The sequence below is a fragment of the Eucyclogobius newberryi genome, unplaced genomic scaffold (genome assembly GCF_026437365.1).
Source record: "Eucyclogobius newberryi isolate DKJ021-1_F unplaced genomic scaffold, fEucNew1.0.hap1 SCAF_11, whole genome shotgun sequence".
NCBI lineage: Eukaryota > Metazoa > Chordata > Actinopteri > Gobiiformes > Gobiidae > Eucyclogobius > Eucyclogobius newberryi.
This window is the reverse complement of record NW_027315735.1, coordinates 17,995,957-18,059,607: the sequence shown is the minus strand read 5'-3', so window position 1 is coordinate 18,059,607 and position 63,651 is coordinate 17,995,957. Positions and strand designations below refer to the sequence as shown.

The window sequence follows — 63,651 nt, the reverse complement described above, 5'->3', positions numbered from 1 at the left end:
ATGAGGCCCGCCACTTCACAGAGCTAAAGAAAACTATTCTGATGTCACTGGTAATTATTCAGCAGCGTGTTCCCACAGCTTGTCTGTACCCTCCCTTGTCCTTAATTTTCCTTTTTCATCTCCATCGTGTGTGTGTGTGTGTGAGTATGTGTGTGTGTGTGTGTGTGTAAGTATGTGTGTGTGTGTGTGTGTGTGTGTGAGTATGTGTGTGTGTGTGTATGTGTGTGTGTGTGTGTGTGTGTGTGTGTGTGAGTATGTGTGTGTGTGTGTATGTGTGTGTGTGTGTGTGTGTGTGTGTGAGTATGTGTGTGTGTGTGTGTGTGTGTGAGTATGTGTGTGTGTGTGTGTGAGTGTGTGTGTGTGTGTGTGTGTGTGAGTATGTGTGTGTGTGTGTGTGTGTAAGTATGTGTGTGTGTGTGTGTGTAAGTATGTGTGTGTGTGTGTGTGTGTAAGTATGTGTGTGTGTGTGTAAGTATGTGTGTGTGTGTGTGTGTGTAAGTATGTGTGTGTGTGTGTGTGTGTGTGTGTAAGTATGTGTGTGTGTGTGTGTGTAAGTATGTGTGTGTGTGTGTGTGTGTGTGTGTGTAAGTATGTGTGTGTGTGTGTGTGTGCCTTCCTTAATCTGATCCAGATTTTACACTTTGTCAGTCTTGTACCTTTGGAGCAGTAAGTGTAATCCCCTTTGGGCAAGACACGACATGAAGTAAATGATTTCACACCAGAGCTATTTGTCTTTCTTAGGAGTGCTGTAGGCTTTAAGTGGAGGTCTAGAGACTGTTACCCATGACCTTCTCTCCACTTTTTCTGTTAAACATGTAAATTAAGAGTACAAAAGCATACACATTAAAGCATAACAATTACGATGCACTTGAAAACCAACCTGTATCTGAAAATCTATCTTCAGTGTGTAAAGCTGTGACCCCCACTGGAGCAATAAATCTTTGCAGTTTGAGCAGGTTTTGCCTAATGACATTTCCATGCTGTTAGGAAAGAGACGTTAACACAAAAGTGAGGACGTGCAATTAGTTTGTGTGTTGAGAGATTCGGTAACCAGTGGGAAAAAATATTCTTTACATGAAACAACAGTCTTAGCATCGGCAATGTTAAGACAAATAATCTAGGTGAGTAAGTCCCCAAAAAAGCCATTGCATAAAGAGCAGAAGGAGTCAAGCAGATTCACAACATGACAATAATAAATACAATTACATGATAAAGATGACAGAATAATGTAATGGGACTACAGATTGCACTTGCTTGTCTCTATGATGTAGATAAAGTGAATTTAAAAGACAAATTCAGATGTTTGCGCAGGATCTTTAGCCTGAAGATGCCCCTCTAGATTCACATTCTCATAGCTGCAGTGTGCATTCCCCTCAGAGAGCAGAGGGCTCTTACTGTCTGAAGAGTCTGTCTCATCACCACAAACAAACTGCCCTTCCCAGCTGCTTCTTGTGTATGGAGGATGAGCACATAGCGGTGTCTTTAAAGTACAGGAAAAAGCAATGACTGTATGAATGGATGAATGAATGAATGAATAGGGGCGGTTCTGAGTCAAAGAGGAGCAGGTGAGCATGTGTGACAGGAACTCGTATTCTCCAAAACACACAAAAGCATCCCACATGTGAGGGCAGGCCGGGCGCGAGGCTTTGAAGAGGCCCCGCTCTCTCCATCTGTCCCATACTTGAGTGATGACAGTGGAAATACTCCTCAACTTCCTTATCAGTTTTTACCCAGACAAACATTTTACTGCCTCCCTAGACAATTAGACAAAGCCGGACTATAACTTTCTTCCTCTTCTCACTCTAGCGCACACACACTTTGCAGGATGTAAGGGCAGAGAAGGACAACAGAGAGATTAGTGAGCCTTTGTCACGGCTCTGTGATAGACTTTAAAGGCCTTGGCATCCCTCTCTTTTTTTTAAAAGAAGTAGGTAAACATTTGCTCCAGACAGATGCAGAAAGACAAGGAGGGCGGACACAGGATGGAAGTCTCCCGTTGCTCCTGTTCAGCTTTGTGTTTTGGTGTTTTCTTAGGTTTTATAGTGGCTTTTGTGGCTCGGCGGAGAATGAGCCGTCAGGGAGAGAGGTATGCAAACACAAGCGGGATTCAGAGCCAACCAGGTGTTTCGCTTCATGCGTGCGATTCCTACATTTATTCCTTTAAAAAAAAAAAAGTATCTGTGCACACAACTCTATGCTATGTGGAGCTATAGTCGTTCGTTCGGCTGATTCAGGGGGGTGTTGTCTTGCCCAGGTGTGTGTCGGTGTGTGCGTGTGAGAGCTTTTCATGGTCACTGACTCCATTCACCTGAGCCGGCTTTCACAGTCTAAAGCTAAATGCCAGTGAAAAGCCTCTTTGGACAGATTCTCATCAACACCGACCACAGCTGCTGTCGACTCACGCCCAGGAATCTCCTCCGTACAGTCGCACCGGGGTGTCTTTCTTTTTCAACAAATTAAGAAGAACACTAAACTATCTTGTGTCTAATCACATTACTTATCGTCTATGTTGGTGTAAACCGAGGATGTCACAATATCATATTTTAGGGTTATGATTATTGGGAGAAAAATACAACAGGATTTAACGATTTAACGACTTCCCACTCATTGAGACAACAAGTGGGAAGTTTTTCATTTTCGTTCATTCCCGTGGTCTAACATGTTTCTATTCCACATGTTTGTGACCAGCTTTACAACATTTTACTCTCTCAAAGACAAAATAAAGTTATATGAGACCAAAACAACAGACAGATTTTAAAAAGTTATTTACATTTAGGTCTATTTTTTGTGTAAATTATACAAAAAATACTTTTTTTTTTTTTTTCTTACTATCATATTGTGACCTGAATAATTACAATTATCGATCAGTCTAATAACCTTGACATGACAAGTGCCTTAGCAGTAAAGATGGAAAAAGCCATTGGCCACACACACATGAATATTTGAGGGGGAAAATCAGCTATAATTTCCACTTCAAGATTAAGTTTATATTAGTTTATAAAAGGCTGACAGTGGCTCGAGTGGTTGAGTGGTTGTCTCTTCCAATCCAAGTTTATTCGTGTAGCACATTTTACCCACACAAAGTCTCCAAAGTGCAGCACAGAGTACATATTTTACAAGCACAAGTAAAATATGTTAAAAAATAATAAATAAATACATACGTACAAACAAAATTAAAATAAATGAACAACAATATAAAACATTACAAAATAACAAGACAAAGTTGAACAGGAAGTGTGTTTACTGTTGATGTGTTATTGGGCAAGGCACTCACCCAGCTTCACTACAAATAAATGTTGTGAGTGAGTGATTGTAGAAGAAGAAGTCTCTCAGCCATAACTTTGTCATTAGTGTTGTCACGATACAAACGTGTCAAACTTAATTTTGATTTTGATCCGGAAGGAAAAAGCTTGATGCTCAATAGCATGCTGATGTATTTTGTAAAAGATATGTATTTTTCAACTCTAAGTTATAGATGAGCTGTTCATTTTAGAGTTTCAGAGTTTAGTTATAGATTAATACCGTGCTATTCAGAAAAAGGCAAATTTTGTACCATTGGTTAGTTCGAAGGAATATTTTGTTTTGACATTAGTTTTATTATCGACTAGTGCCTGTGTAAATTTTTTCCACAAACCTTGTCTATACTAGGAACTTTCTACCACCGAGCGGATAGGATGGAAAAAACTTGAAGTATCCAAAAGGTTCTATAGTACCAACATATTCGTTTGGGTTAAAATGTTCTCTATAGAGGGATTGTTTTCTAGAGTAGTTCTCATATTGACCCTCCAGGATTCTCCTCCCGTTCAGTGACGACATGCTGTGGATCTGCACATCGCTGTGAGTCTTTCCCACCTCTCGTCCGTCCAAAGTGTTGAGTTCCACTCAATCTGTCTACACCTCTTCTCTGTGTCATCCTCCTTTTTAGTCTATCCACCTCCACAGTCTGTCCCTCAAAAGCTTCTCCTCCCACACCGCCTCTGAGCTCGATCCAATTCACACAAGAAAACATTGTTACACACACAAAAAAAAACAGGAAAAAGCTATTCTCCTGATAGGACAAGAATGAGAAATGAAAGTCAAGGATGAAAACCACGCCAGGAAAGTTACATATTTTGACTTGATTTTTTATTTTTCTTTGCAAGGCCAATATTGTAAAGTTTCTTATCGCGTTGTAGCAAAAACATAATCTTTCACAGCATTCTTTTCATGTATGATTAAATTCTTGTGTTTGTTTATTGGAAGTGAAACTGGGCAGACACACTGAAAACCGGGTCTTTGTAAATCCCTCTTGCAGGTCACACAAAACCCAGTTGGATGGTTTTGCAATCATTTCAAAATGGTGGAAGCCTGGGAGTAATTCTGCCTTTGAATTTGTGCTTGAAATCACTTTGACCTTCTTGTCCATCAAAGTGCTGTGTGCGATTTGGCTTTGTACTGTACCAGCGCTCACATTAAACCCACATTTTACATACATGTAAGTTGATATCTATTCTGTTCTGTGTTTTAGCTCAGGGTCAGGTTGACACATGTAGACCCGGAGTTAGACGCAGACAACTGACTTTCATATTCGCTGTAGGGAACTCAAGGTCACTAATAGATCTAATAATGCCTGTCCACAGAGCTTACAGTCAAAGGGACAGGACTTACAAACCTCAACGTTATATGACTACCAACAAAACACTCTTGATGACAGGCAGTGATGGGCGTTTTGAGCCTTATTCAAGATGCTTCTTGAGGGAATGTAAGTAAACATTGGAAAATCAAGATTTTATTAGTGATATGCTCTATTTTTCTGGACAAACAGGGGAGACGTGTGAAGAAAAGTTTACATCCACTTTACAAATACAGGTTAGTCATTTATAGTTTATAGACCATTATCAACAAGATGTAGTCGTTAAATAACTAATGAATCACTTTTTGAAGGAATTTTACTTTTCTGATAAGTTTTTTTTTGACTGCATAGTTTTACTCCTTGAGTCATATTTTTGATTGAAGTAGCAATACTCTTACTTGAGTAAAGGTTCCTCTTCCCACTGTGAGTCAAGTAATAAAAGCTTTATGTTAGCAATATTAACTTTTTAAAACATTTGTTATACATGCTGATGCTCTCATTTGTGTAAGAGAGTGTTTTATTGGACTGCTTTTACTTTTATTTAAATAGTGATATTTAAAAGTAATTTTAAAGTAAATTTAAAGTAACGTTGCTCTTACTTGAGTACAATCTTTGGTTCCTCTACACATTTCTGCCAAAATAAAATAAAGAATTGCTCAGAAAAAGACATTCATCTTTTTTTTTTTTACTACTTTTAATACTTTGGGCAGACATAGTTGACTTGACTTGTGATTGAAATGAGAGTTTATCAGGTCATGCAAGACTTTAAATCTAATCTTTTGCCACCTGTACCTCTTGACAATGCCCCATGCTCTCTGCAATATTTTCTTTCATCGTCTTCTCCATCCCAATGAGTCAGAGAGACTGACACTGGCCTTCACACCGTGCATCTGCACGCAACGCATGTCCATCTGTCAACTCCCCACACAGACACGATGACAGGCAAAATACTGGCTCTTACAAATGAAGGTCTACTACTATTTAGAGCAGGACATGCACCTAAATGAATCCCAGAGAAACACAATGTTTAGTAAAGTATTCACAACTGAGGACAAGACAGATAAAAGAGCACAGTTGTAACTTTTTTAATGGCACCAGTAACAGGATTACACTTGAGAAACCAAATTATAACCTAAATGACAATAGACTGTACAAGATTGTCAATACAAAGATTAAATTGATAGAATTTTGTATATTTAGCAGGTATAAATACAGTATATTACAATGAAATGGTACTTGCTACATAGTTTACACTTTATGACTATAAAACAATATGAACACATGTAGTATAATGCCCAGGTATATGAAAGAATAAATTAGACACACATTGTCGATTTGTTTGAAAATAAAAATGGGCTAATGACGCTAACGCTAACAGTCTGGTCCAAAAACACTATGATCTACTTTCACACCATGTCCATACTAGTGGTAACATAAGTGCACAAACCTGTCTAAACATTCTGTGAATGGCAGTCCTTCAGCTTAACACACAAACTCGTTTTACACATGAAATGAATGAACGAGAGAAAAACAGTGGCACAAACTGGAATTAGAAACAAACCAAAACATAACAGAAGAACGTACTCCAGCTGTTGTGCCATACATGACCCACTGTTTATGCCAGATTAGTGTCCACAGAATGATAGAAAGAAATCCTTAAACAAAGGTAAAATATGACGTTTTTGAGAACATAAAATTGAAACAAGATTAAAATGTTAAGTCCTAATTGAACATAGATGTCATCAAGACGGCTTTTGATTGAATTGTCACTGAACTTGATCTCATATCCAATCTAGAAAGTGGAAAGACAAATTGACTATTCATCTCTTATGCTTCATATTAATATTACCGGCACTTGAATTAATGATACAGATGCATTTTTAGATTCAGAATTCGAGTTAATTTCTAGTATTTCAGAACAGTATTGGCAACATGTGCAACAGATGTACTGTATATTTCTAAAACATAACCTATGACTTCACCAACAGCATTTGCACATCTGAGTCCTTGTGCGTAAGTCTCTGGACACAGTCAACACTTTTTTCAATGCGTTGTGTTGTAATGCTAAACAGCTGAGGCCGTAATCTTATCTTGGCGTAATGTTTTACACAGTTATTGAATAGTGGTCAAACCTATGAGCGCACACTTCCACATGGACACCTGGGGAAGTGCGAAAGAGTAACCTCTGGTGTGATGATGTTTTGACACCAGCTAAGAGTAAAGACAGAATATAGGAGGACAGAGAACGCAAAAAAGAAAAAAACAAGCACAGCAAAGCTACTGTACTGAGGTATGCTATTTACAATAAAAAATAATAGTTCTGTACATTTATTACATCAATAAAAATAATTTGGCACCTTGAAATGTGAAGATTTAAAGGTGCACTATGTTGTTTTCAGGTTGAGAGTTTGTGACCTACTTTTCTCCATGAAAATGCTATTGCTTTGCATCGTTCTAATTTAATTCAACTTTTCTATCCCATTGGAGACAGGCTAGGTGACACCACTAAGTCAAGTTACAGTACTCGCTTACGCATTGGGCATTGCATACGCCGCCCTCTGCCATTTGTGGGATTTATAAAACTTCCACTCGCTGCAGGACTCGGCTTATCTCTGGACACTGACGCACGCTCTGCGCAAAATCTGGAGACACGAGGAAAAGACGACCCTCATACTTCAGCTTTTAAGCAGATGTTGGTCTAAACACCGAGAAGGGCTGTTTATTTCACTCATTATTCTCAATAAAACGCATTTGAAGCCGTGCGTGGTGACCGTACAGTCTATGCTCGTGATCCAACTCAGAGAGCATCTGCCGAATCTGTGAATGGATTGATACAACAACTTTTGGAGCACAAAATGAGAAAAATTTGGTTTAATGGAACACTGAGAACACATCTCTACAGGCTACAAACTACATCTATATCTGCAAAAACCTGTAAATCTTATTCGAGGTGTGGCGATGGCGTTGTTGGCAAGTAGTTGTTCAGTGCCACACTGTGAAATATTCAAGGCACAGCAATATATTCCATGGAGACGAATAGGTGCCAGACCACCCTAACCTGAAAAGTTGCAGAGTGCTCTTTAATAGAATTATGGCATGGGGATAAGTCTGTCATAAAATATCTCAATAAATCTCTTAGACCAAAGATATAGCTTTAAATATGTCTGTATGTATGTTTTATCTTTTAAATATAGCAACACTGTTTTCTCTAATTGGGAGTGCCACAGTTTTAAAATAGGAAAAGTAAAAGCCACTATTCTCAAATCTTGCAGGCTTTCTTCTTTTATATAAGGGATCATAAACATTTCTTGGCCCGTATAGCAAAAGCAGGTACTGTCCAGAACATTATGAGCAGCGCCAAAAGTCTTTATGTTACAAACTTAAAGATGAAGTCTCCCTTAAATCTCTGAATAGATGAGCAGAAATATGTGAACGATTCAACAACAATCTGCAAAATCTGGAAGCAATTGTTCTGAGGCACTGTTTTCACCGCTGCACGGTCCCTTTGCGCTCTGGGCTGAGGAGGTTAAACGGCTGACGCGAGGTGAGAACTCGTACTCCACAAATGTCCAGAGTCCTTTGTTTTCACGTCAGCGAGGATATGCCACATCCAGAACAAACTGTCACTCAGTAGATTCACTCAACACGGTGGTCAAAACGGAAAAAAATGGAAAAGGGTGTATTAAAAGTGTGTATAAAATTGAAATTATTTTGTTTCTGCTTCTGAAATGGATCTGCTAAGGGAGCGCTGACTCTCCTGTGCTCAGTAACTCATTCTGACATCCGCGTCCGCGCAGCAGCTGGACCGAGCGGCTGTTGGCCCTCGTCTCTCTCCGGGTGTAGATTTAGTGAAGCTTGTCTTGTTCTGTGGTTCTTATGGCTTGGGGTAGAATCCGCCTGAGATGCACTCTGAAATTAAGCTATTACATTACACGTGTTGTACAGTATTGTTCCTCAAAAATGTGCCAAGATGAAACTGTAGGCAAAAAGCACTATAATTAAAATATGCTAAATACACAAGTAGCTATTACTGAAGCTATGATTGTGTACCACGGTGAATTGCTACCTTGATAAGTCTGTTGATACGTTGAGCTTTGTATCCAAATGGAAAGTTGCTGGAAACATGTCTTTGTATTGTATTTGTACATTCTTCATTGCTGGGTTTTTGAAAAAGGTCATACGTTGCTGCAGCACATTGAGGACACAGTCTGTTCCCTTATCCCTCCATACGCCGTAGTAATGTACTTATCTTTTTGCTTTTGGCAGTTTGTTCTGAGTCTTTTCCAATCCAGTGCCACAGCTAGGCTCTGTTCTGCTAACACTGGTAGTGAATGTGCTGGTGTTGATGCACTTTCCCGTCCACGTGCGAGTGTGTGTGCGTGTGTATGTCTGTGTACATTTTCGGATAGACCTTGGGCGCTATCCCCGTGCCTCCCTGTGTGAGGAGCAGCTGCTGATGGGCGACGTAGTCCTCATACGAAACGCAGTCTTTATCCCCGTTGGCCGGCTGAGTTGGGACGGTGGGGCACGGCCGGTCGCGGTTGGAGGCGGGAAGGCGCTGAGCGGCGGGGAGGGCGGAGGAGGAGGAAGAGGAGCAGGTGCGTTTGGATTGGCAGAACCACAGGAGCGCGGTGCCGAGGATGAAGGCTACACCTGCAGGGATCCCAATGATGACGGGCAAAGGCAAACCCTGGGATGTGGCAGTGGTCACGGGAGTTATGGGAGGCTTCACATCTGAGGGACACAAAGAAAGAATGTCTGTTTGTCAGTAAAGTAATGTTTGTTCATGTCAAATTTATGTCCATTAATGCCAAAAAGTGAAGTCTGTTTGGTGTAAAGTGTTGCCTTTTATGTTATGTACGTGTTTTGTCTCATAATGTCCTTGTAATTTTTTTGGGTCAAATATTAAAAAAAAATGTGAAAAACATTTGGGGAATACTTTTAATGACCTAAAGCAATACCTGATTTGACAAGGGTATTACCGTATTATTGGTTGACAGCGTGCAGTGGTTTCATTTTGTCACAAAGTGCTGTTTTTACAATACCGTTATGCTTGAAAATTAAGTATAAAAAGGGTCGTATGAATGAATTATTTTATTAATATTCTATATTTATTCTCATTTTCTTATTGAGACGATTACACTTCAGTCTTGATCAAGAGGATTAAAGTATGTGCCATAAAATACTGAATATTTTCATGGGTTTCAGCTTCCTGTTTATAGGTGACATTTTGAAGACATTTTGCCATTCAAGATACAATATTTTGCTTTAAATTGATAATTGCCATAGTGACGGTCCTATTCTTTAATCATTCTGAAACCCATGTATATATAAGAATTATAGATACACTGATTATGATTGAAATGGCAATTCATCTGATTTTGTTTCATTGTTTTCTCACCTGGCAGCACAGTCAGGTAGGCACTCCTGAAGCTGTAGCCCATGGTATTAGCTCCCAGGCAGATGTACATGCCAGCATCCTCTTCTTTGGCTCTGGTTATGAGCAGCTTGTTCAAATAGGAGCCATCAGGACGGGACCACACCTCCCCCGTGGGCAGCACCACAAAGCGATGGTCTCCAACCTTGTGTTTTAAACATAGGCCGATTAGAAATGTCAAGTGAACAGAGGAGACAGTGTAGGTGCAGATCACATACCTCTATTGTGGAGTTGAACTTGTTCTCATCACCAGGTTCAACTCTTTTAAGCCACTGGATGACTGGTTTGACATCACTGCGTACCTTACACTGGAAAGAGGTCGTCCCACCATAGTCCACAGTAGTATTCACAGGATGAGTGCCAGTCAGGATGGGTTTGGAGTTGGTGCGCTCTGCAAACGAAACATCTAAGCTATTAATGTTAACGTTAAAAAGCTGGGTCTGTGCCTTGCTAACTCCAAAGTGAAACAGATGTACAGTCATGCACACGTCTGAACAAAGATACTATTCTCCTTTCTCGGCAGGGTCTGTATGTCTGAGCACCTTTCGAAAAAAAAAAAAAAAAACTCCACCTGTACTTAAATGTAGACCAGATGTGGTGAAAACAATCAGTCGCTCTTGTTTTATACAGCTCAGTACTAAATCACCAATGCCTCAAATGTATGCTTTAGCTGCCTTCCAATACAACCTAATATATTCAAAAACACTCACAACTCAGCAGGGAACACATTCTGGTCTTGACAAACACAGTCTCAAGCAACACCTTTTTTAGGCTCCAACCACAACTGGCTCGACAACAAAAGGCTTACAGAACATTCCTCCCACTCCTCCAGGTTCACTGACAGAAAGAGCGATCAATAAATGCCACTGAGGGGGAAGACTGACTAATCTTAAACTCACAATGGTGACCTTGAGCAATTATTTAAATAACACTTTGTAAGACAGGAAATAGTAGAGTACAAACGATCTTTATAGTGTTATATTACAAACTACACTCGCCAGTTTTTCCAGGGCACAATGGAATCAAAGCCTGATATCTGGCAGCAGACTGTGCCAGCAAATCATTAAAATAGGCTAAACGCTAATTATGGTGTTTTCAGTCATATGATCTTAAAGGTTTTTGCATAATCACCTTATTGTGAGTCGCAGTGGAAAAACCCCCTCTCAACCTCAGCTCTTTGGTGCACACAGAACACAGTATAATATATGTTATTGTTTGGCCAAAAGGGATTTCTAGTGGGGTAAGATATACCACTAATACATCCCTGATATGCAGGCAGGGGATAACAAAAAGACTCTTGAATGTATCATGGCAGGAACAAGCCAAAAACCTAGATATTGGTCATACATTAAGGTCTTGTTTTCCTTTCTCATGCATTTCAGTGACCTTGTGTTTTCAACAGCAAACAATAGTAAACTGGATGTCTCACTATTTTGTAGTTTAAATATGTTTAGTAAAATAACAAATTTTGTAAAATGGTCCAGAAAAAATATATCTATCTATTTATTTATTTATTTATTTAAGGACATAGCATTTACATTGTACGAACCAGATGCAATGTTTTAAGTATATGTAGCAGAATATGCTAATTTTCAACACCGGTCCATTGGGCCAATTTAGAGTTGCCAATTTTACCAACCAGTTTGTAAACTGGTTGTCTCACCATTTTGTTGTTTAAATATGTTTAGTAAAATAATAAATTCTGTAAAATGGTCCAAAAAAAATGTATCTATAAAAACATAAACAAATCAAAAAAATAAAAACATTAGCCTACCTTAGAGACACAAAATGTACCTGCTTTTCTATATACTGTATGGTTTCTAACACACATTTTGATTGACTTTAATACAGGTTCTCTTTGTTTCCTGCATCCAAGTGTGCAACTCACGTATGACTTCCACTTTGTAGGTGGCGTTGATCTCGCCCGCCCGGTTGGACACTTGGCAGGTGTACTTCCCGCTGTGCTCTGGACTGAGGTTCTTCAAACTCAGGGTCCACTTCTTTTTCTTGGGCTCGGCTCCTGCTGCGGCCCTGCTGTCCTCCTCCACCAGGGGCCTGTTGTCTTTGAGCCACAAGATGTCGGGCCGCGGGTTCCCACTGGCCGTGCACTTCAGACGCACAGAGCTGCCCACGGGACGGATGATGACCCGCTTCCTCATCTTGGCAGGCTGGGTGAAGCGGGGGCGCACTGAACACAGACAAATACAAATTCAATCGTTCATAACATTTACATGAAGTATGATGGGGTCAAGAAAAAATAGGGTTATTGTTACATGTTTTTGTTTAGCTGAGTGTAAACTTCACCCTGTTTCAGATACATTTTAATGATCAACTATGGCATTAAAAAAGCGAACAAATCATTTCAAAGACATTCATTCATTAATTCATTCATTTTCTACCACTTTTTCCCGTTAGGGGTCGCGGGTGACTGGAGCCTATCCCAGTGACTTTGGGCCTTAGGCAGGGAACACCCTGGACAGTGGCCAACTCGTCGCAGGGCCAACAAATACATTATCATTGGCAATTTCCATTTCAAGCAAACAACCTTCCAATTGAATAACTAGCAAAAATAACTTCAAATGGTCGAATATCACAAACATATAATTGATATATTATTTTCATAGTATTTTTGCCATTTTGAAGACAGATCAAAATTCCTTTAGGTGTGAATGAAACCAGCAGCTCCCGGCAGATGGGACAAAGGGCCAGAACAGAAGAAGTTATTGGTGGAGATAAACGGTTTGCGGGGCAGTTTTATATTTACAAGCAGTGTTCTGTTCTGTGTCTTCGCGGGGCTGGGGCTGAACCCATCGGAAAAGATTGAGGAATTCAACACAAATTCTTACATGACACTTTTATTAGACGTAAAGAGCGATCAAAGCTATGTTATCTGAAAAGCCTGCGACACAGAAGGAGGCTGCAGAAATATTTCAAGCCCGCCGGGTTTCACGTTCTCTTATTTATTTATTTCTACGTAGGGGAACCATTCGAGCACAGAGGGCCTTTCTTTGAGGGGCAAACCGTGTTGGGCTTAGAGGGGGAAGGATTTATTAATTGTTAGTTTTTCATCAGTATATTTTTGTTCATTTAGAAGGGGTCTGGTATGTTTCTTCAGAAAACAAAGTGTACAAAGCAAACACAGGCTCCAGTGATGGTATTTTGCGACCACTGTGGGTTGAAAGGCCAAACTGGGGTAGGACAAATAGACTGCATTTTGAAAAGAGATACAATATTTCTACTTCCTGCACGATATGTTTCACAGTTTTTTATCATCAGTCTTGATCACACTAAACACTGTACATTTTGAGTTTGTACATTTTGAGCTTTTCAGTCTTTCCTTCAACACCGTGTAACTTAAATATTGCCATTTTCCAGCGCTGTGTGGCTCAAGAGTACGACACTGAGTTTGCACAGTTTGTCCACTCCTGCATTTCATACAACCTTATTTCAACTGTATTGCATTTACCCTGCAAATGTAGCCTAAAATGCCCTAAACCAGCAACATAAATCTGATTCACATTGTTCTCAAAACTATGATATAAATGGATGTTATGTATATGCATTTGTATTGCATTTCCACCATAAGTGTACTAGTATTTCTTTAGTTTGCTCTCCAGTGACAGACACAAACCTTTAACACATCAAATTAATGTTCTGCTCCATTGAAGATTAGCTCTGTTGTGGAACTGTCCATGACACACCATGAAATCTATTCCGTTGAAGTCCTTTACAATCCAATTAACTGCACTTTATGTATGGCTTCGACTCGTATTATTTTCTTTAAACATGCTCTCGCAAACTTTTTTACGTTTAGCATGATTAGACTTTTGGTTTAGACCGGATGAAATCACGGCTCAGTGGGTGCCAGAGAAAGTACGGGCTGGTGAAACACATGGCAGAGTGCCTCGTAGTATAAACAACGTAATTGGCAGCAATAAAGTTAATAGTTCTGTTTGAGACACAATCTTTGAGTCACTTCCTCTTGTTCCTGACACAAAAGATTACCGTGACTGAGTAGCCCACATGTCCATGAGAATACACTATTAAACATGTTATTATTTTCCACTGAACCACTCTAAAATGTTACATAGTGCACCTTTATATAATCTAGCATCTTTCATTTTCCTCATGCATCTATTTATTAACCAGGCTCCCATAGTAAAAGTAGAGACCGAACATCAGTTTAACCATCCTGAGGTAAACTGGATTCGCATTGCCGGCTCGTAAAACGACAGATGGTGACAGAACAGCAAACGTTTCATTTATCCATGCAAATCTTTTCTTATCTACCATCAAATGCGGTGCGATTCTTCTGCTTGTAAAATACATGAACTCACTTAACCTCAACACCCATTCCATATACACACTTCTTTTACAAACACAATCAGCAGACAGTAAGCCACATCAAAGAGACACGAGTGACCAATGGGGAGGGCGGAGAGGAAATCGTTCACGGGAGCCCTTGATTTTACAGCCATTGATTTTATAGCCATCCGCCCGGGCGATAAATCTGTACCGAACTACTGCTGCCTTTCACAATAGGTTATTTTTCTTGCTGTGAGAAAACAAACAGCCCAAGAATTCCCCAAGAAATCCCAAGTGATCTCGCTATGACCGCATGATTCAGTGAAATGCAGCTCTCCTCCTGCTGACCCTCACCTGGACGGGACAACAAAACAAACACACTCTGAGTCTCGCCTTTGTGCACCCGGAGCTGGAAGAAGCTACTGGGCTTGAGCTGAACTGTGACCATGGCGATTGAGATGGTCTTTTGGATAATGAGGGGAGAAGAGTGGATCAGGGTCACTGAGAAGAGAAGCGTGGTTGATGGATTTCTGTTTGGAAAGATCTCAGGTCAGGGTGATCTTTAACAAATAAGATGGTGATTGAGGTAAATGTGCAGATATGGAGTGGATCAGAGGGACTGAAAGTGTCTAAGGTGAATAATAGTTCAGATGTCAAATTCTGATTTAGAATATTGATCCCCTAGCAGTTAATCTGAGGACCTAATATACTGTACTAGTAAGGATATAAAAGGACAGTGACGCTCAAGTTAAGTTTTCGAGAATCAAAGACTTGTAAGTGGGGAGGGGGAAGACAAAAACAAAGGCAGAGCGGGTTGAAGTCAAAACAATATAAAGTGATACAGAGGGCATATGGAGAGGTGCAGTGAAAGAAAAATAGTTTGGAGAACAGAGCATTGAGGCCAGGGCCAGAGAGAAGGACGAGGTGAGAGAGACCGGAGGCCAGGCTTGTACAGGGTCTCAGGGGCCACTTCAACGCCACACTTCACAGTGTAAAAATACTGCTGACCCTTTAGCTGGCCACCTTTGATCTCTCACACACACACACACACACACACACACACCACACACACACACACACACACCACACACACACACACACACACACGCACGCACGCACGCACACACACACACACGCACGCACGCACGCACACACACACACACACACACACACACACACACACACACACACACACACACACACACACACACACACACACGTGTGTGTGCGTGGGAGAGACACAGAAGAACGTTTTCTGCAATGATGCGGCCCAACAGATATTTGAAATGTGAAGTAATTTTGGCTGTCTTCCAGTTTATGGTTAAGGGAATCGTTGGACTTGGCAGAGTAATCTTGTTGGCTGGATTTGAAGCTTGGAAATCAATTTTGTGCTTATCAGCAGCTGTTTCATATTTAATGGACAGAGAAAATATGGGACATTTGTATTACACGCAATGAGATACAGAAGCAAAATGTTGTGGGCACAGTCCACAGTTGTTACAATGCTGACAAATGGAATCATTTCACTCTCTTTCAAAAGAGAACAAACTATATACAATATTTATACAATTACTGCTGATGTCATTAAAGGCTGTATTTCTAAGAAGACAGATTCTTCTTCTTAGAAGAAGTCCATATAAGGAAATAGAGAGTTTGGTGTATTATTAAGCACGGACTGAGTACGACAGTCTGAGGACTACGAAAAGTCTGAGGAATAAAGTCTGGCGGTAATGCAACAATTGGATGCCAACCGCCATAAAACAACAACAACAACAACAACAACAACAACAACAACAACAACAACAACAACAACAACAGAGCTGCTCCAGAGACATTTTGCTCTAGTCTTTAGAAGAAGCCCTGATACGCAGTAAAAGACAAGAGAATAACAACAAGCAAAGACGGAGCGCGCTCAAGTTCCATGACAGAGGGGTCCTGGGAGACGTTGAGGGGGCAAAGGAAGGAATGTGTCCCTCCAAATCACACCTCACACAAATAGACTGCAGTGCACTGAGTCTCAGCCAATTATCTGGGCAAACACCTCCACGCACTGCGAACACTGTCTGGTCCACTCTATCTGCTACTGAGCATGATCTTAACATGTTCCAAACAAGATTATTTGCATCAGCATCATTGTGCTCATCTTTTCTCACCGAGTTTCCCAGCCAACTCCGGAACGTTTTCTGAGCCTCCGTTTGCAGCTCCTGCTCCACCTCTGGAACTGGAGTCATCTAGAAGAACAAACAAAAAAGGGTCCATAAGTTAAAAAGAGCATGTACCAATATGATGAAGTTACACATGCAATAACAAGGATGTGTAACAACATAGTAGATACTGACTGATCTTTGCAATCAATCAATCAACAGAATATAGATACACACATATGTTTAAATATTCAGGCAAAAACCCCTTTAAAAAGCATAGATTGTGTCTGTGAATGAAGGGCTATTCACGACATACACCCAGGTCTATGTGAAAGAAAAGGTGAATGAATCTAAAACAACCAAAACCTGATGGAGTTCGGACCACCTGGAGAAAATCTGGGGCAGTTAATTACAAATGTATATGATTACAGATGCATGATGGTACATATGTGTGCTAGTACAGGCTAAGACCACCTGAAAGTGTTTAATGCAGCGCCAAATGTCTTTACAGCATCACTATTTGGAAGATGGAATAAAAGACATGTTTGAAATGCAAATAAAAGCATGGCCAGCATCCTCCGGGCTGGTATTAATAGGCGGCCGTGTGCAGTGGCCCTGTGTGCATACATGTGTGTCTGCGTGTGACGGCCTCCTCTTTGGGTGTGTTCGCGCATGTAGGGGTGCGTGTGTTCTGGAGTTACTTAACTAAGTGGTAACTTGAGGTGCTGGTACTCCTTTTGCACCTCCCGTTGCCACATGGACGGCCTGTTCTAGGAAAGGCCAGGCGTTTGAAACTGAGCGGCGAGTGGGGAGGGGGCTATGATATGGGGGTTTAGCACTCTCTCAGTAAGAATCCCTCCCTGAGGTCCGATGTGGGCCAGCAGCCTGGCAGACCTCCTATAGAGCAGCTAACAGAGCTTAGCTTCTACTGTACATATACCTTTGGCATTTCAACTAAGCACGCCCTGAAGGGCCCTCCCTCTATTAAGATGAATAAAGTAATTTTTATTTTAAAATGATCAATATGCATGCAAAACATTATTAATAAAATTAGTAAAACTACTATACACAATGTAAGAATATTTGCCATCTATAATTAAAAAGAGGCCAGGCAAATCCACTATTAATCTTTATTTATAAACATCTGGATCAAAAACTTATTATTTGATCATAATCCCTCTTTAAAAACTCAATACGGCTAAGTCTTTCATGTGTGAATTATTTGCTGTTCATTGAATGAGATAAAAGGCAGCAGCGCGCTCATCTCTCCATCACATGACTCTGTGGTTACCCCCTGATGTCCTACACCTACAGAATAACAACATGATTGAGACTCACAACAGAAACTGGTTCACATTATGCAAAAAGATTGAAAGGCGAAACTACTCCAGCTTTTCCTATCATCAGAAATGAAAACTGATTTGAGTGAAATTAAAGTTTGGACCAGAACCAGGTGCAGAGAGCACGTCAGCCCCGTCAGTTCACATTTATGTCAATGAGAAGTTATAAAGTGCAAATTTACAGCGTCAACTAATGATCAAAAACTTGGATTCATTTCAATACACTTAAAGGTTGTGCCCTCAAATCTGTAATCGAAGGTCTATGTATTTTGTGCCAGTGAATGTGTTTTTCCCCTTTTTGGTCAAATAAAAACTGACGCAAGTTCAGAAAGTTCAAAGTGAAGAATAGAGGTATCGCTTGTTTGGAACTAAACACACGCAGAGAAGTAAACAGCCTTCTGCTTTTAATAACCAACACATTTTTACAGATTCTGCAGTACCTTTAGAGCCTGTTATATTGGCTTTTCCAACAGTTCCCAGCAGTTTCTCTAAATACAAGTTTGTTCTGTGAAGTTGATTATTCTGATGCTCTGCTTTGTGTCACCATCATTTTCCTCATGGCCACGCTCTGTCTTTCTCAAAGCTATACAGAACATAAATCATCCCAACTCCTGTCCAACTTCTATCAATCTGCAGGAGGGAAAAGGCTCAACAGCGTGCTACATTTCACACGTTGACTGCTTGGGCACTCCTGTGTGCAGCCTGTGTGTATTTGTACAACGCTTTCTTTTATTTACCTTAAGGTCTGCTGCCGAAGAGTAGTAACTGGAGAGGAGTATGGCGAAATCTGGGTCTGAAATGTGTGCGAGTTTGGGGGCCACTGTTTTGCTAAAAGGTCATGTCCTTCTAGGTTTTAATATAGGGACACTGGATATGTGGACAGAACCTTAGTGTGCATGCGAGGCGCACGGCGAGGCATGTTTTAGAGTCAGTTCTTGCCTGTGGTAGCAATCGTGTGAGCTTGCATTTCTGTCAAAGTACGGTACAGAAATGCACGGCTCAAATCCACCACACCAGAAAAACTCACACTTTAATTTTGAACGAGATGGCTCGACTTTATAAAACTGTCACAAGCTACCGCAAAGCATTGTGTTTTTCTTACTGGTCCTATCTATTCAATCAGGAATGAAACGGATGATTTAAGTGGCCATGGTAGAAGTGGTTTGGCTATAAAAAGAATAATAAGAGACAGTTTTGTGAGACAGATGCGATTTAAAAGGCCATTCAGCAACACAGCTCTCCTGGAATCCATATGTCCGCAGCCTGGACTGTAACATGGAGCAGAGCACACATCAGTCCTTCACCAATGGGTCGGCCGGACTGACCCCCTGCAACAACATCATTATAAGTCCATCGGAGCCCGCCTTCTTTCTGGAAACAATAAATCCAAATGAGTCTACATCCGTCTGTCAGAAGACCACTGTTGATGCTGTTGCAATAAATGGGATGATTATATGGTACTGCCAATCATAGACACTGGATCCTGCGCATTCCTCAAACTCCAAAAACCTCAGCTCAGCCACAGTCATTCTCCTAAGCGTCCTCACAAAGACTCGGCTTCCAACAATAGATCAGATACATTCAATATGCTGTTATGGTAAGTAATGCAAAACTCGAACTGTTGGAATCATCAGGCTGTTGTCAGGGTTACAGACAGTAATGTAGTATAAAAGTGGAGGTGGATAATATGGTGATTTTTCTGTTTAATGCAGCTGTGCACTCAAACACAGACACACGCGGTCTACTTTTCCCACTGCTTCTGTTGCAGCCTTTTTTGATCATGCTTTGATTGACAGGCAGATTTAATCAATTGTAGTGATGGATTAGCAGATCCCACTCAAACACGCACCGGGAGTTGTGCAGAAGTGACACAGAAGAAGAAGAATTCAATGGATTTAGTGATTTGGGGTAAAACTGATGGTTTGGTAAACTTGTTAGCATGTTCTTTATGCTGTAGTTATCAGAATAACTGTTAATATGTTACGTTAACATACCGGACACTTACCACAGCTCGTTGTCTGTGTGTCATGTAGCTGAAGGTGTTACATTAGCATACATACACCTATTCACCATGTTCTCTAATCTGTTATTATTTTAAAATGCATTTCAAGATTAAATGTCAGTTCTTGGTCTTGGATTTTATCAAATCAATTTCCCCAAATGCGACTTATACTCCTGTGCGACTTAAAAATACGGTAAGTATTAATTTATTTTTTTAAAACGTGACTGAAAGAAAACTGTGACCTGAATCTTTAAGACGATTGAATATTAAGTAAAAGGCTTATACGTCTAGTACAAAAACCATCAGAAATATTAACATTGTTACATTCTGAGAAGAAAAGTGTAACGTTTAAAGGGCCCGTATCATTTTCCGACTTTGACTTTTTACCTTCTTACAGTGCTATTGGTATCTCGTATATGTGCCCAAAGTGTCTTCAGCTAGAGAATAGTCTGTATCCTTCCCCTTGAATGAGCAGATGAACAGGGGCTATTCACCAGGATGACGCTTCCCTGTTTCAGCCCACCCTCTAGGAAGCACTCTGTACCAGTACTTGTGAGTCCAAGATATGGGTGATATTTAATAACTGTTATGTTATGGGTGTTGCACAACATTTATTATTATTATTATTATCAACTATGCCCTTAGAGTAGACTGCGAAACAGGAATAATAGCATAATATAGTATATTTAAAGCCCACGTGCACTTCCTCTCCTAACACACACACCTCTTCACACACGTCACTGTGATTTACACTCTCTCCCGTGGCGAGGCCATGTTGCCTTATGGAAATCATTATAGGTTGTGTTGCTACACCATCCTCCATTAACAGCATGAGGGAGACACCGTGAGAGAGTTTGAAACGGAGAGGGAGAGGCAACAAGTCGGGATGTGACGGACTTCAGCAGAGGTCAAGAGGGAGCGGGGCCCGGATGAAAGAGCTGCTTACAGAGCGAGGGCTGGTCCTACAGGGAAATGGCGGCAAAGCAGTGAGATTTATTAAGAGGAGCAACAGAACTGACAGTTGTACACTACAGAACTGACAGTTGTACACTACTGTTAACAGGTCTGAGTGATCACACAAACTTGTCTGATGGATTAACAGCTCTCGTATGTGTGATCCATGTTTCCAGGTAACGGCTGCATTTTACTGGAACATCTGATCTCATTATAACCCATCAGTAGAGTAGCAGGCACATCACCAACACCTGACAAACATGCTGGTTTTCCAAAACTTTTTTGCTCTTGGACTAAATCAAGTCAACAATTTTTTTTACAAGTGAAACTTTACAACGCAATTTACTGATGTAATTAGACATAGTACCACTCCAGGCTGTGAGATATGACGAACACACGTCAACTATTCACTCACAATTGCTTCCAGCTTTTCCAGCTATTAGCTGTTTGGTCTTAAGTGCTTTTGAGAGAAGTAAATAGACTTTGGAGTGAATGTATGTACTTTATATGATGTTTGGCAAACATTCAGCTCTGAAAAAATTAAAAGCTGCTATTACACAACAAAACACTACATTATTTTTCCGATTCATCTCCCTTTGTTAACTTTTGGAAAACAGTGGGCTTCATGAAAAAAGGACATATTATTTTAGGTGTAAAATACATTTTGTCATAGTATTATTCTTCCACAATGGTAAAGAAAAAAAATGATCTAACCTTATCAAATCACAAGCTTTATTTTTGCTTTCATAACCTTGTCTCCACTCGGTCCGCCTGAGACGTTCTGCTTACGTTCACAGTGAAACCTCTGGTTGTATATATTCTGAAACGAGTCGGAGATGGTTGAACTTATCTACGCTGTAATCCCTGCTCCCCACCTTACCCCGGCTCCACTCTCCCTTTCGACACAGTTTCTCCTGAGAAATCAAACAGGGCTTTGATTGGGTCACAGACTAAACACAAGCAGTTTGAGCAGAAACATTTTGGATGTCAGCATCACGGGGCCAAGAGAAAGAGCAACAGAGGGGAAGCCTGGGGGGAGCGGCCAGGCGCATGCATACAAATGTATATTTGTGGATGTGTGTGTTACTTTAAGCAGAGTTTCCTGAAGCCGAGGCGAGTGCAGTTTGATCCTGAGCCATGAACGGGCTTGCGGTGCTAATTACAGCCACCTGTGAGTTTGTGCGCCGGGACAAAGACTGTACCATTGTGAGCGCACATATACGTGTAACAAAGAGGTAATGTAATGTCGTAGTTGGAAGGAGGCAGGCCTCCCTTTTCAAGCCCTCGGAGTATAAAAGCAGGCCTGGTACGTGTCAAGCTTGTTATATCCACTTTGTCCTTGACCATTGGCATGTCCGCGCGTGTCTGCGCAGCTGTCAGTCAATCGTTGGCATCCAGACCTCACCGGAAGAAATCTCAAGTTAAAACAAGCAAAGGGCATTTTTAGTTTTCATATTTTGTTATTGAGCAAATCCTAAATACTGGGAGTCCAACTTAAAGGCGCAATGGACGATTTTTCGGTGATTTGAGAACGCAGGTGGAAGTGCGCATGCCACTCCCCCGTGTGGACTGATACAACACTCACGTGCGTTTGTTTATTAGCGCAACGGATCGTATCGCATCTCTCGTCTCCCGTAGATTTCCGTCTTCTTATGAGTCAACTCGAACTCTCTTTCTCCGTCTTCATTTTGTCCCGTACACTGAGGGAACTATATTATGATAGATCCATCCGCTTAGACACGCGGAACCGTGCTGCTCGTGGGGACGAGCCACACGCGGCTGCAGGTGAGCGGTAGGTGCGTTTTATGATTGATACGTGGCAGGACTAATCGGCAGTCCACGCCACGAGGAAATAAGACTTAGATTTTGGTTAAAAAAATCGTCCATTCAACCTTTAAGGATAAGTGTCTTGCTTGTGGATCAAACCAGTCAATCTTTGTCTGTGTTAACTTGTGATTGGCCAAAATTAATATTGACCTGTAACAAACTCTTAAACTCTACCATTGATTATAATGTTGATTTGAAAGGAAATATACCGTACTAAGTTTCCATAGGGTCTACCAGGACTAATATCAAGTGTTTGCCCAGGAAGAAGGAAAATGTATGCAGTGCTGTTAAAATGAGGTGTAATGGCAAAAGTAATGAAACTATATAATCACAGCTTGACACATCTGGCCTTCTCGCCTTTCACTCCTCAACAATGTAACAGTCAAATGTCCAAAGAATATATTTGGATTGGGATGAGGGTCAGGCAGTAGTCCGAGTGTGAGAGTGAATAAAAATAATGCCATTGAGAACAGTAAAGCCCCACATGTTGCCAGTTCCTTCCGACAAAATCCTGAAAAGTCAAAAGCTTCCAGGTAACTAATTCAAACCAGAGAGCACTGATGAAGCCAAACCTGCTAAGCAATAAAATTTTGTTCCAGGATGTAAAATTTGCCACCACTGCAGGCTGAAAATACTTCCAGACCTTTAGCGCTGCAGCTTTTATGGATTCACAGTATAGCTGTTCACTATCCGCTTGTCAAACTACTCATCCTCTCATCCAAGTACATCCATCATCACTTAACATGTACTGTCTAGAAGACCCGACCACAACATTAACAGATGTTCATGGGGTTTTGGCCAAATAAGCTTAAGTTAATCAGAGAAATGTGTTCTATTGAAAGGCACTAAGTGGTTGGTGAGACTTGGATCAAGTTTTGATGAGGTTAAGGATAAAATGGAGACAAGATTGTAAAACGTAAATATGCTAAAAGTAGCTTTCAGAAACAGATTCAAACATTGGATGCCAGCCATAGGCTGAAAATCATTGCTGTATGAAGAGATACATGTGAAAATGTGATATATAACTTGAGCTTGTTCCAATAAAATTAATGTTGCATTCAGTAGCATCAGTATTAACTCTGTGTGTGTTCTATGTTGTGTCATGAGTGACATTCTTTCTTGAATGTATGTCCAATCAACATGCACAGCACACTGAACGCCAGTGGTACAGATGTAGATGTAATTACAGTGAGACGTCCACTGTTAATCTCCCTTGTGTGGAGAAGAGTATTCATGGTCTATTGTTTGACATAAAGAGCTAATGATGTCAGCTACTAAGAGCTACCTGAGCTGTCTGTCCAGATTAACTTCAGTTTAATTGTGTATTGGATTGGAAAGCTTTGTGACCCTGGCCCCTGACCTCTTGGCGAGGCAGTGAGGACGGCACAATTTTGCACGAGCGATAAGTAAAGTATCATATTCTTCCGTCTTTCAGTGTTTGAGCAAACCCCTAAAGAGCCCCGCATTTAATTGAGTAAAGACCTGTGTTGCATAAGGCTGCCAAAGCACAAATCTAAGCCCCAATCAGTCTCCATCTGATATTATCCAAACACAAGATATGATTAACATACCACATTTTCATAAGGCGTTAATAAGTTTGAATCTGTTTTCCAGAGCTCTGCATCGTTTCAATCTTGGTATATTTACTGATACAGCGGGCGGATGGGCACGGGCCATTTACACTTGGCGGTCAAGTTAAGGTTAACAATGAGGCCTGGGTTTGTTTAAAATATGAAAAATGTGGAGAAAATGCTATTCGTCCAGTGAAAATGTGGTCTTCGTCAAAGCATAAAATATTAACAGAACAATTAAACAACACACAGGCACGAGGCGAGCAGTTACACACACTTGCTCATAAACATCACTTTCTGATGGGGTTTATACGTTCTGAAAACATACAGTTAAGGATCATTTTCCTCTGAGTATATATTTATAAAACAAGAGCATCTGGCTTTGTTCACTCTGTTGTTTTAGTCTTCCAAAGTAAAGTAGCCTCGTAGTGTTGATTCTCTGTTTTGCCTCTTTTGTTAACATCTTTCTCTGCGCATGAGTGCAGCAGGCTGTGACAGTGCATTCATCCTCACATGTGCGGAACATCTCTCATCCCAGGCCCTGTTTTACATCACTGTTCACACTTCATCCATGGAACATCTGGGTCAAGTGTGGAACACAGTCTGAGGTTTACCTTAAATGGAGACAATATGGATGCCACGCAAACACACAGCTGCACCTCAAGACCCTGACCAGCACCTGACAGATTAACATCATGGGGGCTATCCACTCAAGGGCATGAGTGAGTCAGAGGAATTAGGGAATTACTTCATGTCCGCTGCACATCGGAAGGCTTTGAGGTCACAACTGTGAAAAAACATGTACAGCTTTTGCATGGGTTTTACGTACGCGCAAGTAATGCTTTATAATCGACTATCTGCAACTAACTTAAAGGTGCTTACAATGTAGAAAAACAGCTAGTTAATTGTATACTCAGTAAAAGAAGTCCACACGTATCGCTCACTTACCTAATGCATTCTGAGCATCCTAAATATTCTCCACAACTCTTTGAGGCCAGAGCGAGTTTGGTTAGACTAACGAACATGCATGTTAGTTAGTCTAACAACGCAGATGGCCCTAGTTTCCACTAACAAACAGCATGCAAAACCAGATTTGGAATTTCTTTGAATGCATTTGCAGTCTTGAATCCTTCTCTGTATTTTCCTGATTGCCAATGGTCATGTGCCAAGCTGTGAACATATGAATGCAATATGGGCGTCAAAGTACAGGCCGGTACATGTATCATGTAATAGTGCATGTGTGTGTATTTATAAGCATGTTCCTCCAGCTGCTCTGTGTGTAACTCTAGTAAACATCAAGGCGGTGCTTTTTGCTTTGCTGAATTAATGAATCTCTCACATCCACGGCCACGCGCCGCCTTTGAAACGCACACCGTCGGCCTCGCCTCAGCACTTTGAACCCTCAATCACTCTATACGCTCTTCCCAATACCACATTATTCTCTAGTTAAACATCTACTCATTAGTGCGTTGGATTGTGGTCCCTGGATTGACCCTGTACTCATCTTACATTACTGAATTAATTTTCACCGTTTAGCAAAAATGCCGCAGCTGTTGTTAATCGTGTGAGATGCTCGCTCAAAATTTATGATCATTCTTTTCCCTAGAGTCTAAAAACAACTCATTTTGCTTTTTGTTTGTAGTAATGTCATCAACCTATAGCAGTATATTATCGTGTTTTGATCAGTAAAGGCAATAAGTATTATACTCTATGAATTGTAATAAATAAAATGATTTGAATATAGATCACTTCTGCCACTTCTTCTTTTCTATCACCCTTCTACATCCATGATAGTTATAACGAAGAATAATAGGTGTTTGTAGAAAAAAAAGAAACAACTCAAAATCCTTTCTCAAAATCCTTACTTTATCTACCTGCCTACAAGTGGATGCACCTAACGAGGAAAAATATTTTATAGAACTGATGGAATTGATTCCACAAAACTATAGTAAACAAAGCCAATGTGCTCCTACAAACTATCTAAAGAAAAGATACCGCCAAATGAAAGTAAGTTGTAACGTTTTTCCTATGGTGATGACAGATCATAATGTCACTAAGTGATAGATCTTGAAAACCACATCAATCAAGTCATAACTGTGAGGAGAGATTCATTTCGTTTGCCTCGGAGCAGCCCTCTTGAGTTGCATGTATACAACAAGTTTGTATTTTTTGCATACTTCCTGTTTTTATGAATTACCTCCACAACATTAGTGCGTTTAGATGTCCCGGTGCACATGTTTAATTGGGGCTACGCTGTTGTTCTGTCTAACTTCAAAGTTGCTGGCACGTTTTCTACTGCGCGGCTACATGCTGACAAGCTGCTCTTTGATGAGACACTATTCACAACAATGTAAAAACTAAGCAGCTCATCGCCATGTGCCGCCGGGCAATGTTTCACCATGAGTCACTCGGGTGCTTGTTTGTTTCACGTCTGTTTGTTGTATTGTGTTGATGCCTTCTTTTTTGTGGATTAAAGATAATAAAGCTTTGTACGCGGCGCTTTGGAATGCTCTATTCCGACCTGGCAAATGCTGATGGTTTTTAATGAGACTTTATTTTCCGGCCATGTAGATAATTAAATAAATAACAGCGCTTTTAAATCCAACAGGTGCACTGTGTGTGTTTGTGCATGCAAAACATGACATTATATAACTGGAAGCTGGTAAAATGTTTTCAAAAGTGCTAGAAGGAAGATTGAGTTAATGATGGGATTATGTCATTATTTATACCTCTTTTCCATTTTAATGCGTTTCTAATGTCTGAGAATCTTCTGCCAATAACATTTTACCGGTCAAATTATTTTCTCATCTTACTCAACTATATTGTTTTTCTGTTATTTTTGTTTGTGTGACAAGAACAGAACCAGACACAGAGATCAGCAATGGATGTCACGGCTTATTACAATTTACACATGGGCAACAATCTAAATGTCAGTTTTAAGCCTAAGTGTGGATAAATCTTTTCCAGCTCCAAGCAAACATCATACATATATCATTATAACACAAAGAACCAAAAGGAAGGAATTTAGAGATCTTCTGGTTCGACCACATTAGCGGCGTGTACGAGTGTATCAGTTTTCAACATGCTGTCACTTGGATCCAACTCCAGGCTGATAGCACAGGCGCCGCAAAACCATCACAATGTTTGTCTAAGAACCATGGGGGAAAACACCATACATCTCCACTAAAAATACAGCAAAACATATTGTCCATGCATTTATGTGAAATATAACACGGAGGAATGTGACAATACAAGTGCACACATGCAGACTTGCACCTGAACCAACCCCGGTGTCTTGTCTATCTTAAACCTCACATAATAGATGTGTTGTAGAATATTTATCAAGTGTATTTAGGCTTGTTTACCTAGTCACTGTGTTCTTGTTAATATATTTCAATATTAAGAGATAAAACAGCCGTATCAGTCTTAAATGTATGATATGGCAGTTGTGTCTATGGCTAACAAAAGCATGTTGTGGTCATATTCTGTTACAGGACCAGCGTTCGGATGTAGAACTATGATAACCCTTGATAAGAGCAACAAGTCTTTCCATGTCTGTTGCTGGTGAACACAGACTGTATATGTGACGGTTTTTCCATTATAGCTTGTGGGTCTACGAAGCCAGATGCAACTGGTGGAATCCGCCGAGTGACACAAAGACATTGAAGAGGAATCTGTGAGCATAATTCCCTCTTCACGTCATCATTAAGACTTCAAAGCAGGTGCGGGCCGATACAAGGCTTTTCAGCACTGACACAAATGCATTCTTATGGAGAAGAGTAACGAATGAGAGAATAACAGCCAAATAAAGCAGGGGGAGGAGGGACATTGCGTGTTAAAGAACCAGTCTTTGGCTTTGATGATGGAGCAAGAGTGAAGCAGCGAGGAGCAGACAAAAGTTTCTAAAACTTCAAAAGAAGCTTTTTTGTGGCGCAGGTCTGCTCTCTCATTCTGCTCGAGTCGTCCTTTCTATTCTCTCTGTCCTCTCTTCAAACACGTCTTTACTAATTGCAAGCCGTGCTCTGCCCTTCACAGACTCTCCTCTCCTCTCGACGTCTTTCAGCGGGGGACTGGCTACAGTGGGACGGCCTAATAACCCGCTCTGAGTGGGACAATGGGGCCTGCGGGGCCAGCGACAAATCCCAGTCCTAATGAGAAAAGGCTCCTTGAGTGAACAAGCAGCTCTGTCAATGGCCTGCTCTGACAGACTTAAAGCCAGGGGGCGGGGCCAGAGGCTGTACTGTGGGTTTTTGGTAGTAAGCCCCGGGTGCACTGGCCCATGTATGCATGTGATCAAGACGTACTGTACAGTGATAAAAAAAACATTGGTCCATGAGATAAAAGATGAAAACGGCACGGAGATCAAAGAAGTATGTTTAGCGTTGTGTGTGAAGGAAAGCGTGTGCGTGCCTGCGAGCGCACTCACCTCCCGAGGGGAACAATAGTGAACAGCACTAATCCTACACAGCATATAATGGCCACTAAGCTGTCTATTGAGCGGTACATAGCACCCCTGCAAACTGCTATGATCACACAAATGCACAAGCTCACTCATTCAGACACTTCCTTCCACTTTTACTTTAAATATTTTGGTCTTAATGAAACCATCGCATTGCTTTTTTGTAATTCATCTTTTTACAGAAAGTGTTAATAAAGATACATATGTAATAATTTCTAAACAATAAGGAAATATATTAATTACTAACAAAATATAAATATACCAGGTTATATTTTCACATTTGTACTGATCACTCATTAACCCTTCAACATTCCTATCCCATTTCCAGCACTGCTTAGGTTTTGGAGAAGCCGTTAAAGTAGGACTAAGCCATTGATGTATGTGCCAAAAGATGCTCCCGCCCCTTGCATTTACATGTCATTAGAGAGGGTTTGTTAGTAGCAGGTGGATTCACTGTGCGTCGACTTGTGCATCCAAGTGTCTTCTTAAGGGGCCTCGCTGGAATTATTCACATTCTTTTCTGACAACTGTGGAAGCCTTTTGTTGCCCCTTGACACCTGTTGCCTCATATATTTATCAAAAGCCATTGTTACAGATGAACAGGAAAAATGTATTTACAATGTACAGATCTGTTTACTTTCCCTGGTATTTGGCAACATTTTTACTGACAGAGAATCTACGTACTTTATAACTTGGCATTTCTTCTATTTCTAGCTAGAAAAATGTTGATTCTAACTTCAGACACAAAATTTATGGATAAGGGAGATCAAAATTTAGCGTGCAGCGTACTGCAATAATAATTAGTTATCTGAATTGTTAACAGTACATAAACACTCCAATCGTTTTCAGTCCCATTTAGGGCTTTGTTTTCGCTCCGTTGCTTCTTTTGTTGTGTGCCAGATAAAACATTGGCTCATTGTGGCTCATATCGCTTCAACTCATATCCCTCCCTCCACCTCAGCCTTATGTCTCCCATCTTTTATTGCTGGTGGTCACACACAAGTCCTTAATTATCTTAAACAAACTGTAAAGCAGACATAACTTTTCAAGCTCACATCCTTGAATATTGTCTTTCATCACATCTTAATTTCAAAGCAATGATTTTAGTCGACTAAATGGATTGCAATAATCGAAGGCCAAAAAACACAGAGTATAAAGCAACCATTCCTTCTAGGTCTAAGATTGCCATGGCGCTGTGGAGTAAAACAATACAATCATTAGAATTTCTTAGTAGCTGACAGATGATATTAAGGGAATTTCCCACCACAATCATAACTTATGTGAAATGATACAAAAAGTGAATTATCTCAAATGTCTTATGTGAATCCCATTATGAAGCAGTCACCCTGGAGACATAGTAAAGGTTCATCAAAAAGTCATTTGGAGAAGCAACTTTTGATTTGAGGTGGAATGGGTCCGATACGATGACTGACAGATGGCACGGACTGGACAAAGTGCAGACGAAGCTAGCAGAAGGTCTTTAAGGCCCATTAAGGTCTAGGAGAGCTTGACTTGGCATGGTCCCACGAGCTGTGGGCCATATTGACTTACTGGCACACACATGCACAAATGTCAATGGAGCATGAAGGCAAGCAAGGGAGGAAAAGGAACCAAGAGACCTTTAGGAAGAAAAACAAGGGAAGTGTAGCTGCAATAGACAAAGAAAGTGGGGACTGAGGATTCAAGTACCAGTTTTGGTCAGTCTGGTCCATTTATATATCCATTATCTTTGTATATATACACTCAGAACTGGCTTCAGCCGTTTTAAAACAATGGACAGTCAGTTATAAAATAAGAAAATAAGAAACAACAAAATTAAAAATTTAAATCACTTCATAAGAAGATTGTGGAGAGACCAGAACTTGAACTAAGTATCTTCAATTCTGTAATAAATTCTGTTGCCATTTTGGCTTGATATCATAGTGGAAGATTCCTTTTCCAGACTCGCTCAGAAAAACATTCTTGGGGATAAGGCAAATTTATAGATGCAGCTCAATATTATAGAAGGCAATAAAACATTGTGTACATGAGGCCCACAGAGATGTTCATTGAAACACATTTCTCCACACCTAATACTCTGGTGTGTTTACAAGTGCAACTTTCTTTACTGAAGGAGCGACGAGGCAGAATGAGAGGATGTGGGACAGACAGCCGTGAAATGGAGGTTTGGGCCCCTGAGGAGAGGGCGACCGGCCCTTTGTCAATCTGTGCATCTCCTTCCACATCTGTCTTCTGTGAACCTTCAGAGACAAGCAGCTCCCCTATTACTGTGTTGATAAAAATATGGACATACTGTATAGTATATAGAATTTATGAACTTAAAAGATGTTTTTCTTACTGCTTTGTTGGAACAGCTTGAAACTTGACTCTAGTTTTACTCCTTCCATATGTATCTAGGGTTAAAGAAACTGTCCCAGGACGTGCACTGTCTCGCAGACCAGCATGTTTACATCTGCCTTTTCAATAGTGCCACCATGATATCCGGAGCCAAAGTTGTGTCTGGACCCAAGCGACCAAAGCAAAGCAGGACATCTGATAAAGTACAGTTTAAGGAACAAGGAACAAACCTTCTTTCAAACCTCATTCTTATTTCCTGCACCTGTTTAGAGCTCTGAGTTTCTGACTGGAGTTGGTGCCCCGCCGTTGGTATGTGGTTTTACTTAGTGCACATTTGGTATTTGAGAGAAGGAAAAATGATGTGGCATTTACAATATTCTTTGGCACAGCACTGCTTACCAAAATACTCACTCTAAAGTAATGACTAAAACATTCAGTATATCAACAGGAATCTTTTAATGAAATAGAAAATAAGTTACTTGAATCTAGAGCTGGGTGATGGACAAAATAATGAGGACATTGTTTTCCCTTCATATATCATGATATTCAATTTGATTTTGTCTTATTTATTCAAACAAATAAAAAATGATTCAATGTGAATTTCCTTCAACATAATTAAGACTCCAAACCAAATGACTTTACTCACGGCATATTGGCTGTATATCATTGATGATTTGAAACTGAACTTGATTCACTGCGTAGCTCTTCATGGACCTATAAGCTTGACTAACATTTGTTTATCATCAAGGGATGTTTTTTTGGTTACCAAAGCAAAAAAGGACAGGTTTGCACATTAAGAGAGATATAAACTCATGAAATTCCATAAGCATTAGCACATACCATCACATAATCGTTCAAACTACAGCCCCACAGTAAACATAGGCAGACACTGAATTGGAATCTGAAAGGAATTCAAATGCCAACCTTGGCATTACTGGCCAACCCACTGTCTGGCCCACAAGGAGAAAAAACTGTTACCTGTTTGTAGTTTTGGCTCAAATGCATAACAAAACAATGTTTTATTTGGCTAAGACTAATTTTAAAGTAAAGCTTACAAAAACAAAGGTGGCCTTAAAGCTTGCTAAAAAAAGCTTTAAAACATTCAGCACTGGCCTATATTTAGCAAATGTTTACCTCAAAACTGCTTTTGACAGAACCAGACTAAACAGACAGAAGCTAGTGAGTAATTTGAGTAGAGGTTAATCTCAATTATAGAATATTGCTCAATTCTTTTAAATTCTAAAAACAGTACCTAAAAAACATGATAAAGAGAGGAGAAATGTTCTGAGGAGGCCTCCTCAGAGCCCCAAAGTCAACAATCTGTAGGTCGGGGGCTAAACCACCCATGATTTGTAGGCTACACTTCCAAATAACACATTTTTTATGTTCTGTAAATTATGACTTGGACCCCCCGAAAACGTCCCCTGTGAGACCTCGAACTTTCAGCTGATCATCGAGCGGTGCCTCCAAACCGGGGAGCTGCTGCGCTCGCTTCGCCCTGTGCATTTTTCTGCCATTAGTGAGAAAATACTGTGTGAAACTTGAGCCAGAGGAGAGCTTAAATCTGCAACACACACACAGCGGACACAAAACTGTGTGGCATTTACCGCTGTGCTGGACGGCTCCAACTACATGTGTGAGAAAGAGTTATTGGAGATTTTTTAAGGGGCCAATCACACACTCATATGACTCATAGCAATTACGTGTGGAACCTTGGCCACCTTTACATTCTCTCCAGACCAGGCACCAGATATCTCAATTAAAAACCCGGATATTTGAGAAGCCAGAAACACAGGCCTGCAGAGATCATGTAGATCTGCAACTCGAGCTGGTGCGTTTTTGGGCCCGGAAGACAGCTGCAGTTGCACACAGTCACTGCAGTTAAATGGAGTAAGTGCATGGAGTAAGTGCAGGGCCTGGCTTTGGCTTTCAAAGAACTCAATGCAAGTTTCAAACATAAGAATCAGTTGTATATTATTATGACTTATGATGTCAATGTTAGAAGTAAGTGAACAGCACAGCAGAATTTGAGGAAAATGAGCAGTTTGCACAGGGTTTACAATAAAAAAGAAAGTGTAATCTTCCAAACAATGGTAGAAAGTGAAGTTTTAGCACTTTTACGAACACTTACAGGCCCTGTTTAGTTCATTTCTGAAGACAATAATATCATCTGAATAACGTCATTGGGGAAAACATTGAGATATAAATGTGTCTCTTTTTATTATGATACAGAGCCAAAGACGAAATAGGCTTTATGACTTTTGCTCATGGAACAGAGGTAATTTAGGGGCTCATCGTCAGATTAATCCAGTGGCTTTGAGATGCTCTTTACAAGCCTGAAGCTGCTGCCTTCTGGTTTGTTCCATCTTGCACTGCCATTTTCATAAGTCAACACTTGCTGCAAATCCTGATCAACATAAATCATGTACAACATTTATTTAAAACACACACCACTCCAGGTTTGATCTCGTTCTCTTTGTTCTCCAATTATTAACACATGTCAGCGCTCCGACTGAACTCTTAAATCAACACAAACGAATGCAAACGCCTGCCTTAAAAAAGAGCAGTGTGTATTGATGAAAACAACCTTCGCCTCAGATTCACACCGTCAAAGCCACACAACCTTTGATATGAGCTCACTACACTAAACCACTTCCTTCCTCCACGACTTCCCTGCCCCGCTCCAGACACACTCCTTTTGTCATCACATCTGGTTCAGACTATAAATCTTATATCATTCACTCGTATGAGGCTTGTTGGAAAATCAAACAGCTTAGAGAAAAGAGTCAATAGAAAAAGAATAAGACAGAGGATTTTTGCTGGCACCTCGTTTCTGAAGGACAGTGTTAGCCATACAGTCTTTACAGTGGTCTCGTAAATCTGTGCACACCAGTTGCAGTAGTTAGAATTGGTTTAATGTTGAAGGTTTTTAAAGATTTGCCCTTGACTTGCCTTTGTCAGTTTAAGTCTGTCCTAACTATAATGCAGTTTGATGTACAATATGCTCTCTACTTTGCTGTTTCTAGAGGTCTATTACTTTCCAGTTTGTGTGTAAGATGCCATTCCTCTTACCTGGACCATGTCAAATCAACTCGTGGAGCCACAGAATAAAAACATGTCTTAATTTGGCCATAGCTCTCAAGGAAATGAGATCTGGAACGAGACAGCCTGAACGCATGCCAATCAACACACACAAAAAACTGAAACATTTAAGGAATCTGGCAAAAACCGTCCGCCGCATGGCACCGTGGCAGTGAACACATGCATTTTGTGGCAATAGCGCCATTACGCAGGGAAACTGTAAAAATATTGATACAAATTAAAGCGTGGTAGGGAAAGCTGAGCCGAGTGGGCGAGGAAAGCAGGAATGAGGTCGAGATTGAGCGCTAATAGGAAAAAGGTGTTAAAGATACGTTTGGGTTTGAAAATGAGAATGAAGGACAATAAGATGCAGGTGTAGGCTCATTACTGTGAAATGGAGCGGTCAGTGAATAATCAGCGTAGGACCACACAGGAGATGAAAGAGGGGACGATGAGGACAGAAGAAATGTGAGTGGGGTGGCCGTAAACAAGACTATGATGTATGATGAGTTACCGCAGAGCAAATAGCACTGTTTCCATGTCAGAGACAACTAGACACATGCCGTCATTCATTCTCACCGTGCTTTAGCCTCCATTGTGTATGCGGACTGCTCCAGCAATGCAAACACCACCCTCCATGCTAATTGTCTCCCTGATGAGCCGCTATAATTCACCTCTAACTTACATAAAGGTTGTCTTTTCAAATAGAAACATGTATGATCTGTAGATTGTCCTGATTCGAGGGAAACTGAGGTGATTTTGAGATTGTAGCAAATTGTTTTTTCATATTGTTGTTTCATGTTGCACCTTATCACTGAAGAAAGTTCCTAGTTTGTGAATCTTGTTTTTTCACTGACAATGACAATGGCAATAAACCTTTTTCTGATTCTGAGACATGCCTGAAATATTGAAACAGCTGATTGTTGTTTATTTCAAAATCTGTTAGAGTTGTGGAAAACTTTAAATGTTCAGCTTTTGATAGCAGCATTTATGTGCAGTACACATTATCTAGACATTACCAGGACTGATTATTCTCAGAATGAACAAATGTGCACAGTACAATTAGGGATTTAGCTCAAATGAATTGACAAACTCCTGTGTCTCCTCTGTGGGTTTCCCCAGTCCTTTGTTTTCACAGCACATGTATGTGTGTAAATGCAAATGTGTGTGAATGAAAGAGGCCCAGAGAAGGGGGTGCGGCAGCTGTCCGCCTGGATGACCTCAACGGCAGCTGTTGCCCCCCCGCCCCTCTGCTCTCCTGATGCCAGCGTGCCTTTGAAGTGTGGGTCAGAACCAATGAGGTTTTGGATCACATACCGATAATGATTACTGAAGTGTCAAACAACTGTCCTTTTTATTTCAAATTGGCCTATTTGTCCCTGCAAATGACAAAAAAATGTCTGTGACTGCATCTTGAATGTGAACCAAAAAGATACAAGTGCTTTCCACGCTGTAAACCTGATATGGTGAATGAATAACGATGATGGCTGAATATTCTGTAAATTACACATTAACAAGTGTCCCTTAATGTGTAAAAATGTATTTAACAACACATGCCACTCAGCCATGGTTAATAATAATTGCAGGCACACATTTAGAGAACAGTGTCTGGCAGTGCAGATCAGAAGCCTTTTACTCGTGCTGCTCTTTGAAGAGCCGGCGGCGGGCAGAGAGAGATGCTTTAGTCAGATTCTCTGGAACGCTGCACAGCCTTAATCTGTCTTTTGGCATCCAGTCGACCGACTGAAATCTGACACACACAGAAGCAAGGTGGCATGTGCGCAAACAAATGGAAAACTGCACACACACTCGGCTGTGGAAGCCTATGGGAGCAGACAGTCATTGACACATTCGTCTCTCCAGGTATTTTGTTTACATGAATAAGAGCGAAGGACAGCAGTTACATATGAGTGTTTGTGTGGAAAAACACATCTGTATTTGGACAACAAAGTAGTGAGGGGTCCACAGGGTCAACCACTAGAGTGGTACAACTGACACAGGATGAATGGGCCCAATCAAAAAAGCCTGAAATCTAACAAGCTTTAAGCTTCTGGATTGTACTGTAGATTAACTTAACGGTCTAAAACAGTCTACACACCCGCACAGAAGCATTTGACGGATCTATGTGAAAGGAGCTTTCATTTTCTTCAGTCAACTATCAATACAGAATCTTTTGATTGGAGGAAAAGGGCATTTTTGCTCATGTTTAGTCTGATTTACTTACCTATAACAATGAGTGTGTAGTTGATGTTGACGCTGCCAAAGCCGTTGGTGGCTTTGCAGAGGTACGTCCCAGCGTCTTCAGTCTCCACCTCTTTGATGCGCAGGCCCTGCTGCAGCACTCTGAAGCGCGTCCAGCCACTGTGGATGTTACGCCCATCTTTGGTCCACATGATGAGCGGCGGAGGATCTCCCTCCACAGGACAGAGCAGCTTCATGGTGCGACCCAGACGAATGCTCTGCCGATGGGCTACTCGCTCTGACACTCTGGGGGGACCTAAAACACAAAAGCACATTTTTCATTGTCATTTCTATACTATTGTTTATTTCACTCATACTCTTGCTGGCATATCTGGTGAAGGAGTTCCACATCCAAACATGACCATAAAACAACATTTTATTTTATTATTTGTCTTTATCTACTCATCTCAGTGACAAATTGTAGATGGCTAAAGTTAACAAACTATGGGTGGTCAGCATGTCACATTCTTCAGGGCTTGAAATCACATTCATTCAACAGATTCATTAATGTATCAATAGTGATTAGACAGACTAGTGCTGATTTAGTTATTTGATATAAGTTAATTATTGATATTGTTGTCTACACAGTTTTTACATAGCTCATGTGCAGCATCATTTCCACAAAGTGCTAAAGCATGTTGGAGTAGCCGGATCAAATTCCTATAGGCCTCTCAAGTCAATTCACCCAGGATACAAAGGTTAATTGTGTAGTTCCAAACCACTGACTTCTGCACAAAGTCATCTTCTGGTCACGTCTTCACTTTGACAAACTTTATATTGTTCCCACTGGCTTATTATCAAGCGAGATGTCATGTCAAGTTAGAAAATCAGGTGTGACCCGGCCCGCTCAGTAGCCGCTGTAGTGCGAAACTTCACACTAGAAAAACAGGAGAGGGAAAAGCTGACTGATTGACTGGGAAAGGTGGGAGGAAATTGGACCGTGATGTTGAGAAGTAGGGGGGGTACCAAGGGGGCTCATGCTGAGATAAGAAATAGTGCAGATAAAAAAGTGCACAATACAGTAATGGAAAACTGGAGGGAGTTTGAATAAGAGGCAAATAAAACTACGGCAAACGATGAAATGGTGAAAACATGTCATAAGGGTGTTTGTTGTTTTAACATTCTATTGTGTGGTACAAAATGTTCTGAGAGAACACAAAAGGCTTTTTTCATGTCATATCTTCATTAAGATTATAGTGCATAGGGTTGTATGTTTGCAAAATTCAACAGGGGACAGACAAATACATCGGAAAGTTATAAACATTAAGGATTAGCAGTTGTCCTAAAGCACAGGCTGCTCCAAAGATAATTGCAACATAGCAATTTCAGAGTCCACTCCCCAGACAGATATATAAACGAGCTTAAGTGTAGTATAAATACATCCTGCACAATATAAAATGTTACAGTAGCCTTGTACTTTTTGCAGTCCTGGCAGCTCTTGCTTTAACAGGGGAGCGGGAGGTAGACACAATGATGGATGGAAGAAGGTGAAATGTGTGAAAAAGACATTAGTCACGCAGAAGTATTCACTGGGGCTCCCTCTTTCTCTCCTCCCCCCTCTTTTCTCCTTTCCTCCCTGTTCTAAGTCCCAGGGAGTGCGCTCTCTTGGTAGTATGGCTTTCTCATCAGACACAGACAGCTCACTTTTGCAGTGTCTTTACTACTATGTCTCACTCTTTATGACCCACATTCTGTCCACTTTTCAGATATATCCTTCGTCCACTCAAAAAAGTCTGAGGAATAAAGTCTGGCGGTAATGCAACAATTGGATGCCAACCGCCATAAAACAACAACAACAACAACCCATGGCCACTTTTTTCAACCTGCTTTGGATTTATCATCAGTTTTGACTTTTGCACATGGCAATAAAAGGCCAGACCTGAGTTCGAACCCACAAATCTTTAGTATCGGGTAGAGATGGGCGATATGCCAAAAAACTTTTTTATCACAATGTACAGATGTAAACTTTAGGTGGCAAATAAAGTCATTGGTTTGATTGGTAGTTCCATCTTTCACTCAGCTTTAGGAAGGATGACTTATAGGAATGTCTGTGTTTGATCACGGAGCTGCTGCATACAGTAGGTATTTATATGCAATATTACTATTCATATGCAGTTTTTTATTCATTGGTATACTACAACTTTTCAGAATAATGCAGAATGATACAGTTATCTGGAGTACAAACAGTAAGAACACAGTTTTAACACAAATACAACACCATTATATAGGCAAAATGAGACAAGAAGAATTATTATTTTTTATTAAAAATAATAATTCTTCTTGTCTCATTTTATTGTCTCAATAAATGTTGCATAACAAGTGTTGATATTCTCTAGCATTCTTAAAATGAAAAATGATGATATATTTTATTTTATAAAAATATATAAAACACAAACAATTGTTTGTAGAAGATAAAAAAAAAATAATGTATTTATAATGATATTTAGTTTGGGTTATTTAGGTTTGCAGTGACATAGGCTGTGGATGTTTAAAAAAATCATTGCTGGAAATATGGTTGTTTATTATAATACTTAGATTATGTAGACCAGCGCCCTGTAGTAACACAACTGAGTTTATAGTAATTTCATATACAATTTGGGAGAAAATATCAAAATCATTCATGTATATCAGGCTCAAAATATGGTCATCAGCTGCTCTATAACATTTGCATTGGCAATGAAAAAACATATTGGTCCATCTCTAATGGTTGACGACTAAAATAATTATAAGTTCCAGTCCAAATCATTCGAGCGTAGCGCCGCGCGGGAAAGAGCTCTGCGTGAGGAAAGAAATGCCTCCAGAAAACTCCAAAAAAAGACTGGTACTATGAAAATAGATCAATAAATTTGGGCTTTGGAGAAGCGCAGAGAAGTACAAACTGTAAAAGCAAGTAACCATGGGCTGGATGAAAATACCTCAAAGCAAGAGGCAGAACTAACCATGACTTAGAAGGAGAATAGAGGAGCAGAAACAAGCTTTTGAGAGGAAACTGCTAGCCGACGAAATTGAGCCAAAAGAGCAGAACAATAAACGGCAAGCTAAGGTCCAGATGATGGAGGAAATCTTCAGGAGCTCCTTTAAAGTGGAGCAAAGAGATGTAGAACATTTGAGATGTTGGATAAAGAGATGGTCTTTAAAGATAAAAACAAATAACTAGAGGGAAAAACTGTCTGAGACCATTGAGTAACAGGAAAGACTAAAACATCAACACGCCATGAAAACAAGCCAATTATTGTTTTGTAATTTTTGCCATAATCGTGCAACTTTAGCGTGTTCTATAAAATGTCCTCTGATCATATACCCTCGGAAGTAGGCGATGCTCAAAATCAAATGTTTGTGAATCAATAGTAAAGGGAAAAGTAGAGTTTCATTTCACTGTGGATGACTAAAACCATTGCTTTTGATGTCTTGTATTCCAAATAAGGTCACGCTGACACCACCTCCCTTCAGTTGAATCTACCTATACAAATGCAGAAAACATCCTGCAATGAAAATCTTCCCCAAAAGCACATCCTGTTTTTATCATTGAGGCTGTAATTTCTTTTCCCCAACACAATAATTCCTCCTACTTTCCTGGCATGCCTCGTTCTGCTCTACCTTTAAGTGTTCCCAGTTCCACTACCCCCTGCCCGTGCTCCCTTTCCTTTTCGTCACTTTTCCCCTTCTTTCTCTGCCTCTCCCTTTGCTCTCGCTCTTACTCCCGTTTTCGCCCTGTTCAAAAAGTCATCCCCAGAGGATCGCTGGAGCGGGACCTGTGACTGAACTTCTAACCATTCAAACAGTTAACCTCTGCTACACCTCCCTGCTCTTCTGTTTCTTCCTCTCCTCTCTCTTTGCTCTCAAGTGCATGACCTTCATAGTGTCTTTTAAAATCTGTCTCTTGGGGCTGAAACAAAAGCCGATGAAAAATATTCTCTTGTCTTTCATGAGCGTCTTGGCATCAGCTTGAAGTTAGGGCTGTGCAATTTTAATTTGAATCAAGAGTCAGTCATGTCTATGAGCAGCTTGGACCTTTTGAATCGAAAAGACTATTTTCTGTCAGTTCTAACTTTGTAGGAAAAAATTTGACATTTTTTTTTTGTCTTAAAGGTTAAACGTGGTAAAGGTTAAAAGGTGATTATTTGCCGTATTGAACAATTTTTATGAAAACAAAAAAATGTATAAGAATAAAATTGACTGATTGATGTCGATCAATATGAGGAAAAATAGCAGTTGAAGTAGTGGAGTTGTCCAAAAATGAAACTTTTGTGAACAAATATTGACGCTGAAAAACTCACAAGACCACGTAATTCTACAAGAGAAACCACAGTTATTTTGTGTTTTTAAAAAAAGTCATCTGATAAAAGTGTGTGTTTTAATTGTCAGTCGTATTGAAATCAGTATCCAGCATTTTCTTTCCAGTATTTAAATCAAGAAATATTAAGTATTATTGTGACAAGACTACCTCTATATTCAGTTCAGTTAGGGCTTCAATTGTTTATTTGAAATCTGCTTAGTCCATTGAGTTGCCTGTAATGGGCTCTCCGCAACAATTTGGCGCACCTTGGAGGTTGTTGTGGTGGTGGTTGCAGATGCGTTGCACATGCACACACAGCACAGGCATCTCCCATATAAGTTCCCACACAGCGGGGAGTGCGTAGGTTAGCGTCTGCTGTTTTGAAGCTTAATGACAGGAAAATGCAGCCAGCCAACGTCAAACGCACTACTCCCACTGAGACTTCCAGCTCAGATCTGCACATCCTCTGGTATCTGAAAGTCCGTTTGAAGGCCAAAGAAAGCTGGCAAGAAATCACTATATGCGGTACATTCCCCACATTTGACAGTTACTCCCCAAACAACCTTGAATGAGCTGTACAAGTTGTATAATTTATCTGTTAATTTTCTACGGGCCGAGCGGGAGAGGAGCATGGGACATCCGCGCAATGATTTGGGTATAAGGGAAAAGCTACGGTATAGTTCAATGCCCTTAAAGTTGCACTGCGTGGTATTCAAGTCAGATGGGTGTAGTATGAAGTCTTACTCCGGGTTGTTGTTGGCAGGGAAGAGAGTCTGGAGGGAGAGCCGTGGAATGCTTTTGATGGAGAGCACTTAACAGCAGGACAGAGGCTGATGTACTGCACGAGGTGGAGGTGTGTGTGCACGCCGGGCCGTGTATCACACTGTATGCACAAGATTGAATGAAGAGAAGAAGTTGACAGTAAGACTAGAGTGGTGTAAGTATGGTGGTTCTGCATACATTAGAGCTACTGTATAATTTAATTAGTAATCTCCCAAGAGGTTGGACGGCAGATCACGTTTTCTGCAGGTCTCGTGGATAGATGAAAACTGTAATGGAGGGACGAGCGCCAAGGGATCAACGTATCATTCAGTAAATGATAGAAAGGACGCTATTGCAAGAGACTTTTAATCTCAATGAGTTTTTATCCTGATTAAATAAAGGGTAAATATAAAAAATCATTAAATAAGAAAGTTTGTTGTTGTGTTATTGTGACTGGCTTACGAGCGCTGTAAAATAAAACAATCACTGTCACGATAACAGCACAATAAACAATAATATCGAAACTACTTCATGCCACTGACACAGTAACTTATTAAAAGCAGGGGAACAAATGTTTGAAATATGAGATAATGTAAAAAAAAAAAAAAAAACTTTAGCAGCAATAAATAAATCAGAGAATTAAACACTTTTGTTGGTGCTGATTATGAGTCATAAAAGTTAAAGAAAAATGTCCCCAAAGTGCGTACAAAAGTTATGATAAATATTGAGCCCCAAATATATTGAATGAAAAGTCCATATAGAAGTTATTGTCACAGTCCTACCTGGAAACATGTAAGTCAAAGTTTCTTTTCTTTTCTATCAATCAGTAGCAGCCTTTACACATACAATATGCTCCTCTCTTTCCGTCCACAATTTTAGCTATTTTCCATGTCCCTATTGTCAAATCAGAAGCAACCCATTTCAGCCTACTTTCAGATCTTAATCAGTAATTTATTCAAAGTAAGACTTAGTCAAACCCATGTGGTCCAGCCATCTTTCCCTTTGGTCAAACAGACTCACAATAGTTGTACCTCCTCTTCTTTCCTCTCGTCACTCACTAACTCAAACTTGAACTGCCTTTTGCTGCCCCGAGGCGAGAGGCGAAGTGTCGGTTGAAGATTAAGTTGTCTTTTCTCTCATTGTAACCCATCCACTTCCAGGCCGTCAATAGGTCAACTGCAGCTTGTTACTGTGTCCTGACAGTTAACATTGGACCTGGGGCTATTGGGCTGACTCTTCAACACTGTTTCAGCATGTCACATACACACACACACATTTTCACCAAGTGCACTTGTCTTGCTTCGGCACAAAAGAGAAAACCGCAGCGTTTAGAAAAATCTGCTGAGTGTTTCCGACGGCAACAGATTTCTTTGGTCAAATGTTCAGGGCTTTATGTACTGCAAAACAAAACAATGTGTAAAACCTTTTGAGTGCAAATAGCATGTCAGTGGACTGATTCCAACTTTCTTTCCCCAGCATTGATTCCTCCGTTTCACTTGTCCTTTCATTAGAACAACTGTAATTGTTTGTTGTATTGTTCTCTCCTCTTCTGTTCTGGCAGCTACACCTGTCGTCTTGCTGAAGGCTAAAGGCGAAGCTTTATGTGAATGCTTTATGTGATTAGAATGAGGGAAAATAACATGCTAAAAACTTATCAAACAAGTTGCATTAAGAACATTTCAACGGGCAAATGTTCTAAGAACAAAAAACAAAAAAGCACATAATCATCCTTTTGATTTGACAAAACAGGTAAATGTATGAGCGAATAAGGACACACCCTTTTAAACTAGAAAAAAAATACAAATATACATTTTCACAAAAAATGGTAAAAGAAAACAATGTAGAATGCACTTTTAGTACTGTAATAATATTGTTTTGTTTAAAAAACATTTTGCTCCCTATTCAGGGTTGGAAGTACAATGACTCCACCTCTACACTCACTACGTGAGTCCAAAGACACAGGATTTGAGCTTCATGCATACACTGGGCTTTATGTAAACGCCATTATGAAGCACATGTGAGATTGTTTGTGTGGAAGACCTTGAGCCCATTAAATAAATACAGATTAAAAGAAAAAAGGCTATACTCGGAGAGTCACCTGGGGAGATGGATAAAGGGTGAAAAACGAATCCTCACAAATAACTTCCTGCTCTCATTTAGGGATTTAGCGGTGCACTACAGACCTGACCAAAAGTGACACATTAATGACTACTTTGAATAATAGTGTGAAAGAGTATTTTGCTATAGCCAGCAAAAATAAAGCACAAAGGGCTCACTATAGCAAAAGGTTTACTTTAATACCTTGTTTTGCACTGCATTCAAATGCTATACGTTTGTAACTCTGTCAACTACAATAACCAGACTTTCTCTGTCAAAGGTGAACAGTGCAAAATACCTTAAGGGCCTATCAATGGTCACATGCTGGACATCATGTTGCTTTTGTTTATTGAGTGCAACTCAACTGAATGGCTATCACACTATGAGTCAGACAATGAACAACATTATACAGATGTACTAGTACAATAAACTCAATTATTTTCAGGAAAACAAAGAACTCAGCATAATAAATTAAGGCAATTGTGCAAAATAAACAACATGCATCATGTGAACATAGAATGGTTATTGTATAAGGACTATATAGTGCATAATAAGTTACTTTGTGTTTGTCTTATATGGCTGTGTAAAAACAACTCAAATGGGCTAGGAGCCAGCAGGTCTTGAAAGTAGGTCAAAGTCCACAAGCACCATTCCAGTTAAGTGTTAGTGTGGGTCCTTCCTGGTCAAGATATGGCCACAGCAGACTGGGTTACATTCAGGACCAAATCAGAGCTGACACAGACAGCCAGCAGGCGCTATGACCCGCAACCAATTACCAAGAAGACCGACATGCTTGCTCCCCTTCCCTTGCCCTTTTGGTTCCACCATAACGAGTTATTAGGCCAAGATTTACAGTTGAGGTATTTAGAGGATCTATTTTAGGAGTGCATAAAGTAAGAACTTTCCCACTGGCGGACATGTAAACAGCTCGACTATTTTAGCCACCCTTCACCAGTGACCCCTATCTGTGGCTTGTAAAGCTGAAAAGTCATCCCCTGAACAGCAGCAGGAGCAGGTGTTGTATGAGAGGCATCCTGGGTCAATTTAACTATATGGCCAATGTCAAGCTATAGCAACAGTCAAATGCAAAGCGGAAGTTAGTCATGGACATCCAACCGAGATAATCAGACTCCATATAAACAGCACAACATCATAACCTTAAATTAAGTCAAACATATTTGTTGAATGATAAGAAAGGTCTCCCACTGTGTCCTCGACCTAACCTTTATCAGCACTGCGGAGGCAGACTGGGTTAGTTATTAACAGGACTGGCAACACACAGTCACAGCTCCACCTGCTCCAGCCGCTCTGGTGATAAAGAGGTGAGTGTGGGCTATAAGGAGCCTTTCATATTGACACAACACATATAAAGATAGGCACCAGCAAGAGGGCAGTGATCAAACACACTGAATGATATCATATAATAAAGGATGAGCTCATTACATTACCATAATGACCTGCATGGTGGTAAATAATAGATCCATGGATAGATAAAGGGAACAAATATGGTACATAACTTGTTTCCATTAGGTATAGTGAGTTTAATTGATTTACAAAGCCATAGCTCTGAGAGGTAACAAACCCAGGGCTAACTGAATCATAACTTAATTCAAGACTAAAATGAGATTACTGTAGATAATTGACAATTCATCTTGAGTTAATAAACACATTTACTTCAGGTGGTTTGTAAGTCTAGGTCAACTTCAACTCAATTCAGTCTCATATTGTAATGTAAATTGATTATCATTGACAGTATTATTATTTTAGATCATTCCTGCTTCACCGCATCACCTCCTCCACCTGTGAGTTTTCTGCTTGGTTGGGTGGGGAGTCCAACATTCCAAGCATGCACAGAACATACACACTCGTACCCCTCTCCCACATTCCTCACCAATCCTGAGCCGTGACTAAGTCCATTTGTTCAGCTCAGGTCAGTGTCTCATCAGAAAAAGCAGGAGGATTAACCCAGGGATGCCGGCCTGGATGAATTTTAACTTCTTCAGTTATCTCCCGTCGTTGACTGACATCTCAAAGTCTGGCTAAGCCTAAAAAGAGACAAAGGCCGCACACAAGCAGGTAAAGTGGCACATGAAGACATAACAAAGGTATTGTCACTCGGCACAGAGGCAGGAGAGGTTAATACGGCAGAGGACTGGCGAGATTAGGCTGTTATAACTGGAAGTAAGGCTTCAATAGAAAAAATAACAATACAAAAGCAAGCTCTGACATGTGTTCCTTTAGTGCGGCCATAGCAAATGCACAATAAGGCTATGGGAGCGTATTGTTTATCTGCCAGAAAAGTACAAAATCCTACTAATACAACTGTTTACTAGCTGAGTCTAGAGATGAACTAATTCACGCTCCATAGAAGTATCAAAGTTATTATTCAGCATTCCAAAGTCAAACCACGTACTGTAGTGGAAGTGAAACCAGTCAAATTAAATAAATAAACTGTGCGGTCCAGTTTAGTCCATCCAAAAAATGTACCGCAAATTTTAGCAGCATAATAGTATAAATGAAGTATTATGCTATTATAGATATGTGACTCAAGACATTGTTCTGAAGGGTTAAGTGTTAAAGACGCTAAAACCCACCACATGGGGTCAGTGAAGAAACAAACAGACAGTTTTAGTGGGAGATTGTGATCTTCAGAGAGGCCATTTACCCGTGAACTAGTTTATTCTTGGTTTATGTTCAGGGCTGGAGCAAAGTGATCGCCCACGTGAGTCAAAGCCCAATGTTTAAGAGATGATCTTTGAGAGAATCCACGTGCATCTTACACAAAAGGCGTCCAGACATTACACGCCATTTCCCCATCATAACATTCAATTGTTTTCAAAGAGATCCGCTTTTAGTATTTGTGGCTTAAAATGCTTTGTATAAATTTGGCAAAATCTGATTAAAATGCAGAGTGAAATATTTGTCACAATACTGATGAATACACTGCTAGAACATGATTGTTTATCTTTTGATTCATCCGGTATGAGAAAAACATCCTTTCCTTGGACCCTTCCTATAAACTAAACGTGCGTATCCCGGGCCGAGCAGCGGTCGCCATGACGCACTGTGAGCCAAGAGTAGAGAGGTGTTGATGGAGCGGGGACACTCACTCGCACAGGCCCCTCCAAAATACCACCTGAAATAAATCACTCAGCGTGTCACTTGTACCTGTCGGAGTGCACTAATCTCTAGTCTCCCATAGTGTGCTTTAGTCATGCTTTATCCCTTTTTGGGTTTCATCGGACCACAATTCCGATGGAAATTTGTGCCCTTTTTAATTACAGAGAGGAAACGGCCAACTGTTAAGCCCAGAAACAAAGAACAACACGATCTTTGGAAAAATAAACAAAAAAGGAACATGTAATTACAGAAGCTTTTTGTTATATTTAATTTCGGATGCCAAATATGCAACGTTTTCTACAATACAGACATGCTGAACTTCTCTGTCACACGATTCGCTTGAGTTCAGATGATTTATTACCATCAACATGCGATGTTTAGCTTTAACTCCGAGCACACATTTGTCACGCCAAATATCTCAAGTACTACAAATCACAACCGTGTTTTTAAAATCTACAAACATGAAATCTAACACTTTGCAGCCACGTGACTTTCACTATGAAATGCACACTGCAGAAGTTCCCCCTAAAACCCAACCATCCCAGAATGAGTGAGTCCTAGGTTTGACTCAGCCTCTCCATTTCCCACCCAGTCCCAATGCCTTTGTAAAACGTCAGACGCCGCAGTTAAATCCCAGAAAGCAGTCCACAAGTACTTTTGTTAATTACGTGTGGAAGAATAGGCCTGTTGTGCCCCGGTGTGATAATGGTGCCAGCACAACAGAGGGATTACTAGCGGATAATGTATGCTGAGCTGAACAGTGTGACAAAGCCTGTAGAGGGGAATAATAAACCCAGCAAAATACAGCTACACCAAACCACTGATGGCCTTACGGTTACTGTTATTGCCATTGCTATTGCTGTTACTGCTGTCTCTCAATTGAGGTTTGATTGAATCTGAGTTAATCGTCATGGACTATGGCGTAATGTAAGCACTGATTTAGAGACTGAAAAACCAACATGGACCAATAGGCTGTGAGCAAAATGACACGTGACTCGCTTAAACTCAACTCACTTGTTTTCTACTTGGTGGTGTGATTTTGGTTGTTTAAACTGAAAACTGTTAGCCCAGCTGAATCGTTGAAGGATCTGTCAAAGTCAAAAAGCAGAATTCTCAGCAAGGACAATATAGCGATGTCAATATTATTCAGTTAATCTATAATTGTGACGCGTAAATAAGTCATTCCTTTAATTAAAAAAATAATATAAATAGTTTTTTTTCCCATTCCACATTATTATGTCACATTGATTTTATAAAGCTGGTCCCAGAATTGAAGAATGGATAAGAGACTGGGAATGAAGGAAACTGTAATCATCAACAATCAAAAAATCTGAACCTTAACACTAAAATCTGACATTGTGACATCCCGAGTAATAGTTATGACCAATAATTATATCAGTTCTTGGTAAACATGTAATCATTCACAGCAGTCGGCATGAAACAAATGAAAAAGGTCTGCATTTGCAATTCAATACAAACGGATCTACTGGCCTAAAAATATGACTGTCCAGACAACAGCGAGTGTGTCCCTCGTCCCTGTGTGTGGACGCCCACCCCCAGCTCTCTCACAGCCCTCTCACATTCCCTCTGCAGTATGGATTCCACATCGACAGCTGGCACTGGGGAACCATGGCATTTGTCTGTCCCTCTCATGTGTACGCTATGCTTTCAATTTCATGCTACACTGTACCATAGACTGCATGTCACCTCGCAGTTTGGGGCTTTTGTGTAACTGAAAATGTGAAAATATCTTAAAAAACTATTTTGGATCCTAATTTAAAGTTAAAAAGCGGACTTTGCATCAACTTCAGCCATGTCACTCATTATGTTGTAAAACATTAAACTACAGAAGCACAGAAAAGCTATTCCCAGTGACACTCACCTTTACATCCTGCCTGATCAGCCTCAACTTCCTGGGGTCATAGGTCACCTGTATACCTCATAAACAATGACAAAGAATGTCCCTGCCTGTCCATAACACGGTCAGTCATATTTAATGGGGGCATTTTTGGTTGCAGTTTTCTTATTTTTGCGTGGCTCTCTAAGGTGCACTCGCTCATTGCGGCCCCTGAGAACTGCGAGGCCCCTCACCAAACCCAATCTGACAGACTGGAGCCCAAAGAAAACAAGGGTCGCTGTCTCCTGTCCCGGCTATCACCTTTCAACATCTCATTTGTAACGCCATCAGGAATAACAGCTGGAGACTGTGGCAGGGGAGAAGGGGGCTCCAAGGGGGCTCCAAGGGGTCTGCGAAACACAGAGGGAGAGGCAGTCCCAGACAAAGAAAGGGGCAAAGGAATTAAGTGAACAACACAGGTCAGGGCAGAGTAATTAGGGCACAGAGTTATTGGGTTATGTCATTTATAGATGGATGATATTCATTTGAAATTGTATTTTTTTCTTAACTGCATATTTCATCCTCCTGCTGTTCTTTACTTTGTGTCTTATATTATTTTATTAATTGCAGTGATAGAGCGGCACAATATTACATACAAGTCTAACAAACAGATGCGGTAGTTCGTAGTATAAAAGAGACTGGCCTTTTAAAGCTGTCGCACGTCAACTTTGGAATTAACTCCCTCTTCCCGCGTTCTTTGGATGTCTTAACACTCACGTTTCTAAACAAGCCTTTTAGTCTTACTGGCTCAGCTTCTGAAAGTTTACTGCATTTTGCTGTATATTTTATTGTATTTTGAACTGTTCTTTTTTACTAATGTGTGAAGCACTTTGTGACTCTATGTCTGTGAAAAGCACTATACAAATAAACCAATAAAGCTTACTTACAAGAACATTTCAACAACCAGAGCATTAAAGCTCATTGCCACTAGGAATAGGCAAGAAAAAAATAATAACACAACATTTTTTATATATAGTTGAGGTTCAAGCACAAAAATGTGACATGTCTGTAAAATGAATCACAAAAGTTCAGTACCGTTATTTGAAATTTGACAACATAACAGTAGATGCACTGTAGGATCGAGGCGGCACCATTAATATTATATCTACTACTCTGAAAGTGCCTGGATAAGACACTGATAAGCCTTGTCCCTGCTCATTGTGGCTTACACTGCTGATAAAGTGCCGTTTATAAAGCCCTAATTTCACGGCTCGTTATCAGTGGTGCCGGAGGCCTCTGTCATGTCCATCTTTGTGACATAGGTCAGTGAGGGGGACAGAGCAGAAAACACAGCAGATAAACCAGTGAAAGCAGAATGGGCTTCCTGGTGTGTTGTTATAGTCTCCTCCCGAGCTGGCATGTGCTTTCACTGACCCCCCTCTCCAGCCCCACACTCCTGACCCCTCCCCTCTCTGCTGCATGCTGCCCTTTGACCCACAGTGCTGCAGCGCTGACCAAACATACCCCAACCCCACTGAGAGCACAATACGGCAGTGTGGCGCCTGCTCACAGAGGGCTGAAGAGGCCACTGCACCAGCCACAGTCTGAGCAGGGAATTGTTCAAAGTGTTTAAATCAGTCAAGGAAGAAAAACATGACTGTATGAGTTAAAACACAATTTATTAGACAATGTATTTGGGATTCAGTACAGGCCATTGATATCATTAAAAAATGTGTATTCAATTATCCGATCCCTGGATTTATGTACTTTTTCAATTAGATATTTCTCTTAAGGCTGTAACTGACAATTATTTAAGTAGTACTAATCAAGGATTATTTCTACTGTACATGAGGCTGTATAGATATATTAGTGAACAAATAAAGGTTGAAATGTGGGGACTTTTTTAGGTCTCTAGATAGAGAATATTGACAAATAGAATATTATGAATGAAAATGACCAATGGTTTATTCTTTTTTTACATTTTGACTTAAAAATGTTGCTGTCTTTGTGATAAAAATGTATTTTTGCTTGCGTTTTAGAGTCTGTTTAGTCAAATATCACAATTATCAAATACGACTACTATCATTTATAATGATAAAAACATTTTCACACAATAATACTTTTTATGTGTACAAATCTGTTCACTTCGTTCTCTCACATTCCTCTGCACAAATCATTTCACTTTTCTTGCACCTCTCCCCCTGCACACAAATCCAAATTTCACATCAGGGTGACACACCATCATCCCCCACAGCAAACGTCCCGACAGCTCCATTACTACCCCACCATTAGCAAAGTCAAAGCAAACACTGGCTTTATCTAAATGTGGCCTAATAGCCCCTAACATTAACAGGCCTTGTAAAAGTCAGAGCTGGAGAATAGTCTGGCCTGGAGTAACCACCTCTTGCATCATGTGCTGGACTGGGTGCATTCTGTCACACAACACTGCGGTGATGTCACAGCCAAACACAGTCACACATTTGCCATACAACATAACCTGTCTGTACACTGTCAAAAATAATTAGTCAGGATTATAAACATGCTCTAGTGGATGGGAGACAGTTCTTCTGGATAGTCACTAAATCAAGCAAGTCAACGTTTGGCTCGGACACAATGGGGTTTAACAAGGGGGAACTAACAGAGTCAATAGTTCCATTTGGAGCCCCTCTTTGTCTTTTAATCACTGTGTAATCAGAACACACGCAGCACACAAGCTCTGCGTCTTTTATACGAGAACAAAAGGAGCGCTGAGGGTAATTAGAACATATAAACCGTCTATAACCTCATAAATAACACTAAACCTGTTGGGGTGACAGAGCAAGATCTCAAAGGCAGGGTTACTAGTTACAAGGTGTACCAAAATACACTGTTATAACTGTTTTATTCAATAATTGTTTGATATTTTTGTTTTAGTCCTGCAGTCTTAAGTTGAAACCCTCATTTTAGGTTCTCAAACATGGTCTAGACCTATTTTCGATCTGCTTATGTCTTAGGCAGCGTTCACAATTGCAGATAAACTACGTCAAAATTGGGACAAGCCAAGGAATACATTCAAATTAAACCTGGATTTGACCAGAACTAAAATAAGACTAAAACAGGACCAAACCAAGTCGACATCAGGACTAACCTGTGCTCAAACCAGGACTCATTTTATTCCTGCTTTATTTCTGTTCTTCCTGGCTCAGTCCTTGAGTTATCCCTTCTTTTTTCACTCTTTTCCTTTATCACTTTTAAGTATGGCCTCAACCCGTTATAAGAGTTTTGATAATATAGATTATTCTGTTAACTTGAGACTCGTGGATAAGCTTTAGCGAACCCCCGTGCTAAAACAAATATGGGCAGAGCTGACCTCTATTCTTTTTGGGTGAACGGTCAGTGGCCCGACCCTGCTCCCCATGAGTCGTATAATGGTTATCAGCATGTCAAATGGCATTTACGACGCGTGACTCAGAATGCATAGCAGCAGGAACAGCGCTTGAGCGACCTCTGTCTATTTACAATGAGGTAAACTTGTGTGTTTGAGCATCTGCCTGTGGTATGCACTGGTTTATTCTACAAGGACTCGGGATGTGCTCATGCTCCTCCTCCTAAGCCCCTGCAGTCTTCCAATAAGCCAGGCTTCTTCTGCCACAGACACCACAATGTTATGGATTTCCCAGGGTAATAACATGGTTAATCAGAGCTTAACTGAGACAGATTTCATTTAGAGCTCAGTGTGTGGGCAAAGCACTGGCGGAGAAGAGAGCTTTACATTAATTTTCACTATTACATCTGGACCAGAGCATTTCAATTGTGGAACATAATTTTAATATTGTTTCATTGTGTACAGAAAGATAAGTCACTTTTCCACAGACTTGACTTTGCCATTTAAGACACGGGCGATAAGCAGAAAACCATTAACCGCCATGTTTGTCCTCACATTGAACGATTTCAAAATTTCAATTAAATATGATTTTGCCTGGTTAAAAAACAATTACAAACGCTTTCAATTTTAATTCCCAGAACATAAACAAGACAGACTTTAAATAATTTAATACTTTAGAACTTTTAAAATTTTGATTCCTTCCTTTCTAAGTCCGAACTCGGCTCAAAACCGTGCGCTTTTCCCGACAGAGCAGTGACTATAGACGATTAAGCAGACTCAACCCAAGCATATCATTGACGATTTTTGACGATCTTGATTCAAATGTGATTAATTGCACAGCTCTATTTAGTACAGATAACTTCTAGCAGCAGTGCCATTTCTCAATTACAGGAAAAGTGACTGAGTTGTAATTCAGTTAGCGTTGGCTTGCTAATTACATTCCTCGGTAATGAGAGTGTGAGACAGTTGCTAAAATGTGTGTCTATGTACTTTCATGTGTTAAGTATTTCGATGGCATTTGTAAGTTTAACATCTGAAAGTATGGTTTGTTTGAACATTTATCATTTGCAGCTCTGTTGAGCTTCTTTGCTGTTCGTCCTGCTTTGTCCTGATATTGGGTGGTCTACAGCGTGATCACCTGGAAGGCATTATGATGTTTAGGAACAACAGTATCATGGACCCACAGATGCAAACCTGCGCATCACCCCTTTCTGCATAAACAAGTGATTCTACATCAGCATCTTGGCTTAGACCAATCAGGGTAAAATGAGACTTATTCCAACAAACAGGCTCACTACTGCTGCGATGGGAAAGATAGAAAATTAAAGATCTTACTGTTTAGTCACAGTCTCAATAATCGTGATGTTTTTTCCTCACAATAATCATAACACAAAAATGTGATATCGTGACATCCCAAGTCACAAATAGTGTTTAGTCTGTTTTTGAGGGCTAACTTGAGCTTAACCCTTGAAACAGTTGAAATGGTCCTATATTGACTCTCTGACCTTCATATTGGAGCCTGAGTGCCGTACAGTGGAGAATGCTAATCTATCAGCTGCTCGGTCTCATGCCCCGGCGTACACAGACCGCCATACACACAGAAGCCAGACACTCATTCAACAGTGGGACAGTGCCTCTTCACTGCAGTTCTCTCCCAATTTATCATTTTGGGCGATACTTTGACTTTCTTGCAGTTTTATACTTCAACGAGTTCACTGCCTTACGAAACAAACGTTAATAGACCAATAAAAGATGCGCGTGCTTTCAATTGCTTTCGATCCCTAACTGTCCTAAAGTGTCCTTATGGCATTATGGCAATTATTTAAGCTTCATATTGTTCTTTGTTTCGACAGTTGCCACGGCAAGCCCACCTACGGTTAACGTTATTTTCCCTGGAATAGCACAGTAGGCTCCAAATCACTAATATTAATTCTACTCTGAGGCAGCGCAAGTGAAGTGGAAAATAGTTGTAGCCAATGCAAACAGGCCATTTCTCAGTCTATTGTTTAATATAAATGTTGTCAAATACAGTTAGTCAAATGACAATAATTGTGGTCTATTATTGCCTGTCATTACTTCATTAAAATTAAATGGGTAAAGATGGATTTATTTGGAAAGTAGAGCTAATTTCCTGAACAGCATATAAATCAACTCGAATCAAAGCTACATTATTCTTCAGATACTATATCTTGATTTGGTATTTTATATAAAAAACAAAACCATAAGAAATCAATTGTCAAAGACGGGGCAGCCTTCACTTCAGTTCAAATCCACAAGACGACAACAACATGGTATGACACTGAAAGTAGCAGCAGTCACTACATCTTCTGTACGCTCAGATAACTTCCAGCCGTTTATGTCAATTGTGCTTATAATTCATTTAACTGAAACAGAAAACAAAATGTTTAGAGTTCAAAACAAGCCACTTAGGTCCATATGATGTGTATGTGAGGTCCATCCTGTGACATTGAGAGCGTCACACTGCTCTTTCCATGTCCACATCTTTACCTTTGGCTTCAGCCCAAACATTATGTAACTGTTTATATCACTATCTCAGATGTATCTGAGGTATAATCATCACATTCATATTTTGGTCATTATTTAAATCGATTTTATAAAATGTATAAAAATGTAGGGAGAAATTAGTCAAAGATTTGTGCTTGTAAAAACACATATATTGCAGTTCCACTTTGCAAGAGATTGATGTGAGATGAACAGATATTTCAAATAAAACTTACAGGGTAATTGTTTTCCTTAAATCTTTACATTACCTTACATTTCCTTACATTGATTAGAAATGTCAATGACTTGCACAGCCTCCATCAGAATCTCGACATACCATTTGTAACGTTATGTTGTTTGCTTTTCCCACTATTGTCTTTTTCACTGTGTCGCTCCCACTGACAGGGCCCTGACTGCAGGGACAGGGGAGGCGGAGGAAGTCCTGTGGCATTGCACAGCAAACATCCCTAATAGGCTAATCTAATCTCATCTCTTTGTGGTCTATGGCCCTGTGTTTACTTTCTGCCCCGTGTCTGTGCGCTGGCTTGGCCTCGCCTCACTGAATGCAGCTTTGTTCCCGTTGAAAACTCATCATTGGTGTGATCTAGGGAACAGGCGCCAACTCTGCAACGTCTGCCTGTTGTGCTACATGCTGGGAACTGTCCCCATCTCCACTGTACAAGCCACATCCTGAGCTGTGTCTGGTAATGCAAGGAGGCATCTATTGTACTCAGCTTTTAAGAAAGTAATGCAGGAGAGAGACAAAGAAAAAACGGTTGCCAAAAACTCTCATACATAGCAAAATAGCAGTCACAGAATATTGAAAAGGTAAGGACATCCATCATACTGATTTGTCTTCACACAGGAAAACAGAAAATACCTCTAGCCTGTTATTTTACATTTTGACGTACCACAAAAAAATTATTCAGGAAAGAGGCACTTACCTCGGGCAGCACTGGACATCAGAACCATCTCCAACACCAGAAGAAAGCCCCAAAGAAAGTCCATTTTAGATGACTTTCAGATCACACCGCTTCAATCTGAAAATCAATAAAGATTTCAAGAAAATATTGGTATTCCCAACACATACAAAAAACAACACACACAGCACAATTTAAGCTTTCATAATAATAATTAACATAATACAACATACAGCAAAGAAACATGAGTAAAAAACCTGGCAATTAATACAAACCTGTTATTACAAACACCAAAAGAGATTTATCACTGTTTGAACCCTGAGGTGACTCTCTTTAAACGCTCACCAGAGATTTTGACCTACTATTATTCTAATAGATTTATTCTGACCACCTGTCAGAATGCCTCTGCGTACAATGGTTTGAATCTTTCCGCCCCATCAAATTTCCTCAGGACCATAACTTATGTCTTCACTTCTTGTTCTGTATCTTTGAACTACACCAGCCTCTCCTCACACTTCAGTTCAGGCACGTTCTCCTTCAAAAAAAGGATTCTTTATTGCCATTTGTTTTCAGCATAGATCATTGCATGGAGGGGAAATAGCATGCGCGTTATAATCCTCCACATTTACACTGATCTTCACCAAAATTCACTATTCATAAACGCAATAACTTAAAACAAGAGAGTAAACAAACGTATTGTTATTAATATGTATGTATGAAATGTATATATTAAGTATAAAAAACAGTAACACTGGTTATTCTCACAAGTAATTGAGTTATAATAGTTGTATTGATGTAGCCTAGTTTTGCTCAATTGTAAAACCAAACCAATTGATATAGCCATTAAAAAGTTCACTTGCTTAATTCATATATATATAGAGAGAAAAAGCTTACCCTTTTATTCCCAGTAAAGATGCCAAACTCGCAGTCCTTCAGCAGCTGACCACATGCACCATGCCTCTAACGTCCAACACACGTTCTCCTCTTCTGCCCCAACTTTATTTCCCTCAACCTAATTTTGCGAATGAAACGCTAAATGGACACATTACACACGCGCGCGCCTCTAACTCACGCAAAACAATCACTCGAGCGACATGAAAGAAGGGGAAAAATATTATATAAGAAGAGAAACACAGGCAAGAGACGCGAGCGTGTGTTTGCGCAGATCCAGCGGATAACGTGGAATAAAACGGATAAGGTCAAACACGTGACCGTAGTAGATGACTGAATGACAGTCCGCTTACCGCGCCGCGAACGCAGATCAACAAAAAGGGGAAATCTTTCTCTACACTTGACAGGCGCGAGGGTAAATATCCGGACAGCGCGGACATGGAAGTAAGCCCGGGGGTTGTCCACTTTGCCTCCAGCAGCGGTCCACGGTCCAAACTTCAGCCGCAGGCGAGAAAGTCAACTCTGACGACGGAGCGTCTGAGCGAGAAACTTTCCGCCAATCAGAGCGCAGGCCAATCAACCGCGCAGCCAATCAGAGAGCAGAATGGTACTGGACAAAATTTGGGGCGCTTTGTGTCTTTGTGCCGCTCAGATTTACAGATTCACGACATGTTTTATTACTTATTATTATGTGAAAATAAATGCAATTGACGTTGTGTTTGTATTCAGAGTGTGCAGTAGAATAGGCCGTTTAGTTTGGCCTAATTAACTGCACTATACGTGTATTACAAACGATTAAGTGTTCTTATGTGACACTGAAACGTAGCAGTCGAGTTAATTAATCGTAATTAAAAATATATTTTTAATGGTGAAGAGCGGAAAAATGGTTTGTTGCAGTGACAGTGTCGGCAGCACAAAGGTATGATCAAACCAGATGCCGCTGAGTGTGAGCCTATACTGCCATCTAGTGTCGTGATTGCAACACTTCACCATATCACAAGCCTAGACCATGGATGTATTTATATTATCGGCCTAGACGTAATCAGCTATTTTAAAAATAATTAGGTAAATAAAATTCGCCTAAACTAAATATAGCCTACATGAGTTTTAAGAGCTAAAAAAAAAAAAAAAATCTTTCCACATTTAATTATCAGACATGGTGTGTGAAGGTAAGATGTCGTCCGCCACTGTAGGTCATTGTTTTTAGCCATTATCTCTTAAATTGGATATGGTTTTAGCCCAAGATGTCCCAACAGCGTCATCTGCTGAATCTATGAAGCAAACGTAAAACAAGTCATTTGAAAGCTCACACACACTTCTCACACTTGGATTGGTCAAGGTTTCAGGTTAAGGTCATTTAGGTCTGTTGATATTGTTTATAACAGACTTATTATAATATTTGTTTTAAATCTAAAATGTTGATATGTGATATTTGGATTCAAGTTGGGGATCTTTGGTTTATTTATTTATTATTCTGTGTATTATTTAAATCTGATACAGCTTAATCCACCAGAAAATGCATACTTATTGAACATTTGAATCCCCCTTTACTCTAAAGTTAGGTCAATTTGGTTTTCTGATTATATTTGTGTTATCTTGACAGTTACGGGAGGCTGCAGACAGAGTGTAGTTTGTGAAGATATGACAATAATAAGTCCCACTAATATTAAATAATGATAATATGGTTTGTAAACATCACTTTTACGTTCACGGGACTTATTGTTGACCAAATCTTTCCCAGCAAGTTTGGTGGTGGAAGTATGAGGAGTATTGTCCATGACTGAGATAAATGCTGTGTTTTAGTTTTGTTTATTCAGCCTTCCCTGACTGTGACAGGAGCTTCAGCATTTAGACCTATGACTATTAAGACCAATTGAAAAACTCAATATCTGCAAACCTAAATCTGTCTAACTGAGGTTTGTGCCAGTAGAGGGTAGCAAAGTATAACAAGGGCACACAAAAAAGCTTGAATAATTTGACAGTTGCAAACCCAATCCAGAGGCACCAAATGGTAAGCAGCATCTGTCTTAAATCACACACGTCTCACAATAGAACAACAGCAGAATCAAACATTGAAACAGAAATGTCTTTTTTCCTGAATGATGAGAATTGTGAAACTTGTATATTTGGACATGAAAATATGTATAGAACCAGGTTTAAATGTCTTTCTATCTTTTTTCACATATTATATATAACAACAAAATACTACATTTAGTATTTGAGTGAACTAGATCTTACTGACAAAATGTCAAAAACAAAAAAATGCCTCATTTGTTGGAGTTAAAATGTTAATAAATTAGACTTGGAATTAGTTATCAACAAACCTTGCAGTCTGATTGTCCCATTCTACAGAATCGTAATGTCTGGTGTTTAGGTGCTACTTAGGGCTGATCTTTATGTCTCTATGGAAGGAAACTACAATAATAAAACAAATTCATGTTGAGAGGAAACTGAAATAAATAAAATAAATATATGTTTTTCCGCTTATGTCTCACCAGAACAGAAGAGAATTTATTATTGTCTTTATCTTCAAAAGTTCAAAAAGTTCCAGCACAGTTGGCCAACAAAGAAATTTGCACTTTGTTTTAATCAGACAAAAGCATTCTGATTTAAAACACAGACTTAGCCAATTAAAGGGGCGGGAAACAGAAAGGTTGAAGACTTGGCTCTAAAACCTGTTAACTCCTTTAAAGGGATTTTTCAGGGGTCACTCACTCATCATGCTTTTCATTATGGTGCCGGCGCAGTAATGATTTCCCATAGGGTTAGAGTTGGGTTGAAAAAGTCCTGCTGTAAAAATCCATAGTCAGTCCACTCGGTGACACCTGGTGGCCCCCGGAGGCACTGTAAGAAAGCACTGTTTTCATTTGCTTCTGTCTGTGTTACGCTCTGTTTTCTTTAAGCATAATGAAGGTCACAGAGTAGCTCTCCATGAATAGCTCTCCTTTCTGTTGGGTCATGCTTGTTTTCATTAGAAACTTTTACCCACTGCGAGAGGGCATTTATATTTCGCAGGCGCAGCGAAATGTCACATCGAATCTGTATGCTTCGTTTTCTAAAGGTCATAATTAGCCAGTAGTTTTGAAACAATTATGTCCGAAATTGCACCAATTTCCCTCCGCAGAGAAAACATAGAATTAGTCTTTTGCAACTGAGCGCTGCTGTGCCTATGTGTGAGAGCTTTGTGGTTTGATCTTGTACAATTCTTACTCCCCAGTCTGGTATCAAAAGCATCTCAACTCAACAACACGCAACAACAAAGAGCAGAGTAAACGGCCTCACAGCTTTATATAAACAGTTGTTTCAGTGAGATAGTTTATTAGTCTTATTTGTGGCTGTATCTCAGGTAATTACCCATTGGCAGGCATGTGGCCGCAGATGCAGATGCACACCGGGGAAATTAAATGCCAGCTGTCATCAAAATGAGAAGAGTTGCTTATTATCTCCACAATCTCCAAACCCTTTAAAACGTATTTCCAAGAGTGAACTGGCCAAAGAAGAAAGACTCTCCTCCACAGCAGGAATTGGACAATCTCAGAAAATTGTGGGTAATAAATTGCACCCAGTTGTAGGCTATTACATATTAAAATCTATTTGTAAGTTTACAAACCACATCAGGCTTTGTAAAAACATGCAGTTTAATCGATCTTTTAATTTTGAATTCTTTCAGTCTCAATAAGACTAATCCTGTTGCATATGTTTCAGATGCATTAGTCCCCATATGGTTATCAGGCCTGAGCGTGTTGTCTGGTCATTTTGATTTGCTGGTGCTCTGATATGTTTTATGTTGTTGTATACTCAGTACATGGCGTACACATGTGTGCCTATGGTAATGGTATGGCGGTCTCACCTCAAGCCTGAACCCTGTGTATATTGCCACAGGGAGTGTTGGCCATTTATGGAGGAATTCTGTAATTTTGAAAACTGTGGTTTGAGTTTCACTCTTTTTAACAAGCTAGTTTGGGCACTGATAATGGAAAACGGCTGCAGTGAGCGGAGAACACGAAAGGGAGATTTGGAAGCCCTTAAATTCACTTCCCATTTCTCAAAATACAATTTCTTTCGGGAATTATTTATATTATCGTATCTGTGCTATTAAATATGTCTATGAGAGTGGGTGAAAAGAGATTATTTTTTTGTCTGTAATTCTTTTTCATTCACTGGGGTTGAATATCTTGACTCAGATTTGCTGCCTTGCCATGCTACACCAAGTGCTCGGATATGATTTACATCTGAACTTCCAATCTTTTCAAAAGATAAAAATCTAGAACTTTAAAAATGTGTTTTCTTTGGCAACATTTTGTTTGACTAAACTTAACAAAATAATCACATTTGTTATCAGTCCTTGCTATTTAGAGTTGCCAGAGTTAAACATGTGCGATGAACATTGAATGCACAATATTGTCACTGAATAATTCACTTTAAAAACAAATTATAAATAAAAGTGGGTTATTGAAATAGCAGTAATATCACATCACACAGATCGTTGGTGCTCATTCCACATTTGACTGCCAATTACAAAGTGGGTATTTGGTCAAGAAAACAATAGCTGGGTTACAATTAGCTGCTCCACATCTGGATGCCAGGTAGCTGACCCCCTGCTGCACCGGAGTGCACACACCTCCATATATTATACACTTCTGCTGCTGCAGCCCAGAGAACCGGGTGGGAAGGGGGCTGGGGACTAATGGGAGATATTTAGTTCAGACTGGGAAAATAAAAAGTCCAATGTAATGGAAGCAGCTGTAAAAGCAGAATAGTTACAACAGAAAATCAGAGGGGCACAGAATACAGCTACAGGGACTGACCTGATTTAGGGTCATTCACTCCAGTCGCCCTCAGGAAGCATGATGTCACCTAGAAATGTGGTATATACTTCAACAGAGCAGCAGGTACTTGAAATCACACAAGGAACATTTTTTATCTCATTTGAAAAGAAACCCAACAACAACAAAAAACAGATTCAGACTGTCAGACGATTATAATCAAATAATCACAATCAGCCAATCCTAGGCTACAGGAGAACTTCACAAGTGCTAATGGTTCTGAGTTGTAACATGCATAGTTACAGACTAAACATGACTAAACAATACAAACACATAGATTATTCAAGAGATGGGATTTGAAATTGAGCAATTAAATATTATAATATGATGATGTAGGCCTATTGTCATACATATCAAATAATTCTTATTTTATGAAGACGTTTGTGGCCCATACGATGTAAAGCACCATGTTTTGTTTAAAAAACATTTCACTTTTTATACAGCCAACCAACGGTCATTTACAGGCCCTCACTCTGAGGTAATGTAGATTTTACAAGTTCTTCACACCAGTATTACACTACTGTTACAATCATGATCTCATACATTCTCTCTCTTTGCCATCTGAAAGCAGGAGAATCAAACTCTACTGATGACTTATGATCTCAATAAGATGAATATAAAGCTGTCTGTGCTCAGACATACAGGAAATCAAGAACACACACGTACGCACACACACACACACACACACACACACACATGCGCGCGCAAACACACACACACACACACACACACATGCGCGCGCAAACACACACACACACACACACACACACACACACATGCGCCCGCACACACACACACACACACACACACACATGCGCCCGCACACACACACACGCACGCACGCACGCACACACACACACACACACACACACACACACACACATGCGCACACACACACACACACATGCGCACACACACACACACACACACACACACACACACATGCGCACACACACACACACACACACACACACATGCGCACACACACACACACACACACACACACACACACACACACACACACACACATGCGCACACACACACACACACACACACACACACATGCGCACACACACACACACACACACACACACACACACACACACACATACACACACACACAAAGCTTTCCAATTGTATTTATGAATTTGTTGGCAGAGTGGTTCATGCAGGAGGGTTTGTTCGTTTTTTCCCCCCCCCTTCTTTTCTCAGACTCAGCAGTCGCCCTAAGTTGCAGTGCAAGTTGCCTGTTACTGGAGCAGCCAGTGCAGCGGCTGAAGTGTCTTGCTCAAGGACAAGAAGAGTAAATGTGTCAATGACAGTGCCGAGTTTGATGGGCAATTTCGGGTTTATATTTGGCTCAGAAAGTGAATAGGTCTAGCTCATCCGGCAGATAAAATAAGAAATAAAAAATGTCTTTATCTGATTTAACAAAACTTGATTTCCTCAAGGAACATGACTACTTTGAGAAGAGAGATTAGCTAATCCAGTGAGTTAGCCTACTGTATGGTTAAACTAGTCCTATAAGGTTTATCAGCGGGAGCTAACAGGCTGTATTTATGAGCTGATGCAGGTCCACAGGAATTCCACCTTATTACAATAACAATGACTTATTACCCATAAGATTTTACACATGCACATGAAAGTATATGAATGTAGGTGAAGTCACACACAGACCCCCTGCAGAGTGCTATTATTTTGTATACCATTCACCACTGCAGCCAGGGTCTAATCGGCTGATTTACCGCCCTTCAAACTCCTCTATATTACACCCAGACTTCTATTATGTTTTGCTTTTTTTATGAGCCGGTTTAGGATCATAATTCTTCACACTGTTAATGGCTGACATTGTTCTTTGGTGATGGCTAGTGCTTGTTACAGTATAACCTTTCAAGCTGCACGGACTAAAAATGGATTTGAAATACATGTTTATTCCAAATTACAATTACTGTATTTTCTGATTCTGACATAATCTCTACTAAGAATACAGTTTTGTCCAAGGTCACAGGTGCACACTCTGCTTCTAACATTTCTTCAGTGGCTACAGAGCGGCTGTTTTAAAGGTGTGTGACATTACTATTACTGGCAGTATCCTAACTTTCTCACCTCTGTCACTTTGTCCATTCTCGTGGAGCTTGTTAAATTGACGCACACATCAAAATTATTATTACATAACTATATCATAAATTAGAGATGAGGGAATTTAAGCAATGAAATGCATGCATATTTTTATTCATTCATTTTCTCTTTGGTCAGGACTGTGCATGTTTATGAACAAACATGAAATACATAAACCAGATCCACGGGACAGTTTGTATCCCTCAGCACAACACGACTCACAAACACACACTCACAGCAGGTGTCTTTCCACTTTGGGATTGGTGATGAATCAAATCCAGTATCAAAGGGTATCAAAGGGTTTTTTCATGTATTGGTATCAGACCATTATTGAAAAAAATTCCGATATTTGATCTTTTTGAACAGCCTAGTGAGAAAAAAAAAATAGAAGAGGCTAAAATCTGGCGATATGTGTACACAATCATACAACAATTTTTTTAATATCCCAGATAAATACATCTTGATTTTATTTTATTTATTGAGCGTCTGCGTGATGTCACGCAGGCACTATATGTTCTTGTATTTTGAGCGATGTCACGCATTTTTTATTATTACATTTTCCATGATTTTCCATTTAGCCAGTTTCAACTCCTTAACGCTTCAACATGTTATATCTCATTATGATCGC

The 63,651-nt window shown here is 40.1% G+C and overlaps 1 protein-coding gene across 1 annotated transcript; it reads right to left on the bottom strand.

The window, feature by feature from the left end:
• Nucleotides 1-5,675: 5,675 nt before the first annotated feature.
• On the bottom strand, nt 5,676-56,224 carry fgfrl1a (fibroblast growth factor receptor like 1a). The gene is made up of 8 exons (XM_072436377.1): nt 56,083-56,224; nt 55,213-55,308; nt 36,294-36,566; nt 16,508-16,585; nt 11,938-12,237; nt 10,268-10,440; nt 10,014-10,194; nt 5,676-9,346 (listed from the first exon to the last, which is right to left on the bottom strand). Exons 2-8 carry the CDS (start codon nt 55,274-55,276, stop codon nt 8,928-8,930), a joined length of 1,488 nt encoding a protein of 495 aa, XP_072292478.1. The 5' UTR covers nt 55,277-55,308; nt 56,083-56,224; the 3' UTR covers nt 5,676-8,927.
• Between the last annotated feature and the right edge of the window lie 7,427 nt (nt 56,225-63,651).

Bases quoted from the DNA above. Each gene is read 5' to 3' on its own strand.
- fgfrl1a (XM_072436377.1), bottom strand. From the start codon at position 55,276: ATGGACTTTCTTTGGGGCTTTCTTCTGGTGTTGGAGATGGTTCTGATG. The intron at 16,586-36,293 runs GTAAGTAAATCA...TTGTTCTTCTAG, and splicing joins CTACACACTCATTGTTATAG to ATGACTCCAGTTCCAGAGGT. The intron at 9,347-10,013 runs GTGAGAAAACAA...TGTGTCCCTCAG, and splicing joins CTACCTGACTGTGCTGCCAG to ATGTGAAGCCTCCCATAACT.